Source organism: Saccostrea cucullata, unplaced genomic scaffold, assembly GCF_032062105.1.
Source record: "Saccostrea cucullata isolate Sc308-1 unplaced genomic scaffold, CSIRO_AGI_Scuc_v1 ctg208, whole genome shotgun sequence".
Taxonomy (NCBI): domain Eukaryota; kingdom Metazoa; phylum Mollusca; class Bivalvia; order Ostreida; family Ostreidae; genus Saccostrea; species Saccostrea cuccullata.
Window position 1 is genome coordinate 368,955 of NW_026930701.1, and position 61,580 is coordinate 430,534.

General features: G+C 35.5%; 3 protein-coding genes across 6 annotated transcripts; 1 reads left to right on the forward strand and 2 right to left on the reverse strand.

Annotated features, from left to right (window-relative positions):
- The first annotated feature begins 7,133 nt into the window (after positions 1 to 7,133).
- Positions 7,134 to 13,692, forward strand: LOC134229701 (uncharacterized). The gene is made up of 5 exons (XM_062711469.1): positions 7,134 to 7,293; positions 8,302 to 8,407; positions 8,783 to 8,889; positions 10,323 to 10,495; positions 12,436 to 13,692. The coding sequence occupies exons 1-5, from the start codon at positions 7,176 to 7,178 to the stop codon at positions 12,709 to 12,711; spliced, it is 780 nt and encodes a 259-aa protein (XP_062567453.1). The 5' UTR covers positions 7,134 to 7,175; the 3' UTR covers positions 12,712 to 13,692.
- A 64-nt stretch (positions 13,693 to 13,756) lies between these two features.
- LOC134229702 (calponin homology domain-containing protein DDB_G0272472-like) lies at positions 13,757 to 26,452 on the reverse strand. Of its 3 annotated transcripts, none has more exons than XM_062711471.1 (9): positions 26,244 to 26,452; positions 22,578 to 22,799; positions 22,282 to 22,395; positions 19,825 to 19,842; positions 18,921 to 19,076; positions 17,113 to 17,208; positions 16,066 to 16,198; positions 15,221 to 15,577; positions 13,757 to 14,395 (listed from the first exon to the last, which is right to left on the reverse strand). In XM_062711471.1, exons 1-9 carry the CDS (start codon positions 26,268 to 26,270, stop codon positions 14,382 to 14,384), a joined length of 1,137 nt encoding a protein of 378 aa, XP_062567455.1. In that variant the 5' UTR covers positions 26,271 to 26,452; the 3' UTR covers positions 13,757 to 14,381. The 3 variants fall into 3 exon arrangements, with proteins under 3 accessions (XP_062567455.1, XP_062567454.1, XP_062567456.1); XM_062711470.1 differs by having other exon boundaries at positions 19,825 to 19,887; XM_062711472.1 differs by lacking the exon at positions 19,825 to 19,842.
- Positions 26,453 to 30,476: 4,024 nt separating this feature from the next.
- Positions 30,477 to 51,025, reverse strand: LOC134229703 (dentin sialophosphoprotein-like). Of its 2 annotated transcripts, none has more exons than XM_062711473.1 (6): positions 50,803 to 51,025; positions 32,482 to 34,028; positions 32,014 to 32,123; positions 31,549 to 31,654; positions 31,136 to 31,245; positions 30,477 to 30,798 (listed from the first exon to the last, which is right to left on the reverse strand). In XM_062711473.1, exons 1-6 carry the CDS (start codon positions 50,883 to 50,885, stop codon positions 30,685 to 30,687), a joined length of 2,070 nt encoding a protein of 689 aa, XP_062567457.1. In that variant the 5' UTR covers positions 50,886 to 51,025; the 3' UTR covers positions 30,477 to 30,684. The 2 variants fall into 2 exon arrangements, with proteins under 2 accessions (XP_062567457.1, XP_062567458.1); XM_062711474.1 differs by lacking the exon at positions 50,803 to 51,025 and adding an exon at positions 34,349 to 35,228.
- Positions 51,026 to 61,580: the final 10,555 nt, after the last annotated feature.

Consider the following 61,580-nt stretch of genomic DNA (forward strand, 5'->3'; position numbering starts at 1 on the left):
ATTGAATAAGAGGGGTGTCTGTATTTAATTAATGTGCTAAATGCACTCCTAAGGGGATTAGCTGGATTAACTGGATTATAGAGAAGCCGTTATCTTATACTATTTATCTTATATGATGAAAAAGACAGACAACTAAGGAAATCATCCCGATTGTGTGGATTTTTGTACTGTTTCCTGTAAATATTTTTGTTTATGATTTATTTATACGTTCGAGATGACTTTTAAAAAATATTTAAATGATTTACGCTCGAAATGATTTTTTATAGAAAACATCGTTTTGGGGATATGATTGCACACAAATCCCTTGAAATGTTTGTCCTTAATACCCTTTATTGGTAAATAACACAAACAAACAAATGATTCTTGCGTTAGCAATATGTATCTTGTCCGATTTCTAACGGAAATGATAGAAGTATGATAAATCTCTAAAACACAAAGAACTTTAATCGTTCATAAATTTCATTTGTGTTCATGTACATGAAACTTCGTAAAATCTGTATACATTTTTATTGCTTTTCTTCGGGGGGGGGGGGGGGGGGGGGGGGGAGGGGGCTAGTTTAGCACCACAACAATTTCTAGATTTATTTTAGCAAACAATATTCAATCTATTTCATAATATAACATAAACTTTTAATATTAGGTTTATTGTCGGAAAGGTTAACGTTGATTGTGTTTTTATCTTTAAAAATTTTAACTTTTAAAAGATAGTAATCTCAGATTACGGATCATTAGAGCTGTTTTGCTGTGGAGAAAAAAGGGGGCATATGTGTCATTTTATTTATAAACCGTTTACATTTAAACTTTTAGATCATTACATCGACTTATTTATTTTGAGAGAGAATACTGTACTTTCTCTCAACCCCCTCTCTCTCTCTCTTTCTCTCTCTCTCTCTCTCTCTCTGAATTCATAGTGCAGTTACTAATTCAGATAATTAAAGAAAATTCTGTTCTGATATTTCTTTTCTGAGCATGGATTAAAGCGTCAAGGACTATAAAGCGGAGAATATACCCATGATACCTTCACAGTCGTTAGCTCTGTAGTCTGAGTGACGCATGCTCCCCACGGAAAGCGATATATTTCACAGTATCTACATGTAATTTATTACAGGTAAAACATCTAAAGACGTCAGGCCCGTACACAAAAATCCAGGTAATGACGTCATTACCAATAATCAATTAAATACATTAATCAATTCATGGATACATCGATTTGGGTGATGCATTTTAACATTTATTACTCTATAATAGTTCTCTTATGATGGATATAAATTGATCGCGCGGTTGAAAATGTTTTGAATAAAATGATTTTTCTATCCCATTACATGTAATCTTAACATTAAATATAACTTTTTTTCAAATAATTCAAAGAGACACTCAAGTAATTTATTATGTTCCCCAAACGAAGTTGGGGAACATATTGTTTTTACTCTGTTTCTTATTATTATTATTTTTCTTCTTCCTGGGCACTTTTTTGTCCGCGAATGATCTCGTAAACTACACATCCAACTAAGGTGAAATGTTTTTAGGGTCAGTAGACATATTATGAAAATTTGCGGAACGAAGGTCATTTTGCGCGCACGTGCTTGCAAGAGCGCGCACGTGCAACACGTGAAATGACCAATATAATGTATATTGCCGTAACTTTTCTATTTTTTGATGAAATGTTTTGAAACTCATAATGTAAGGATATATTAGTAGTATAAACAAGATGACGTGGTCAATATGGCAAGAACTCACGCGCATGCACGTGCGCTACGCTCTGATTGGCTGAAAGTAAAGTCTCAATATCTTTCTTGTTTTTTGACGAAATCCTTTGAAATTTTGATCATAGCCATGCATTAGGATATATCCTACAAAATGATATATACCAATTATCATGAAAACACGTGCATGCACGTGCGCTGCAATCTGATTGGCTGAAATTTTAAATAGCTATAACTCCCTTGGTTTGCAACCAAACTGTATGGGATTTGGAACAATGGACTTTTACAAGAAGGTATGGTCACCATGCACATGCATGCACGTGCGTGTACAAATGCTGCAATCTGATTGGCTGAAACTTTAAACAGCCATAACTCCCTTGGTTTTCAACCAAACTGTATGGGATTTGGAACATATATATATAATGGACTTCTACAAGACAAGAAGGTATGGTCACCATGCTTGCTTATATATGCACGTGCGTGCACGTGAAATGGGTAAAATCAAAAATGCACTTGAATGAGCGGTTTTTTTAATATTTTTGGATTAAATACTTTAATATTTAGCATATTAAAATATATAAATTGTTTAGACAATATGATATGGTCATCACGCACATGCATTCACATGCGCAAGTGTGCAGTGATAAAATTTTAATGAACATGGTACACTTCTGGGTAAACGTTGTTAAAGTCTCAAATGCATAAAGTTTGTCTTATTTAATTACGCTTTCGGGGAATATGACTATAAAAGGGATTCGGGGAGCGTTTGGGGAACATCTGTAACGGTCCCCGTTACAATTAGCACTAGTTCACTTGGCAATGCCTTAGATTTTGTCGATAATGCTACTAGTATATACTCAATTACATACATCAGCGTAATAAAACATTTCATCACTTTTTATCATGTTTTCTTACAATTAGACATGCACCTCATCAAGCACATAAAAAGAATTTTTAAATAAAAATTTGATTGATGTATGTATACGCTTATAAATTTACATCTAAAATCAGGTCCATTTACAAGTGTTTGCCTGATACCAGGTTTCTTAACTTAGTCTTCTAAACGTTTACCTCAGTCTCCTAAACGTGTTCAGATAGCTCGCCTGCGACATCTCAAGCTCACGTATGCCCCTCCCTATACCGTCACTTATAGTCCCCCCGGGGAAAGTCACGGGGTCCCTCTGTCTTTATAGTAGGGCTCTATCGACCAGTACCAATCGGTAGTCGGCTCTAAATCTATCAGGCCTGTCGTGTCCAAAGACTCCACAGAAATGTCACAGGCATTATGGCCCGCTAATCAAATTTTTGTATGTACACATAAGAAGTCGATCGGCTCTCCCCTGGATTTTCTGTAGGTATATCTGAGTTTTGTGTATCTAAGGGTCTATAAAATTGATATGACTGTCGTTTGATCCGGAATTATTCGCCTGCTGTTTAAATCAATGTCAATTTATCAGAAGATTCATACAGGTAAAAGTGAATAAAATTGTTTTTAGTTGTGTTTGTACAGCATGGTACAAATCAAGCCAACACAGCAATTAAATCAAAAAGAAAATTTTGTCTTTATCGATACACCGTACGACATACACAAAAAATAGCTGCATTATTTTAAAAAACAACGCTCTCTCTCTCTCTCTCTCTCTCTCTCTCTCCTTCGTATATATATTTAGAGCCCATTCTATATTTAGCTCACCAGAGCTTAATACTCAAGTGAGCTTTTAATTGTCCGTCTGTCTAGCTGTTTGTCCGGCGTCTGTCCCCCCTCCGTCCAGGGGTATGACTTTTTAGTAAATCTTTGAATCTATGCTATTTTTGGATTTTTCGTATCGAATACGTTGTAAATGAGTACTACAAACATAATTCATGAGAAAAAGAAAAATATTTTGAGCAGGAGAGTATAGGGGGGGGGGGTCCTCTCCACAAGTACCTGTAGGGTGGTCCACGGGCCTTTCGTTGAATATGTATAATATAAGGGACTTTTATACATATATGTAATTGATTGTAGACGTTATTAATACACTGTGAAAGCTTAAGACTCTTGGTCTATTAAAAGTCGAGAATTATTTACTCCTGGTATATAACGTGTTTTGTATGTTAATTAGCGGTCAATATTTCTGTTTGCTTTTGTTTAACAGAAGAATGTTAAACATTAGAGAAAATACTTAAATTGCTACACGTCGATGACAGAATAAATATATGAACAACTTCCTCTAGAGTATATACGAGTACCTGTGTGTCTATCTGTAGTCGGGTTCCTGAGCCCCCCTCCTCCCAGTATTAAACAAAAAGGAAGCTCGGGAACATAACCTGTCTATATATAACAAATTCGAACAGAGTGGGTCATTACAGAAAAATATCTTTTTGAATATTGATTTACCAACAGCAGCTGTAAAAGGGGGTGTGAGTAATTGCGTCATAATAAGTACTTGTGGACAAGACCCCCCTCTCCCTAACCTATACTCGATCCCGGGTCTGTTGGACATATCATTTTATGTCGACCTTCTTTTTTTATTATTTCAATGACCTTGATTAGATGCTAATATGGACAATGTTTGAACTACCTGCGTACATGTAACTATATAAAGAAGATATTATACATCTGAGAACTGTTTGTAAATCAATCGATTTAGGAATGAAATTTTTTTGGGTACCTGAACGCTTGCATTTTTCTTCGGGTTTGAGCGTTTAATTGAACGGTAACCCCCAGTTTACTTTGTACATGTAGATAGGGAAATCATTTGGTCCTGTTAAATTCTCATCTGTCATTTAATTGTTGAATGAGCAAATATCTTCTATATGTTTTGTTATTCAAATGATTTTTAATTATATCCAGCTGCATGCTTTTAAAAAAATGCATGCTTGAACATCCATATAAATATCATTTTCATTATTGTTTGATTTCTGCAAATGCACATTTTAAAAATTGTTAAATTAGCCGTCTAAAACATTATGAAAATAATTACCTTTATAGATTTCAACAATTTGTTAGATGCATTGGTTCATTTGAGCAAATAAACGATTGATAAATAGGTGTTAATATTTGATTTTATTTTATTGTGTGCTTATTCCGCATATTTACGCCATTACAGAACAATTAAATAATAATAAAACATGTTCCCTAGAAATAGCTCAATACCCTTTTTTCTATTAGCACAGTTAAATTTCCTGTCTCTTTCTATTCATACAGATTGGAGAAAACTGACATAAAAACCTCTCGTTCATACGCTATCATGCAATATATGACCAAAAATATATAGGGTGAATTCACCATGCATCGGACACATACCTTGCTTCGGACAACTTTAGACAATAAATTCTCTTTCAACTTAAAAGTTCCGTGTCTTTATTTGTTTCTGTCTAGAAGGTGAAGATTTAAATTTTTTTATGATACTGATTGTTATTATCATGTTGTGATAAAAATACCCCGAGAATGGCCTTGAAGTTCCATATTTTACATCAAAAAAATAACCAGAAAATTATGATTTTCGATTTTTAAAATATCAATTTTAAAATTCGACTTCACAAACCCTTGACAATCTTTGAAAAAAAAGTCAAAGACTGGTAATTTTACATAAATTTTAAAGAAATTTCACTTCAATGTTCGTATAATTCTTTTCAGAGCTGGTTTTCACTAGTATGTTCATTTCTCCGTACATCGGACACAAATTAACCATGAATCGGACACTTTCCGATGCAATGGTAAGCACTGCCATTTTCATACAGAACCCAGCTGATAGCTGTTTTTGCGGAAAAAGAAAATAAAAACTCTATATTTTCAGTCAGAATACAAGTTATCGATATATGACGTCTGGAATTTGACTCAATATATTTCTACAAACCAGAGTATGATAAACCATAAAAAAAGGGCGCGAATTACTGCATTATAAGCATTTAAAGCATTTTCTAAGGCAGACTGAGGTCTCTTGAATCGTTCTACATTTGTGCACGATATCGTCAATTAAATTTAAGTTGAGGATTATTTCTTAGATAAAAGATAAAAGTATATCCATATCAAGCATTTATAAGCACTTTGATTTTGATATTTTTTTTTAAATTAAATTGTTCCGATGCAGGTAAAAATGTGATCCATGGTGAATTTTGAGTTATCACATTTTAAAAACACATTTTTGAGGATATTTTCTCAATAAAGGGCATATAATTGTGTCCCAAATTTTGATATTTTAATCACAAATTAAATGTTAAACTCAATTTTGAAATTTTGTCGGTAGAATATCCAACTTGTTGAAGTACAAGGGGGCATGGTGAATTCACCCTAGCACTTGCCAGAAATAAGGGTAATGAATATTGTGATTTTCCCTCTTTGATTATAGTCGATCATAACAACCCCCTCCCCCCTCCCCCCGAAGCACTTTCCAATATTTAAAAAAAAATATGCTAATTATCGTTTTCGATGCTTCAAAATACACAATTTGGATGAAATATTTTCTACAAACCCTTGACAATCCATGAAAAAAAATCTCAAAAACTGTTCAAGTCTCCATCTTTGGACAATTCAATGGTTTGTGAGCCTCTGGGATCGTAATTCAGTGAACATGGCACTTTCCTGTCAGTGCAGCTAAAATTATTCCGTGTGGCTTTTACTGGGTTCCCTTTTCACTGACAGAGAATGGAATGAAAACTCCATTATCGATATTTTTCTGTCATATTGAATTTTTTTCCTTTAATTTTATCGGTGATTATCTACAGCGTCGGGAATCAAATTGTTAGCAGCGGCCCCGGAGACCGACACCGCAGTAAAAAAATCAATAGGATTATATTTACGTAGTCGATACACAGTATTAAATAATACCATTATTAATTGCATATAATATATACGAATCTTAAAAAGGCCACCGTTTTCATTGATTTTCAGTTTTTAAATTAAATTGTTAACAGCCAGACCAAAATGTGACGGAAGAGGGGGTGGGGAGGGGGGTGTCTATCTTTATCTCCACATTTTTAACACAGTGACGGAGCATCTTTTTTTGAGTGGGGGGGGGTGGTTCAACCCGAGGAATTTTTTTAACTTATAATACCTGGAAAAGGTTGACAAGTAAAAAAGGAAAATAAAGGAAAATTGTCAAAAGTAGAAAATCCAATTTCGGGGGGGGGGGGGTTAACTTCTTCTAGTATCTTTTTTTTATTAAAACACTGCATTACCCTTATATTACCCTTATTTTACAAAACTGCACCCAAAATAGGGGAGGGGGTCAACCGGACTTTCAATGAATAGATAAACTTATGTCTGGAAAAAAGCGGGGGTGCCCCCCCCGGCACCCCCTAATGCTACGTGCCTTTAAGAACCAAATAAGCAGACAGACGGACGGACAGGGCAATAACTTCATACATAGAAGTGTATCCGGAAATTATGGTCATTATTTTTTTACATTTACTTTTAAGTTCCGAAAGTTTGTTTACAATAATTCGGAATCCTCGAGACTGGTCGATACTTTGTTATAAAGACCTTTGCACATGCTGGAAATCATGGGAAACTCTTTGGTGAAGGCGGCGGCAGTAGATTTCGGCATTCAGTGGGTAGGCTGGGCGGTGGCAGCTAGTCTCAAGACTGAAAAATTTTACGATCTGGCAGGTAAAATCTTTCAAACTGCGTAAAACTTCGTTAGCAGGAACATTTTCAAGTTACGTAACCTAAACTAAACTTTCGCTGTCCTTGTATGATCTGTATATAGATTTTAATGGTCTTTTTAATTGGAACATTCAATAAATGTCGTAAACTTAAATTATAATATGCATGAAAATTTACATATCGCCTTTTCATATTTTGACAATATCGACAGGGACCTGTATTCTAACTTTTTATAACGTACAAAAAAGTTTTCAAAGTGAAAACGAAAGTACGTAAAAGTGTCAAAGTTATCAATAGGCTAATTAATTTTCTGTGAAATTAAGCACATGTTTGTTAATATATATCCCAGATTTTATTCTTCCCGAGTCACTAGGAGAAAGAAACGCCCCAGTAACAGAGTAAGGGACCAGATGAAAACATCTCACTGCAATGTCTGGTGTTAAGATCATATTTTATAGCATTTACACTTGTAATAAGGAGGGGAGAAGATGTATGGCTGGACCTGGAATCGAACCCGGAACCCCTGCATCTCCAGTCTGATGCTCTACCTACTGAGCTCTCCAGGCCGATATCCACAACCCAAACCATTACATTCCTCCCTCCTTAGATGGTCTTCAACCTCAAAGACACAACCCAAGTTCTTATTACACCCTGGCATGACTTTCACCCGCAATTCCATGGGTGGTCAGTGACACAAAAATCTGTAACAGGAAAGGAGAAAATGTATGGCTGGACCGGGAATCAAACCCGGACCCTTGCATCTCTTGTCAGGTACTCTACCAACTGAGCTTATCCAGGCCGATATCCACGATCCAAACCACCATACACTATAATAATTATTATAATACTCAACGACATGCAGTTAGTATGACAGTGACTTAATTTTACATGTTATATGGAATCATCTCATTGTAGGATCAGGGACTGCCTGATGTTAAGATTCCTATTTAGGGATGTTTACGCTAGTACTCAGTTGAATTATATGACTTATGTTAAATCTTCTCATTGTAGGATCAGGGACGTTTATATGCCTAGCCTTACAAAGTCTGAAATGGGGAGGGAGATACCACTTCAGGCAGAAAGTCAATACGGGAATGGTGGTCTCATGGGCGTTCAGGTATCATGATGGTAGATTAATTTCTGTAGCTTCGTTAATATTTCTTATCACTGCTTAAGAAGTTGAGATACCTCAGAGTTTGAGAAAATTGAGAAATTCCGAGAATATTGAGATACTCAGAGAAAATTGGCTCTTGTTACCATCTTGAACTTTAACCTAACATTACTATTCCTTAATAGCTGTAATATGTCCAAGTGAGTTAAAAGTCCCAACAACTTGTTCTTTATGTCAGTCATTTCCATGGAATTTGAATGTTATAGTCATGAAAAACTTGAACATCTCTCACATTTTTTTTATCTTAATAATATAGAGATTACAAGCTTTTATTAGGTAGCATGACATGTAATACTTATAAACACTTCTTCTTTTGTATAGACTTGGGCTGTTTCTTTTCACAAGAATTCTGAAAGAAGGTCAAGATCGGCGCTTTAACAAGGTCAGGGACAGACCTGGGACCTTCTTCGTGTACTGGACAATTCAAGGTGAAAATTTTAAAAGTAGCAATTCATGTATTTGTAATCTTTCAAATGGAGACTCATGGACTAATTCTCCTGTTTGGTAGCAGAAACTGTTGCTAAAAAAGATCCCTCACTGCTCTATGGTTATAAGTGACGAGTACAGGTGAAATTAATCTGAAAAAAAAAAATTTCTTTCTCACTAATATAAAGGCATAAAAATTAAATGAGGAATCCGGTGATAAATGGATTTTTGCAAAGAGCACTGACTTTTACAATCGAAGGCTTATTTTTACAGTTGGACAATATATCATGTATTTATTTAGAAGCTTTTTTGCAATAATGGATTTTAATCCACACCGGGTCCTATAAATGGATCTTAATCCACCTTGGGTCCTATAAATGGATTTTAATCCACCTTGAGTCCTATAAATGGATTTTAATCCACTCTTGGTCCTATATAAATGGATTTTAGTCTTCCTGTCGTCAAATACTGTAAATGTATCATATTTGGCATGTACAATATTTGGCGGAAATTCAATTTTCAACAAGCGTAGATTAGATTCAGCGCTGTCTTAATTTGCATTTGAATTTGTCATAAAAGTTAATATACAAGACATTTAGTGAAGTACATGAATTAGAGGCCTCTGCTTTCTGCCAAAATCACTAAATAGAATACACACCGCTAAATGTAATATGTTAACAGTATGTTGGAATCTCAGGAATCAGATAGTCAGATACAAATTACTGTGGTTTCATCAATTTTTGTTGGAACTAATTTTAGTGGATTTTGTAAAACACATTTTCAAGGATATTAAGTAATTTCGTGGAAAAAAGCATTGCCTATACAAATTAATAGCAAATTTCTTAATTCAATGAGGATTTTAATTCGTGGATCTGCTCAACAATGAAATCCTTGAAAATCAGTGCTTGACAAATATTAATGAAACCACAGTACATGTATCAGTTATATTTGTAGGAATAAGGGTGCATGAATACCCTTGGTTTGCAACAATAGAGAGGTTGAGATTTCAAATGTGTACATATTTAGTAGGTAAATTCCCTAAACTCCTTGCTTATTATGTCATCAATTTTAGTGATGACAAGTTTTCTACACATATTTATAACTTGTAGAATGGCATCTACATGTAAGTGAAAGCTTTGATTTCACTGTTGTAGAAGTATGTTGGATACTGTAAATGTATTATATTTAGCCTGAATGTACAATATTTGGCGGAAATTGATTTTTGAACATGTTAGAGTAGATTTGATTTAGCGCATTTCTAAATGTTTTAATATATGTATGTATGTGCATGAGATTTAGTTTGGTATTTGAATTAGTGGAAATGTCTCTCCACCAAAAGCACTCAATAAAAGAGTACACTGCCAAACGTAAGACATTTACAGTAATACTTAAAGTAAAAATGCCTCTTACATTAAGTCTCCTGCTTTCTGTGTAGGTATGTGGGTGTTCCTGACTCTGCTTCCAACACTAATTGTGAATGACAAGAGAGAGGACCGACCTTTGACCTCGCGGGATTATATTGGATGGTCCCTGTGGACGGCCGGATTTCTGATCGAGAGCATCGCGGATTACCAGAAATCCGCCTTCAGGGGAAATCCAGAGAACCAGGTACTAGGGATTCTGTTTTCTGTATCCTTCTGTATGTCATCCAATTTTATTTCTGATTTCAAATCCCACTTTGGGATGTGGAGACCGGTCCTTCGGATGAGACCGTGCAGGCACGAAAAAAATCCTCACTGCTCAATGGCCCTGAGTGCCGAGTATAGGACAAACTTTGCAGCTCTCCACTGGCAAGTGGTGGCGTCTCCATATGAGTAAAAAATTCTCAAGAGGGATAACATGTATTAACCAAAATACAAACAGAAAAATCCACTAATTGTAAACAAGTGACAGTTTGATTCAGCTTTCCCTAACACCACATGGTGGATCTTCTGAAATCAATCAATATCTCCAATTAAGAAGTGAATTTAATATTTGAAGATTCATGAGGTACATGAAGTACATGTATGACGCTTCACCCCGGCATGAAATGGCGTGAAGCTTTGTAGTTCATATACCTCATGAATCTCCAAAAATTACATTGATTTTTTATATTTACATCATTTTGTCTTAATAGGTGACACAATTCAACTGTCCTTTTTAAAGCAAAACAGTTTGCACTATAGTTTCCAAGTACAATATTGAGATATTTATGCTCATCCATTGTAGTTCATGAGAAAATATTTTTGTTTGTATTCTCACCTCTCATTGGTTGATTTCCAAAAAGGAACGCAAATTATTTTGTATAATCTGGTTTGGTATGGGGACACACCCCCTTGACAACCAGCTTAATCATCATATACATGCAATCCCCTCATTTCCAGTCCTTGGAATCTATGGAAAATTCCAGATTTAATAAATGTACCTTTAACTTCAAACAGTTACTCGATCTTACCTCATGTAAACAAACAACATGGCTGTTAGATCTATGTGTCAGTTTTTACCTCCCCTCGCTTCACATCACTTCCATTACTACGGTTGTATTATTGCACAGTAAATTTGAACTCGTAAAAAGCAACACAGTTTTTTATCCAAATTTGTTTTTAATTATTTTAAAATAAAAGTATGAGGAATGACTCTAATTCTTGGCTGAATTATCAAGTATAATCTGGTTTAGGTCAGTTTACGCTTTTTTATAATCTATTATAATTTTTGTTTAACGTCCCTCTCGAGAATTTTTCACTCATATGGAGACACCACCACTTGTCGGTGGAGAGCTGCAAATTTTGTCCTATACTCAGCACTCAGGGCCATTGAACAGGGAGGGATCTTTTTCATGCCAGCACCTACTGCGACTTGGGACCACAGTTTATATGGTCTCATTTGAAGGACTGGTCTCCATGTCCAACAGTGGGAGATGACTCATCAACTCCTTACTTTGTGACTCTAGAGCAGACGCTCTAACGTATGCCATGCGGATGACTTCTTTGGATGAAGTGTCAGTTGTAATAATATACATGTACTTTGCAGCTGCATTTGCTCTACAATTTACTCTTCTCAAAGTTTCTAGAACAGTTTTGTCATTATTAAAAAAGCATTGTATTATACTTTCACTTATCCTTGTAGTTCTGCTTCAACTTGATGCAAATTATCTAAAACGAAATAAACAAATTTATCCAGCAGGACCTGTGGAGCATTGTTTAGACTATGTACAGGGTAAATTTATCCAGCTTGGCCTTTGCATTGTCCTGTTTATCTTTATTTTACAAGGAAATTTATCCAGCACTACCCTATCTGTCTTTATTTTACAGGATAACATTTTTCCCAGTGTTGTCATGTCTATCTGTACATCTATTTAACAGGATAAATTTATCCAGCAGGGCCTGTGGAGCATTGTTTTGTCTTTATTTATTTTACAGAGTAAATTTATCCAGAATGACCTGTGGAGCATTGTTTAGTACCCTAACATTATACTTTCTGTGTTTATGTTACAGGGTAAATTTACACAGCATGGCCTGTGGAGCATCGTTCAGTACCCTAACATTATCCTGTCTATCTTTATTTTACAGGGTAAATTTATTCAGCATGGCCTATGGAGCATTGTTCAGTACCCTAACTACCTGGGGGAGATCATGATGTGGTCTGGGATCTACCTCTCCTCTACCTCGGTTCTCCGGGGCTGGGAGCATGTCAGCATCATCTCCCCCCTCTTCTTGACCTTCCTCCTCACCAAGGTCAGTGGAATACCCATACAGGAAAAGGGAGCCTTTAAACGATACGGCGGGGACCCAGCATTCCACGAACACATCAAGAAAACTCCCAAACTAATCCCATTCATCTGGTAGTCGAGAAAACTCCCAAACTAATCCCATTTATCTGGTAGTCAAGAAAACTCCCAAACTAATCCCATTTATCTGGTAGTCAAGAAAACTCCCAAACTCATCCCATTTATCTGGTAGTCAAGAAAACTCCCAAACTCATCCCATTTATCTGGTAGTCAAGAAAACTCCCAAACTCATCCCATTTATCTGGTAGTCAATAAAACCACAAAATGATCAAATTTATCTTGTAGCAGAGAAAAACCATTAAACTGATCCCAATTATCTGATAGTCAATAAAACTCCCAAACTGATCCCATTCATCTGGTAGTCAAGAAAACTCCCAAACAGTTCCCATTTATCTTGTAGAAGAGAAAACTCTCAAACTGTTCCCATGTATCTAGTAGTAGTGAAAACTCTAAACTGATCCCATTTGTCTGGTAGTCAATAAAAATGTATGTTTTTTTTAGCATAGATTATTTTTTAACATTTATTAGTACATACAGTTATACCAAGTACATTTCAGTTGTCGTGATGCTTCATGAATCCAAACATTTTGCTCAAGAATAAAAGCATTCTGATTATTAGTTCTTGGCTGTACATGGATTCCATTTGTTCACATTATTTTCAGCTTGAACAAAATTTATATAGAGAATTTATTTAAGACTTGTTGAAAGTTTTTGTTAATGGTGACTGAGAACAATTGATTCACGGTGATTTCAACAAAAGTGCCATACAAATGAAAACACAGAAGCAGAATGTGCAAAAAGATTAACGTATCATTGGTAGTTGTATTTTCATAAGTCAGTTTAATTTATTACAAAGATCAGATACATTTTCAGAGACAGCGTATTTTTTGTATGACCCTTCCATTTATTATTCATATGTATTATTTTTAGAGTGTGATTTAGTAATTTTGACATAAAGGTACACTTTGTGATGATGTTTATATCACATTGAATAAAAAATTGTATGAATTGTTGACTATCAAATGAATTGTTTGATGGATATTCTGATTGTTCACTTATTTAACTCTTGATTAACAATGAGGAAACAATTTCTGTGTGTTAATGGGGGAGGGGGGAGGGGGGTACCAAAAAAGATGCCCATGGGCCACAACACTCACCAGAGCAACTTTTCAAGCACTTTCCTTTAGATTTTAAAGAAAATTTTAGATTTGTTAGAAAAATAATCCCATATTATGACCCCTCGCTAACTCTGTGGGGCCTCTTCTCTATGATTGGGGTTGCCTCAAAATAGATTGGACTAAAATGGTGCGTATCATCATGATCATCATGGTTAACCGTTATCAACTTATATATGGCTAGCCTTAGTACAGTATTAAAGATTACTCATGAAAAATTATATTATATATACTTTTTTATAATGAGTAGATTGATCAGTAATTTATTTTCAGTATACTAACACAATGATCATTTGTTTCATTCAATGAACAGAACACATTTAAAATGGAATTAGTTTGGAGAATTTCATTTTCTATTATCGAAAGTTGAAAAAAAAGTTGATCACAATCTCTGCTCTGGATCTCCAAAATCCAAACCATCTTTAATGTAAAGACAGCCTTGCGGAGTAATTGTCACTTTGTTCTATAGGTTGTCGGTCCATCTTTAAACAGTTAAATGTACGTCCGAATTCCTTATATTGCTTGTCGAGGTTAGATTCACTTCATTTGCGGGCTAGACTTCGTTGGCTGTAAAATAATCATATCACATGTTGAAACATTTGAAGAGATGATTTTTATTTAGAATACAAGAAAGTATATAGAAATGAATGCACAAATGATTATAATTATAATACATAATATACATTATAAAACCTCATTTACGTAATATTAAGACTCTATCCATGCACTTGAGGCCTATGGATAAACATGACATTCAAAGTACATGTTTGAAAGTATGTTGCTTTTTCTGTGCTTTCATATATACAAATACAAACTAAACAAGGACATCTGCCACCACAAAGCTCAGCATCCCCTTGCAAAAGAGTATGTCATTCTATACATGTACATATATTTCAATTTCTATTTGACGTTCTTTCTGTGATAACTTTTGAAAGATAGTTAAGTTGATTTCTTGATAATTCTACCGGAATGTAAATTTCACCGAGCGAAAGGTCAGGAGCTAAGAAGCCTAATATGTATATCTCGATGTAAATTACTGTTGCTGTAAAATCACATTCGTGGGGTTAAACTTTGGAGGTTTGAGGAAAAAATGTTGTGTCATGGGGATTTGATTTCGTGGATGAAGAACATTTTAGTAGATGAGTATATGAAATTTTACATTTCGTGGTGGACATGAATTCTTTATTCCTCGAAAACAACGAAAATTAAACCCCACGAAAATTAGGGATTTCACGGTATTCATACAGGAAGAAATAAATTCATTCCACCCAAACATTATAAGCGCATTTCTGTATACGTGTACCTCTCTAGCTCCTTTGCAAGGAGATAATAAAATATTGAAATTAAGATATTAATAATAGAAAATGTAATGAAATATTGATTAAAACAGACCTAAAATATCTTTCTTGTCGGCGTCGAGATCCACGTTCGGGTCACGGTCGGGCCAGGATTTTGCCTTTTTCCGGTTTTTCTCTGATTTGTCTCTCTTTTTATCAATAGGGGGCAGGTTTTTCTTGTGTCGAGATTTACTTCTCCTGTCAGGATTTTTCACTTCCGGTGTGAGTCCTTCTGGGTCGTGTTTGTCACGTGCCGTTAAGATTTCCTCCGCGAGATGTTTGGTGTGACCTCGCGGCGGTATGCTAGCTTCGCTGTATTTGTCAGGACTCTCTGGTGCTAAATGTCTGCCGAGTTTTATCTTGGGTTTTGATTTTCGTCGAATGCCTGTCCAGTCTTCAGGAGATTGGTCAGCTAGAAAAAAATATGTTGTAAATTGTTGTTATATTTTCAGGAGAGCGAGAACAGTTATACAGTCATGTTTATACTACTAGTGGTTAAAACCCTCCTTTTTCTGTCGACGTCCGAGATACCCCACACCCTTCTTCTATCGTCTCTAGACTAACACCCCCCCCCCTTTGTCCTGATGACAAAAGTAGGGTACCTGTTCCAATCAGATTGTATATTTCTTACACTGAAAGTGGAATTTTTCCAGCAGAATATTATTAACATTAGAATATTATTAACATTTCTCATGAAGCTATAACAAGGTTTAGTTGTTACTTCAATTTTCAGTTATCTCCCTTACATGAGGGTCATTCGTCCTTAAAATAATAAGTGTGAAGCTTTTCTAATTTTTTGTGAACACATTTATAACTAATTTACCCATAAACTATTTAGGAATCAAAAAAGGTAAATTAGTAATTAACAGTGTTATTGCCCAGTTTTTGTCCAGAACTGACCTTCTTTACTGGGGTCCTTTCTGATAATATCTTGTCCTACACCGGAATGTCCGAAGTCCTGCCAGAATTTGTCTACGTCACCTTGGGTTTTAAGAACTCCCTTTTTCTGTAGATCGTCCGAGAGTCGAACAACCTTAAAATAAGATATGTAGTTAAAAATAGGACATTTTGTTCAATTGTTTCTGCACAACGCGTCGTGTGCACCACTACTTCTTCGTTGAACATTAATAAGTATATATGCTCTTAAATTTTGGCCCAGTAATTTTATGCTGAAAAAAAGCTGTTTAGGTAATCATCGCACATGAAAGAGAACTGCTTCTCTATTTTTATTTCACAATATATTTCAAAACATTACTAACTGTGTGTTTCTAACAGTTTTATTCAGTACTGCATGTACAAGTCATACATGTAGCCCACCGGAGCAAATTATCCTGCCATCTAATATCGCGGTATCAATAGGCGAAACCTTCGAGATTCTCTCATTTCAGGCCAAGGAGGGCTATATAAACAATCAAGGTTTTTAGACATGATTTGTTGTGGAAGGAGCTAGTACAAGAATATAATAATACCGGTAGGAATAAATGGGTAGAAAAATTTTGATGTGACAGCATAAGTAAACGGATATTAGTAAGTAAATCAAGACATATCACATTCTTGTGCGCAATAATTATAATTTTTTCCATGGTTAAGACTGTGCATAGCTCTATATGGTTGTCCATCCAATTTTTTTTTCAGACCAGCGGGCTACAGAACTACAGCAAGACAAAAAGACATGCAAATTAATTCTATAAATCACCATTATAGAATTAACAATAAATAACAGATTATCCGTTATAGAATTAACAAGAAATAACAGATTATACCCCCAACAAAAATTGTGCACATTTTCTAAGTATAATGAAAGGCTCTGTGTACCTTTGCATTTTGGACTTTGGGGGCGTTTTATATCAATTCGTTATTTCTATACTGGTCCTACTTTCATCATTTTGGACTTTGGGAGACGTTTGACATACGGCAGTATAATTGTTATCTCTATATTGGGCCTACCTTTCTCATTTTGGACTTTGGGAGGCGTTTGACATACGGCAGTTCGTTGACTAGTTCCTGTTTCGGTCTCTTCTTGATGCTCATTCGTAACCGCTCCTACAGCAAAACAAACCTGTACAGCTGGAAGTTTACAAATAAAGTAACAATCTATTATCATAAACTTTACATGTCTGTCGTGTTTGTGACTATAATAAAATATATAGATAACTGCGTAGGATAAGAGAGGGTTCAATAGGAGTGGTTAGTTCTTACTAGTATTCAAGGTCCTCCTTTTATATAAAAAAAAAGATGTGTTTGTGAAACACTATGCGCCCGGCGGCAACAAATTCAAAAAACATATTTTTAGCGTAAAGGTCACAGTGAAGGTCACAAGGTCATTGATCTTGGTGTCATTTGAAATATCTTGATTAGTGAAGTATACATACCAAATATGAAGTCTCTATCTTTCATGGTTCAAAAGTTATGGTGAAAGTTTAAAAAAAAGCTATTTTTAGCATATAAGACACAGTCAAGGTCACAAGGTCATTGACCTTGGTGTCATGTGAAAGGGCTTCGTTAGTGGAGTATGCATGCCAAATATTAAATCTCTATCTTTCTTCGTTCAAAAGTTATGGCGAAGGTTAAAGTTTGCAAAAAGTCCTCTATTTTTAGCATAGAGGTCACAGTCAAGGTCACAAGATCATTGATCTTGGTGTCATTTGAAAGAGCTTTATTAGTGGAGTAGGCATACCAAATATAAAGTCTCTAACATTCATGGTTCAAAAGTTATGGCGAAGGTTAAAGTTTGCAGACAAACAGACAGACAGACAGACAGGACAAAAACAATATACGCCTCGGATCTTTCGATCCGGGCGCATAAAAAACATCCCCTTTCTCTGAGATCTTACAGTCGAGCGTTAGGGATCAAGATTGGGGGGTGGGTGGTTTCGGCTTAGTTCCAATTAGAGGTCCTCCTATTTTGACGTACCTCTTCCTCTCGGGCCTTGATTCTCCTGGGCACTTCCTCCTTCTCTCTCTCACTTTCTCCTTTCTGTCTCTTTCTCTCTCTCTCTCTCTCCTCTATCTCTCCCTTTACGTACCTCCTCGCGGGCTTTGATTCTCCTATCCCCTCTCTCTCTGTCTCTCTTTCTCTCTTTCTGTCTGTCTGTCTGTCTGTCTGTCTCTCTCTCTCTCTCTATCTCTCTTTACGTACCTCCTCTCTCTTTCTGTCTCTCTCCATCTATCTCTTTAGGTACCTCCTCTTTCTCCCCCCCTCTCTCTCTCTATCGCGGATCAGTACCTCCTCTTGCGGGCCTTGATTCTTTTGGACATTTCCTCCTCTCTGTCCGTCTGTCTCTCCATCTGTCTCTTAAACGTACCTCCTCTTGCGGGCCTTGATTCTTCTGGACATTCCTCCTCTCTGTCTCTCTCCTCTCTCTCTCTCTCTTTACGTACCTCCCCTCTTTCTTCTCTCTCCCTTTACGTACCTCCCCCTCGCGGGCCTTGATTCTCCTGGACATTTCCTCCTCTCTCTCTCTCTCTCTGCCCCTCTCTCTATCTCTCCCCCTATCAGTACCTCCTCCTCCCGGGCTTTGATTCTCCTAGACATTTCCTCTCTCTCTCTCCCCCCCCCTCTCTCTCTCTCTCTATCAGTACCTCCTCCTCGCGGGCCTTGATTCTCCTGGACATTTCCTCTCTCTCTCTCTGCCCCCTCCCCCCCTCTCTCTCTCTCTCTCTATCAGTACCTCCTCCTCCCGGGCTTTGATTCTCCTAGACATTTCCTCCTCTCTCTCTCTGCCCCCTCCCCCTCTCTCTCTCTCTATCAGTACCTCCTCCTCGCGGGCCTTGATTCTCCTGGACATTTCCTCCTCGCTAACTCTTCTGTCTTCCCTCTGTTTCTCCACTTTGTCTTGGAGTTTCTTGATGTATTTTTCATACCTTTCCATCTGCTCGCGCGCCACAGCCTCGATTCGGATTGCACGATTCTACAACATAAAATATCAAATCCGTCCCACCTATGTATACTTTAACGTACTTGTGCATGGTTTTCTTTTTCTACGTTTCTCGTCAGAATGCTTTAGAATACTATTACTGAACTACTGTGTCAATTTTAAAATCCTAAGCTACTTGTACGCTGAACATATATAAAGCAAAAATTTGAAGTCCCATACCCAAAGTACAAATACTGTAAAGGAAAAAAGAGTCCATCAAAACCCTGCAACCACTGCCTTGACAAGGGCGGATCCAGCAGAAGAAAGGGTCTCCAGGTATTTCGTACCCATCTACAGCAGTGTTATCAAATTCAGAAAAATAACCCTCTAGCTCCTCTTTCCTCAATAGGAAAAATACTACTGGATTCGCATTTGCGTGAAATATTACTTGTGCTGTTTATTGCTAGTAATTTTCAATCTTACTTCTTATCTACGTTTTATATAATTAAGTTTTCCCTCGCAATTAAGATTGAAAATAAATTAACTATACTTTAATGAAAAATTCCTGCTTGGAAAAAAAATCTTTTGTTTTTAAAGTTTGTTCCGTAAAAACACCAAAATTCCCCATACCCCGGTAATGCGCCACACGTCTTACCACATATATCCCAATAAACGTACGCAAACTATTAATATTATATTTACCACATATCTTAATGACCTTACCACAAACATTCCAATGACTTTACCACAAACATTCCCATGACCTTACCACAAACATTCCCATGACCTTACCACAACTTACCACGTATTCCCTTCTATCCTGAGTCGAGGTAACATCCTCAGATAAGCGCGCGATATTCCTCCGCTGTGGAACCATGTACATATACATTGTCAAGTCATTCACTTATTTCACTCATGAGTTAATTTGTTTAAATTTACGCTCCTATAAAATGCCTTTGTTTAAAGCCATTGTGTAAGTCATTTGAATTTTATAAACAGAAACAATGGCGGAGATGAGACGATATCCGAAATAAAACGAATAATATATAAGCTTCCTTGATGAATCTAGAGGTCTAGAGAATGGTCTGTTTACAATAGCAATTTCTAAACCAAAAGACAAAATCAATGAAATATTTTTCCGTTTACATGGTTTGTGAATAAACCTGTGTTTATGTAATTTTCCTTTCATTAGCGCAAATAATTTACGACCCCATACATAATTCAAAAAAGACCAACTCAATTTTAAGATAAGACAGATTCGAGGAACTAGTTTAAAGCACCTTCTTTGTGTCCGGGGACTTTCGATTGAGCCTGACACGCGATAATGAAATATAAAATTGTCGCTGCTCTAGAAAGATATTTACACGTGTTATCACTGAATTCCTCTTTAAACACCGGAAATTGAAGAACTTTCACTAGTATTCGGGCTTTAATTATCCTGGGTGGTGACGAAATATACCGGGGGGGGGGATCACAATTTGTTATGGAAGCTCTACTCACTAACAGAAAACTGCTTTTTGGTCGTAGAGAAAAAAAAGCATATAAAGGTGTGGATATTAAGACATTTTCATTCATTTAAAATATAGGACTCCTGCCTTATTTCCGCAGGAAAAATATTCAAAGACAATTAATGACTACTTGTGAGCAGAAGTCACTGCTGTTACCTTACATCGGGGAAATTAGTGAAAATAGTGAATTCAATTACTTGTTCTTGGTCTTATGTAATGCTAAAAATATTTTAATCTTTTCCAAAACGTGTAATTAACTTTAAATAATAATTAATCATACTTCTAAGGGCGATCACCGTATAAAACTACCCTATAAGTATAGAGCTCTTTTGTGTGCAGTGTTTAGAGCTTCCTTAAGGACATACATATACTAGTACTCTTAAGGACATATGGTACGACAAAACGGATGCCTGGATTGTTATACTCAGTATATCATTTGACTTATTTGGTTTGTAAATGATTGAAATAATAAAATTTCTAAAATATTCAAGAATTTGTTAACTTTTTCACGATGTTCAAAATCACACCTTTCTGCAACCACCTCATTAATCTATATAACTTTTTGTCACTTTAAAGATTTAAATCCATTAATTGTAAAATTTTGAATGAAAAATTAAAAAAAATGTTTAAGTTATATATTTTACTCATATAATCATAATTTAAGTTGTTATTTTCAAGAATGTTGATAAAATTCTGTTTGTATTATCTGTCCTTTTCTGAGTTAATCAATACAACCATTTTTAATCTTGTTGGTCATGGTTTAGAATACAGTTGAATAAACAGCTGATTGAACGTATCACAAAATTATTCGATAATTGTTTTTGGAGCATTTCTGTGAATCCCACCTATTAAATTAATCCCTTTTAAAGGAAAAATTTAAAAAACATTAACTCTGCTTTCTTTAAAATAATCCGCCATGATGACTTTCGGAGAAATGCAACGATTTTATGCATATTCCTCCGCCAATCACATTCGAGATTTGTAGGGAGTGAAGCGGTCAGCCGAGGAGTGCCGATTGATCATTCAACTACAATTAGATTCAATTATCTACCCTTTTTCTTTTTAAAACACAACTGAAAGAATTCTATCAATAATAGTACGTAGAACAAAATCAATTAAAGATTATATATCTTACATTTTACCTTACACACTACGGTGCAAATTTTAGTAAAATTCTCTGTCATCCTCGGACTTTCAATGAGGAGTGCCATTTAATTCTCGAAGCTATATACTTAGTGTCTGTCAAATTCTCATTGGTTAAGAAATTGATAGCATCATATCAGCAACTTTAAATTGTTGCTGACAACGATGAGACGACTTAAGCCCCATCTCTCTGTCGTACGAGACGTTACCATTGGATCATTGGTACACTCGTTGTTATTCGCCCGAATTTCTATATCATGTATATTCAGTATTTCATCAATGAATGAAAGGCTGTGTAAATTTTTAGACGCTTGTTATGTAACGTCAAGAATGTCACACCTTACTAGAAGTCTAAGGTTAACTGAGAATTGTACTATCACGCCTTACTGAAAGTCCAAGGATAATCGAGAATTGTACTTGCCTGCCTTACTAAAAGTCCAAAAATAACTGAGAATTGTACTATCACGCATTACTTAAAGTCCAAGATTAACTGAGATTTTACTATCACGCCTTACTGAAAGTACAAGGTTAACTGAGAAATGTACTATCACGCCTAACTGAAAGTCCAAGGTTAACTGCGAATAGTACTAAGAACAATTAATCCTCACCTCTGTTGTCCGCCGGGATTCTGACGCTAAGTTTTCCAGGTTAGCACCTTTAGATCGAACACTCTCCGAATAGCGGATTTTTGTTCTCTTCTTTTTCTTTTCTTTCTTTCTTGGCTAAGAAAAAAAGAGTTCCACTTTGTTTTAATTCTATTAATGGTAGTCAGTGGCATTCTTAATATGAAATCCACAATTATTTATATATATTGTAATCAACACAGAATTTTGTTACTGTAAGTACGGAAGTTGAGAACAAATTCGGTATGTGGTAATTAAGTCCATTTCCTATTTCTACTTACCATCTCCTCGCTGATTGGTTCGCTGTAAAGATTAAGGATGCTGGGAAAACTTGACGAGGAGCGGATCTTGAATCCATACCGACTGAGGCGCGACATGGGCGTCTCCGTGTTGACCGTGTAATTGGAGTAGGTGTCCAGCTGGGTGGAGGTCGTGCTGAAGTTGTCGTCTGCATACTGGTCCTCCGCATCCATGTAGGGGTTAGTGGTCGGTCCGGGGATGGTCTGAATTTATACATAAATTTAGTAATATACATGTTAACTTTGACGTAGTGACCAGGGGCGCTGGAGCATTTCTTCATACTACCCCCACCCTACCCTCAACTTCCCGCCACCACCCTCTAAAATGTCGATATAGAGGTTAGTGGTCGGTCCGGGGATGGTCTGAATTTACACATGAAATTAGTTGTTAACTTTCACGTAGTAAACGGTGTTAGGAAGTAGGGCTTTTCGTCACACTCCTACCCTCCCCCTTCCCACCACAACCCCCTTAAATGTCCATACTCAAATCTAAAATATTTATTTTATAAATGCATGTATGCAAGTATATTATTTTTTATTATCAAAGAAGCACATAAGATTGTTTTGAACATGATTTTATTGAAAGAATCAAATGGATTAGAAACAAGTTCTTACAACTTACTAGTTCCTCTCCGTAAGATTCGCAATCGAATATTACGATTTTTTTTTTAGTAAGTTAATTTAAAAAAAAAAATTTTTGGAAAATCAATCAACATTGTTCTGGCTTATCATGTACATATCATTGAAAAAGGTAGAAAAAAACAAGGGATAATCGGCTTATTTGTGTGCGTGTGTGTTGGTTGGGGTATCTCCAAATTAAGACGCATACAGAAAATTCCTCATTACCCTTGAATTTATTTCACATTTTTGTAGAAAATTTCCAGATAAACACAGATAATAACATAGAACGTTTAAGAAAAGAAGAACTGAAAATAATTATTTGTGACTGTTCATTTTATTTTATTTTTTATCGATTTTTTTTTAAATAATTCAAACAGGTTATGTTCTATAATTCAAACTTCTGAGGTCAGGGGTTACATATAGTACCGTTCTTAATGACAGGTGTTCTTTGTAGATCACATAGCGTTGGTTGTCTCAGATATCACCTTTGTCTTTCAAATTGAGTTGAATTTGACAGTTTATGAATGAACAAACATGCGAAGTGCACGGAATTTTTAAAAACCGCATGGCGGATTAAGAGTTAAACCCATGTAATTCTAAGTGATTGTATATTTATGTAAAGGACTTTACTAGGCATAGAAACAAAAGATATATATAATTATTCATTGATATTGCGCAAAATATAATTGATGGTAATAATAATAATAATAATGGTGTTAATAAACACACAGAAAATATTGAAAAATTATAATTTATAATCGTCATTCATAACTATATCTATTTCAGTATCAATCATTTATACATTGATATACATGCATGTCGATATATAGATCTTAAAGAAATTAACATTCCGTTCATTAAAACTTAATTATTAGCAATAATTAAACAGGTAAATAAAAAAACAAAGAAATTGAAAATTATACGAGTATTCATATTGTGATTTCCTCTTTTAACTATTGTTCACAATAAATAACCCTCCATCACCGTAAAGTAGTTCTTAGTCGGTTGGTGCATGCATACATATGTCTTTTTACATGCGGGGGGGGGGGGGGGGGGTCCGCTCCCCCCCCCCCCCCCCCCCCCCCCCCCCCCCCTGTGAAATTTGCAGAGGTACCCTTAAATGTATATGCTAAACCAGATAAAAGTGACCTTTCCCATCCCCTCTAGAAAACACCGACCCATCCTAGAAAACACATAAATTATCTTTGTGCATTTGGCATGAAAAGCCCCTGGTTTGAAGTTTTAACCCCCACCCCCTCTCCCCCGAAATAGTTTTCATGTTTGGGAGTTTTTTTTTCTTTTGCTTGTCAGAAATTTCTGAGTTTGATTTTTTTTTTTGGACCAGGGTGCCCCCCTGGAGAAAATTTCTTGATCCGCGCCCTGTGAGGAAACCAGGTGATTAAATGAGTCTTCTAACGTTCGTATAATGCAAATGATAAATTGCAGTACACGTAATTGGAAAATTTGCTTTAATAGGCCAAAAACTAACACTTTCCAATCTATTCAAAACATTTAGTAAATGTACCTGTATTTTGACGGCCCCTAAACAAATACCCAAAAGAGAGGTTTTCCCTAAACTTGGCATGTATACTGAAATAAGTTACTTAATTATGATCAAAAAGTAAAGAGTCGGTTTTGAAAAATATGATTTCAAGTGATATTTTAAAGGAACGTTTTATGATTTGAAAGAGGAATAATAATTTGATATACAATAAGGGGGACAGGGGGGGATACATCTGTGAAAGGTTGACGATCTGAGTAGCATGTCATTGTTTTTTGTGATTTATAATCCAAAACCTTGGAGGCTTTTAAATCATTTAATACACACACAGAGAACATTTATATAACAACTCAGAATTAATCCCCAAACGTTAATCGGGGACTTACCCGGTAATCAGTCGTTTAATATACATTTTATGACATACTTTGGTCATTTTTAGGGTAGTTTAAGATTTTTTACAGGAAAATATTTACACATATTGATACATATTGAAAAAATCTTTAAACGTCCAAAAATAACATAAATATGAAAATGAAAAAAGTTAAAGAAAGAATGTGACTTTAAGAGGCATGGATCCAGAGAGAGAGAGAGAGAGAGAGAGGGGGGGGGTTGGGGAGAGAAGGAGGGAGGGAGAGTGTTATATCTATATACATGTATAACATGCATGTATATCTAATAATCTGAGGTTTTCCAGGATTTTTTCACGATTTTAATATTTTACGTGCCAGGAAAAATCCTCCAAATCGTGAAAGGAACCCGGAAACGTCAGATATGATATTTTGGACGTATCTAATAATAGTACAATCCTCAGTTAACCTTGGACTTTCACCAGGCCGTGACTTTCTGGACACTACGTAATTAGCACCTCTCAAATGACGACATAGATTCTCACTGATTGAGAAATTAATAACATCAGCAACTTTAAATTGTTGTTGACAACGATGAGATGACTTTAACCCAATCTCTCTGTCGTACGAAACGTTACCATTGGATCATTGGTACACTCGTTGTTATTCGCCGGAATGTATATTTCAACAGTGAATGAAAAGCTGTGTAAATTTCAGACGCTAATTATGTAACGTCGACGTCAATACCACGCCTTACTGAAAGTCCAAGGCTAACTGAGAATTGTACTACTAGAAACTACTTAGCAACCCAAAAGTTTAGGGTCTGGAGGGGGTTATCCAGTATATGTGATATATCTACAGTACTGTTTTAACAAACCTTTAAAAATGGGGGGGGGGGGGGCGATGGAGAATGAGATGGAGAGGGGTATTTCATGGGATGTTATTTCTTCTCCCTTTGACCACGTATAGCTGTTGGTTTTCTACGTTTCATTCAATTCAATTAAGCTTTTACATCTTCTCATCCCCCATCAATTTTGTATGCGCATGCGTGATTAACATTATATACATTAGATGAGCCGAATGCATTTTTATTATTCTATGGATTTAAAACAAAAAATATAGCTAGAAAAAATAAAATTACTTCTATAGATTTTTTAAAAATAGTATTGAATTACTTACAGTTCTTGCTACTGCGGTGGCAGACATCTTTTATTTATACTAACAAATATTGCACTTAGTATACTATAATAAAACTATGTCCACTCTCAATTCCATATTACGTCAGAGTAGGAAATGGCAGCATTGGTCCACGGGGCTACTCCCACTAACGACACGGTCCGCGATTAAACTCACAGTGCACCTAAATAATCAGCTGTTACTGTATATTACCCCCAACACGGGAGAGAAACCGTGTTAAAGCCCCGGAACAACGGCTTTGTTTCCAACGTTGTTTTGTTCTAATCATGTTCAAGAGGTCGTATTATTTAAAATTTTAAAAAGCTTGGTTAAAGTAGATTGGTATTTTAAGACTTTATATACCTATTAATTACCATCATTGCCTAAAAAGACAACAAAAAGGGTGCATTGCGTGAAATCTTTCAAACGTAATTTAAGCGGTTCTTTATAAAGCATTGACAGCGCACGGGGTGACGGCTCCAGGCGCGGATCCAATTCCTTTTGTCAACAGTTTTTACTTTGTTTTTAAAGGACGCCTATAGGTAGTTTATTGGCTATTTGAAGTGTTTAAAAAACTAGAAATAATCAAATTATATATTTCCATTTCTAATTTCTAATTCCCCTCTGTAATAACTCATTGAAAGAAAGCGGATTCGATTTCTGGATAATTCTACCGAAATGTAAATTAGGCATGTCGAAAGGTCAAGAGCTAAGGAGTCCTAATATGCATGCAAATCTCGTGCAAATCTGTCTCTGTGTCTGACGCAAAGGAGGCCAAATACTACTGCCTTTGTGTTCGACGTTGACCAATGGGTGAGGACTTTTGAAATCGGCATGGGAGTCCTCGTGTAATGTAAATCTATGTCTACATTTCGCCCGTTATGCAAACTATTTCATGTTTCCCACTATTGTTGATGCCCCGGTTTACTATACTAACTAGACAGTGATTCCTTAAGTAAACAAAATAAAGAAATGTACTTCTGGGTTTCCCTCGAATTGCCAAAAGTCTTGGAAGAAACTGCAGCTGAATTTGGAATCCAGCATTACCAACACATCACCGCAACTATTTAAAAAGAGTCTCTGAGAAGATTGTAGCTCTACTTATTTGTAAAAGCAGTGGCAGGAAAAAACGAGCATGTGGACCAGAAACAAGTTTTCTTTCTGCTACCATATTTTTATTATGTTGATGTTGTTTAAAGTCCCTGTATAGAATGTTTCACTCATATGGAGACGCCATCACTTATATACTGGTGGAGAGCTACAAATTTTGTCCTATACCTAGGGCCATTGAGGAGGGAGGGATCTTTTTCGTGCCAGCACCTATATATTAGGGCACGGGACCTCTGTTTATACAGTCTCTTCCTATTGCAGGACCCACTCAGGCACTCTCTATCCTCGATCGGCTCACACATGTATCTGAGAGAGAAACGAACGAAAAAGATTTTTCAAAATTATGAACATCATGTCCTCTGCAAATAGGAACAAAATTCTATTGTTGGAACTGATTAGTCGAAAGCATTTTTTTGGTGGGGGGGGGGGAACTCTGCCTATGGGTATTAAGTAACCAATATAAGCATGCTAAGTGTACATCTAGTTATTATGAGCAGTGGGGCCTCGACATGTTTCCGCTTTTCTAGTCCAGTAGTTCTTGAAAAGACAATTTTTAAAAAAAATGATATTCCTATGTATTTCAATGTAAAATTTGGATAGCTGCAGATCTGTATTGATAGACCAATCCTACTCTAAATAATATATTGATAGACCGGAGAGTTTGCCACCCATTGAAAAAACTGTATATTTCTTTCGCACGAAAAAGTGCGCTCGGTTCTCGATTTATTTCTCCATGTTTTTAAAATGTAATCTCAAAATATTACTAACCGTATGTTCCAAAGATATTCTTTCACTGTTTCCACAACCAAACATTCCTCATAATTGTTGTTAATAGTCCTCCATGACTCTGATATTGTAATCATCGAACATTTTGCTTATTCATACAGCAATTTTGGTTTCAAAGATAATTCGGTCCGATTCGATCAGATGTAACTACGAGAATACTTGATAGAGGAGATAGGGATTTTTTAAAATCTTCCCTTTTTTGCAATTGAGGTAAGAATTTGGAAGAATTAATCAAGAAATGAGCGCACTTTTTTGTGCGGCAATAAATATGCAGTTTTTTAAATGGGTGGCACTGTAGCTCTCCGGTCAATCAATATAATTATTTTTTCGGAGAGGTACAAATCTGCAGCTAAAATTTGGATTGCATATTGTGGCCCCGTCCTTCCCCCCAGGGTCATTATTTGATGAATTTCGAATCTACACTATCCCCGGATGCTTCCACATAAGTTTCAGCTTTTCTTATCCAGAGGTTCTTAAGATTTCTATTTTTGTCTTTTCTTATCTCCCCTTGGGAAGGAGACTTGGCCTTTTACTAGTATTTTAACATTTTAAACTCCCCTTCACCCAAGGATGTGTTGTGCCAAGTTTGGTTAAAATTAGCAAAGTTGTTCTTGAGAAGTAGAAAATGTGAAAAGTTTACAGACAGATGACGGACAAAATGTGATCAGAAAAGCTCACTTGAGCTTAATTTTAGCTGAGCTTTCATGTTAGCTTAAAACATACGGCCTCTGTGAATGAATTTTTCAGCAAAAATTGGCATTCCTATATCTTTCTTTAATCCACTTATAATTAAATAGCATTGTTTGGTTTAAAGTGTGATTTGTATTTACTTTAACCTAAAGAGAAGTAAAAAGTACTGTAAAATCCAAGCGTAATTACTCAATTTCATTACTCTGTGTGTTAATCTACAGATCTATTCATACACACTATTTCTTGTAGGGCACCTGTTTCTATAGTCATTAATATCAGTAAGAGTTGTCTCTCTTATCTAACAATTGATTTACCTTAATTTTCAATATGCCTTTATGGTGTTCCTTCTTTTTACATTTCCTTTAGTATGATACACAGTTTTCCTGCACTAAATATTGTACTATACACTTTTGTTATATATGTATAAATTAAAAGAAAACAAAAACTCTCAAAATCTGTTTCACTGATTTATTTACAAAATGTTGATATCAATTTGTTATGTACAAATAGGACTAGTTTTGTGTGTTTGTATTCATTGAATAAATAAGGGACAATATTACAATGAGGGAGGTGTTAGTAATCAATGGTCAGATGGGGAGGTGTTATTAACCAGACATGGAGACCATTCATCGTATTGAAGGTTAAAAAATAAATATATTGCACAAATTCGCTGTAAAATTCGTCCAAAAATACAAGATTAATCTCAAATGGATATGACCTGACTGGAGAAAGTGAATGATAAAAAACACATGAAAGGCAAGCTCCTGACAAAAAAAATATATCAATACTGAGACTGTTTGATTTTGAGCAAACAACAAAAAATACTGCTGAGAAAAACTTATAAAAAAACAGAAACATACAATACTACATCTACAGGAAGTCAAACTACAAATACAGGGGGCTACACTTCCTTAATATCAACAAACAAAGAAATAATATCAGACTTAATTATCTCCCTCCCTAGATATTTTTTGACCAATCAGAAAGCTCACAAGTTCTACGATATCTTATCAAACAGTTTATAGGGACTTCAAACATAACATGTACATACAATACTTTTTATCAAAAAAACAATCATCACTGATTCATAAAATTTGCCTTGCAACCATATGACATGAAAGTAAAAAAAAATAAATACCCTTCAATGACAAATCTTACTGGACGAAAGTAAAAAAGTAAGACTTGTCTTGAAGAGTTAAGTACACCAGCTAAAATCATCGTTTTTTCTCTAAAAACATTTCAGTAACAAATGCATAAAACCTCTAAGCATGACAATATGATAAACCATAAAACATCAAAAGGCTAAAAACAAAACAACTAAAAACAATAAAAAAACCCAAAACTCCTCTGACATGGAACAATGCCTTTATTTCACAAAGTCCTTCTTTCGCGATTTCTCTCTTTATATTTCCTTGGATGCACTGGTCTCGGAATTCGGAAAACAAACATTTCTCCTTATGAAGGTCACTTAAGTTCTCAAGAGAAGACTGCACATCTTTGTGCGGGAATTAACGACTTGTGATCTACACACAGCACGAGAACGCCGATACTGACAAGGACATGGGGTAGTGGGAAGTTCACTTCTTGGCTCCCGTAAGGAAATTGTTTATGCCGGCTTACACACAGCAAAGTTGTCTTCCCTAAGGTATCAGCTACCACAGCCACTCTTTGAAAGCCTCGGACTTTGGTCTCGGAAAAGTTTTTACCATGGCGATGTTTCAGAGGCCTCGGACATAGGACTCAAGTACAGTTTCTTCCATGGTCACTCTTTGAAGGCTCGGACTTAGAACTCCGTCAAGTTTCTAGTTCTTCCATGGCCACTCTTTGAAGGCCTCAGATTTTGGGCTCGGTAAAGTTTCTACCACGGCCACTCTTTGGACGCCCGGGACATGGACTTGCTCCTGCGGACCCTGGTGATGACGATAGGGGAGGGCTTGTCTTCAAGGAACGGGAAAGTGTATCCACTGGGTCTCTGTAACAGATAAAAAACAGAAATTACTACACAGCCTGTAATCAACAACTTCTATAAAGTATCACTTTATCCTCTTTTTGATAAAAACACTTTCATATAAAAAATATTTAACTTATTTAATATGTGACTCTTTAATATTTACACAGATTTCAAAGGATGAATCATCTTTAAGCGTGTTAGGCCTTAAGATATAGTTCTGATGATGACTTCATGCAAAGAATCATTCCTTGGATATTGTCCTGCGGACTTTGAGTTTATACCTACTGAGATATTATAACTACTGAGATACAATTTCTACTGAGATATTATAACTACTGAGATATTACTGAGGCTGTACCTGTCGGAGGGCTGACCGCGGCTTGGTGGGGGTGTTGCGTGGGGAGTGGTGACTCAGAGACACTTCCTCCAGATCCGGGTTCCAGATGATCCGGCTGGCTCGCTTTGGAGCTGAAACAGAATGAAAACTTACTTAAAACTTTCTTCCTTAAAATAATTTAAACACAGGCAGAAATATTTCATATGCCAAAAAAAATTCTGGCTCTATCTTTGAAGGACAGTTTTAATAAGAAATGGTTCACTTCTTTCCTTTTCAAGTTACTAATACTGTTCATATATACATCTCTGCAGCCATTAATTTTACAATAAAAATATCACTCCTAGATCTAATTCTACCACAAAATAATAACGATTAGGAAGTTTCCAAAGCCCATTTGATTCAGGTTGAAAAGCGGAATACAGATGAAGACTTACGAGGGAAGTGCACCATGGGAAGCTCGGACATGTTGAGGTAGCGTACGATTCGCTGGCCATTACAGATCGTGTGGAGTTTGGTGATCGTATCCACTTCCTGCTCACTCTGTAAATTAAAAAAAAAAACTTGGTGAAGAGACTAAAAAACAATGACAACAAGGACTGATTTTTGTAGTTATTAACTTGGTATGTACATGTAAATTAAAAAGCCATGACCACAATGATTGATGTTTAAGCAGCAATGGCCAAACCTTAAGGGTACACATTTCTCATAAGGTTTAAAGTCCAATGATAAAAACATCCAACTTGCAACACATGTATTCAAAAAGGAAAACATTAAGATAAACTCTTAGAGGAACTTTTTCTTATCAATCCTTATAATGGCTTGTTCAATTTCTTTTTCAATTAATTCATAAATTATAGGAGTTGTTCATTTGTTTACAAAATAACTGATTATAAACTTACCAGTTTGGGTACGGGCTTCTCTTCACAGCAGAGTCTGGTCCCTCCCTGGCTCCTGTGGTTCTGGGGCTCAGGTTTGGATTTCACTGCCGCCTTCGTCTTCATCACCTTGGCTAAAAATAACAACAGCTTATTAGTCATTGAAGGTACCAATGGAGTATTCCATTTTTGTATTCATTGACAAACAGCTCACAACTCGATGATTCTTTGAAATGCAAACTAATCATAAATTGAATGCTTTAATAAAAATCTCGTTTTTTTGAAAAGGTACATGGTAAAAATATGTGTTATTATAAATTCTAATTCTCTATTATTTTTCTTCTACAATCATAAAAAAAAAAAATTTCATCTTAAACACCTTTTAAAATAATGACTGCCTAAGGTCAAACTAATGACATTCTTTCCCATATTAAATTACATTTTTTTCTCAATTGATAACTCAGGCACACTTAAGAAATCTTGAAAACTTACCACTGTTGATTTTGCGGGTGTGGGCCTCAGAAGCTTTCGCTGGGATGTAGACGGCTGTGGAGAAATCGTCCAGGTTCGTCTCCAGGGTGCGTGGGAGGTAAGCGGAATCTGACGAGGATGACGACGATGACGTGGAATCCTGGCCGTCCAGCGAGTTGTCCAGACAGGAAGAAGACAGGGAACTGTCGCTGTCGTCCTCGCCGAAGTAGATCCCGATGATTTCCTGACACAGTTCCCGCTCGCTGACCTCGGGATTGTCCTTCAGGAGCTGGGTGCTGTCGTCCGGATCGCTGCTGTATCGACTGTTGCTGACCCAGTACGCTGTGTTCTGCATGGACTGCTGGATATCAGCCGGAGACTTGGAGGAGTCCGGTGGAAGATCGGGAACCACTGCCGCACTCTTCAGGACTTCTCGGTTCAGGCTCCGGTTGTGGACTTGTAGAATGGGACTGCGGAGTTTGGACCTGCTTCGTCTCTCGCTCTCACTTCTGCTGAGTTTTGGCACAGGCTTGGGGATGACATCTGGCTCACAGTAGGAGATCCGATTCCTCTGTACCACATCACAGGTCATAGTCCTACTGGAGTTAACAGAGTCGGTAGAGTCACTGCAGGAGGTGAAGGACTTGAAAGCACTGTCACTGTCGGAGTTGAAGCTGGAGGATCTGCTGGCTTTGGCTGCAGAAGCTGGCAGGGCATGGCTCCGTGCGTACGTAGGTAGGGGCGTCACTAGCTGTTGGTGGGACTTCCTCTTGATGACGCTGCCATTCGTCTTTATACGGTTTCCTCTATTTACAGAATTTGTATGTACAATTGGGTTCCTGGGCTTCGCTGAAGCGTTAGGAAGAAAGCACTTGTCCTGTGTAAAGAAGCTGGAGCACTCGTCAAGGTCCGAGTCACTGTCAGAGTCTGTGGAGGTACTTCGCTGGGATGTGGGAGTAACAGTACGGGTCACTGACGCCAGGTCTGAATCGGAATCCGAGGAATCGTCCACCCTCACACGATCCTCCCCCTCAGAATCACTAGAAGAGTCACCACAGGAATCACAGCTGCAGGAGTCACTCAGTGTGTGGAAGGACGAGGCAGAGCAGTCCTCTCGGGAATCCCCACCCTCCCGTACTGTGGAGACAGGATCCGCCCCAGTACCATCACTGGGATCCTCCAGCAGGGAATCGTCCTCCGGTGAAGCAATGGGGGCGCGGCCTCTGGACTCCTCTCGTATGACGTCAGGAATGTCGGACACCACGCGCGACATCAGACTGGAGGAGGAGTTGGTGGTGGATCCAAACCCGCTGTCAAGGGAACTCAGGCTGCTGCGGATGGAGAGGTTATCTCCCTTGGAATCGCCACTGTTCACGGAATCGCTGTCTCGACCGGAGTCGCTGTCCTTGGGGGGTGCGCCGTCTTCTCGGAACAACTTGATGTTCTTTTTGCGGAAGCTGGGGATGAAGAGTAGGGTGCGTCGCTTGGAGAGCTTCTTCATCTTCCGGACCTCGGTCTCGGAGAAAGCTTCGGGGTCATCGGTCTTCATCGGTCGGTACTCTTCTGTGCTGTAAGAAAAAATCTCACCCTGTTACTGCGTCGACAATAATGAAACGAGGATTAACATTCCTATTAATGCACCTCAGCTATGTAAATCCTAATGATTAAATTTTTTGTTTTGGATTATATCAGGAATGCCATAGTCGGATTTGTATGCACAACAAACATTCAAATTAGGCAACTTAAAAAAATCAACTGCATATCATTTAAAAAATTTCAAACCTAATGAATCAATTTGCACTCAAGAACTGCAAAATATTTCCAACACATTCCTATGACATGGAAAAATTGTTTTTTTCTCATATTAAACCACAATTTTTTTGTTTACATTTTTGATGAGGCCCTTTCTAAGTAAATTCCTGTATTATATCATTAACATTTTAATCCATTTTAACCCCCCTGGTCAGGTGTTACAAGTTGTTTTATAGAAATCTCCATACCCTGGGGGGTCGACACAACAATGACCCGTGACACACTAATTATAGGTCTACACAAACTACCACTGATAAACAAGCTTAGCTATCACAACCCAGACCACATAAGCTAACTGTTCAGGACTCTTGAAGTCTTTTCCTGTCCATTGTGTTTAGATCTCCTGTTTCCTGGCTGTCTCTAACAACCCTGATTTAATCATATAATGACAAGCTTCTCATACTTCTCAGACAGTAACAGGGGCAATTTAATTTCAAATTAATGTGTGCTTTAGAGATAAATTAAACATATTGAAGGAAACAGATGGAATGTAATTATATAATAATAATATATACTAAACAATAAATTTAATTAATAAATAGACATGTATGTATGTAGGGATCATTTTGTGTTAAACTTATTTTCACACTTTTTCTGACAACTGATAAATTTGGACCCCCCCCCAACTTACACAACATGAACTCTTAACTAAGCCTATCAAATAATCAGATAATTAGTTCAGTACACATGGTACACAGTGTTATTTTTCCCAACATTTCAGACATTTTAACAAATCCCTATTAGTCTGATATATCTTGAGGCTGCTTCTTTACATGGGAATTATTCCAGAAAATCAAAAACAATCTTTTTTAACAAAAATCACATCTCCTTAGGCACCTCTTAACAACACGAGTATACAGGGTATAACTAAAACTCTGGCTTTCTCGTGTTCAAGAATAGTTTCTTCCACAAAATTCTAATTCTATTTTAATAAACCTGAAATTTTCTATTTATTACCTAATTTTAAATATAACAATGTTTCTTGCACAAAATTCTGTTTTAATAAAACCTTAAAAATTTTATATTCATCGCCTAAATAAAAAATGTTTCTTGCACAATTAAACTCTATTTTATTAAAACCTGATTTTTTTTAATTTATCACCTTATTTTAAATTAATATATGAACAGTCATTGTTATTTAAAGATGATCGACAATCAAAAATTGAACAATGATTGATTACCCATATTTTATATCCTGACTAGATTAAATATGTGTTTGTAGACTAAAATGCCACCCTATTTCAACAGAATATTAACTCCCCCCCCCCTCATACTTTTATTATAGAAAAAAATTTTCCTATAACTAAAAAGTGAAGGGTGATTTTTTTTTTTAATTTATTTTTTTTACGATAAAAACTTCAGAATCCTGTGTATAAAAATAAAATCCAACCTGATTAAGTATAGGCTATTGAAATATATAATTTGTTTTGAAAAATATATACAAAAAGCTACCCTGCAATTCGGGACAGATCTTTAACGTGGATTAAGTCGACCTTTATAAGTTCACTGTTATTTAATTAGTACATTTTTACTTTACATTACACACCCCACCCCCTATCCATTCATTCCTCAAAAACAAATTTAAATTTTTCTTGATTTGTCAGACACTCTTCTATCAAATTTTTTTTAATGAGTAAAAACTTCTATTAGCTCTGCTGATGATTTTTCTTGGAAAGACCCCCCTCCCTTGGCTTTGAAATTTTTCATTAATTTCAGTACAACCAACATCAAGAATATCACCCCTCCCTTTTTGTGGAAAAAGATATGCTACCAGTGGAAGTGTTGAATATAACCTTAAAAAAAAATAATAATAGAGGACACAATGCACAATGAACTTACCTGATCAGAAAATTCATAAAACCATTAATAAATCCTAATCATTAAGTAACATGTAAACACTAATTTATAACAGACACTGTCCATATAGCACTAAACACTGGCCATCTGTTCACATTGGTCAGTGGAGGGCCTTTTATCTACATTATATCTACATCTGACATACAGTGCTCAGGTCAACTTGTGACTGGGTCATTATCGGTCTCCCCGGGGGGTCATCAGGCCTGTAATCCCCCCTGACCCCCCACTGACAGAGTCTGTATATTGCTGTGGGAAAGGAGTCAGGCAGAGATAGTAAATCTACTCTTGTCTCAGAATTTAGTATGTGACAATAATTATTCATCTATAGGGATAAAGTTGCTGGGTTTTTTGCTCAATCAAATTTCAATGTACTAGGAATACAAACTTATGCAGGAGAATTAATCATGTTAATCATGTTAATGCATCAATTAAAACGATCAATTCCAATCCAAAAGTTATAAATGTATCAAAACCAGACATTTTTTTATATCATGTATATTGATGCCAAATTTTCCCCTTCATCTTTGAATATTAATAGTTTTTAAGGTTGTTGACCCTGTGATAAGAGGGATAACTCCTCAAAGGATACAGTGTAAACATAAAATTGTCAAGTCAGAGTTCCCTTGCTGTCTATTTTTATCCTTTCTTTAAAAGTTTCAACAACAAATATTATTGTATAATAAATCAATAACTGTAACTAAGATTATTCAAAATATAAAATAACCATATATTTGATCTTAAACATGCCTGCTAATTGATAAGCTGCATAACCAGCAGTTATATACATGATATATAATAATCAAAAGAGATCAATTTCCATGCAGATATAATCATATGAATTTAATACGAATAATTCCAATACATAAATGGCGATGACAGACTGCCAGTACAAGGCAAAAGTAGAAGCCATTGGCCATTTTATGACGGGGACATTAAAAAACTTTTTGTTTTCATGTATAAAAATGTTCAACTTTACTCAATCTAAATAGTGCCATTTCAATGATTCTATAAAGTTTAATTCACCTCCTTTCTCAAAATTATTATAAACTGTAGAAGTACTTTTTCCGTGTGGTATTAACTAACACAATGTTCGCGGTCAGAAATTTGTCCATTTAATATAAATGTAAGGAATATAGCAACAGTCTAAGAAATCCATGTAATTTTCTACCTGCGGATTAAACAGAAATTGAGATTCCATGGAACTATGACTCCGTGGAAATAAGTACGGTACATCTACAGTATTATACCTTATAATCTGAGTGACTCAATGTAATGACAAGAGTTGTACCCCTTTCTCTATGCTTTCAGATGTACATGTACTCCCCAAATCATGCTCTCCACTATTCAATTTTGCTAGATCTCTTACCATCATTTTTTCTTCTTTAATTAAACCATGAAAATTTGACCCCAGTCCATCCCCAATTTGGATTTAAGAGTGCCTATATAGTCTTTAACATTCAAATTCAAACTTTTCCCCTGCCCAGTGAACGCCTAGACAAGATATTAACATACTTTCATCAAGATACAATGGTTAGACTTGTAGTGTCTGCTTATGTCCAGGCCAGGTTTGAATCCCAGTATAAATTGAGGCCCCGTGTAGCCGTAGGTGCTGGCACGAAAAAGATCCATACCTATTCAATTTGCCCTGTGTGCCGAGTATAGGACAAAATTTTTGATACCTTCACCAACAAGTGGTGGCCGTTTCCATATGAGTTGAATTTTAGCCTACTAATGTTTTGGTCTGTAAAATCATTTCAGCCGGGTAATTGTTATAGCTATTTGAAAGGGTAAATTGTATCAGAACAGAAATCCATCATTCTCAAGAAATGTTGTCAATATACCTTTGCCATATACTTTTGAACAATAGGAGATAGAGACTTCATATTTGGTATGCATACTCCACTAATAGAGCCCTTTCAAATGACTTCAAGGTCAATGACCTTGTGACCTTGACTGTGACCTATATGCTAAAAATAGCTTTTTCCACTGTTTGTCATAACTTTTGAACCATAGGAGATAGGGACTTCATATTTGGTATGCATACTCCACCGATAAAGTCCTTTCAAATGACGGCAAGGTCAATGATCTTGTGACCTTGACTGTGACCTATATGCTAAAAATAGCTTTTTACACTTTTTGCCATAACTTTTGAAGCATAGGAGATAGGGACTTCATATTTGGAATGCATATTTAACCGATTAAGTTCTTTCAAATGACACAATGGTCAATGACCTTGTGACCTTGACTGTGACCTATATGCTAAAAAAAGCTTTTTCCACTGTTTGTCATAACTTTTGAACCATAGGAGATAGGGACTTCATATTTGGTATGCATACTCCACTGATAAAGTCCTTTCAAACGACAGCAAGGTCAAAATTGTGATGACTGTGACCTATATGCTAAAAATAGCTTTTTACTGTTATGTGATAACTTTTGAACCATAGGAGATAGGGACTTCATATTTGGTATGCATACTCCACCGATAAAGTCCTTTCAAAGGACAACAAGGTCAATGATCTTGTGACCTTGACTGTGACCTATATGCTAAAAATAGCTCTTTACACTTTTTGCTATAACTTTTGAACTATAGGAGATAGGGACTTCATATTTAGCATGCATACTCCACCGATTAAGTTCTTTCAAATGACACCATGGTCAATGACCTTGTGACCTTGACTATGATCAATATGCTAAAAATAGATGTTTTTAACTTTGTTGCCGCCGGGCGCATAGTGTTTCACAAACACATCTTGTATTCTTCATTTTTGTACAAATAACATTAACATATTATAGTCATGTTTCCATTTTTAATTTTATTCTTCTTTTCTGGTTACATATAAGTGATTTTTTTTTTTAATTTAAAATTTAGGAGAGGATTATTTACGTGATTTCATTTCATCCAGATCAAGAACTACTGCAGACCTAGAATATGATTGGATGGTTAATTTGTTATTTTATCATGTTTATTCTGTTGGTAAAATATTGATTTTATTTTATTATAAGTCCAACAGCACATCTCCTACTTTTAATGGTGTTTACAATGTGGTATACGACAATATTAAATAAATGAAAAAAGAACATCATAAAGTTCATTGTGTTATAATTAATAGATTAAGTCACTTTAGCTCATGAACAAGGATTCCATGTAATTATTTCATGCATGCAGTCATGATTTGAACATATTTTTATTGTAATATAATTACAAAGGGATTCAAGTTTGAAAACAAACGCCCTCTCCCTATGACCTACTTCATATAAATTACACATTGATATTGTCACAGTTAAGCATGCTATAAAAAGTATTCAGAATTTGCAAAAGTAAACAGATTGATGCATTTTGCATATATGTATAAATATATAAAGTTGAACAGATTCATATATCAATATTGGTACAGTAATTAGCAAGGAAATCTACCAGAATGCTTAATAAATGTTTGAACAAAAGAAAAGAGATGTTCATTCTCTGCAGCACTCAGTGATTCAACCCCCCATAATAAAACATGTGTATCTAGTATGTGGATTTTGTCAAATTGTAAAAATTTATTTAAAAATTCATTTTGGCGTTCACATACTTTGGACATAGTAAAAAATAATGATATGTGTCCTCAACTTTACCGCACGTGCACAAGGGACTTGATATTAAATTGCATCTAAAAAGGTCGTTATTTAATACACAATTATGTTGTAGTCTGGTTTGAAGAACATTAAGTCTTCTGTTACCGCACACAGTAAGAAGGTGGCCATAGATTTTTTATTACTAATTTTAGACTTGAATTTCGACATTGACTGTAAATTTCGAGTTTCAAGTGGAATGGAGTTCCATTCATTAACTACAGTAGGAATAAAGCAAGAGATTTATAAGTTTGTAATCGACACTTTGGAATATCATAAGACAGAATTTCTTGTCAGTTTGAATAGACAGTATATTTTAATGTGGTGACCAACTAGCATCGTGTGAAATGGAGAGACTCCGAGGTGTTTGTGTTGTGTAATGAAGTCTAATTCACATTGTTGAAAAAGAAGCTTGGATATTCTATATTTTTCTTTGTGCTAAACATTTTATATTTTGTTTTCAAATATATAAATTTCAATAGCCATTTTTTAGACCATATTTCCAGAGCATTTAAATCTTTGTTTAAGTCTCTTTCAATTCTTTTTTTCATATTATGAGACCAATGCTGCAAAGAATTATCATCAGCAAATAATCTACAAAAAGTAACCATATTATCAGCAACTTCATTAACATAAATTAAGAACAAAAGTGGTCCTAAAACTGAGCCCTGGGGAACACCAGCATATAAGGGTTTAGGTGTTGAAATAACACCTCAAATGACCGACATTAACATTCTTAAGCCATTTATACAAACTACCAGTAATCCCATATGTAATTATTAAAAGACCTGCAGTCATCATGTTGGCATCAATAATCAAACTTTAAAATAAAGAGGTATGTTTTTAAAACATCTTTTAACTTTAAGTTAAGCACCCACACCCACTTTTTTTGATATATATATTGTTTCATATAAATAAATATTATTGAAATAATTCAAAGATGAACAAAAACTACTACTAAATAAACTACATCATGCAATTTCTCTCTAAACTCCATCCTGCTGAAACATAAATACAACATATGTATAAAAATAAGAATGCTTTACCTGTTGGCAGACCCCTGACTCTTTTCATAATTATAATGACTAACTCCCCCTCTCTCACTCTCTTTCTTAACCATCCCCAAACTGATTGAAGCCCCTTTCTTTTTCTTTCTACACTTGTCTAAATCCCTCTTAGATTCTTCATTCATTATGAGCTTGTCCCAGTTTGTTTTGTTTTGTTTTTTGTGTGTGTGGAAGTAACAGTTGACACATTTTTCAGTGTATATAAAACACCAGCTCTAAGTAATATTCAAATCATAAAAAGTACTTCTACCTTAACTACTGTTATGACTTAATTAGTAAAGGCATTACTTACAATAACAGAGACAGCCTGTCTTGTATAAACTGCATAATTAACAGGTAATTAAAATCACAAATCCACACTTCTTGACACTTTCAATTAAATTAATCAATTAACAGTTAACACTAATAAGCCAAGTGACAAGGAGGGAGTTTGACACTTGAGAGAACAATAGCTGATTATAAATGGACCAATCAGAGACTGCCATTCCTATGGCTGACCTATGTAAGGTCAATTTAGACCAATCAGGGATTGTGTACCCAGAATTAACTTCACAGTAGTGTGTTGTTTTAACAATTAGTAATGTTGACCTCCCTAATTAATCCAGAATCTCCTTTACTTTTCTACTGTGGGAAAAAAGGTCAAACAATATAAAAGTAAAGAAAAAATGTCAATACGGACGAAGATTAAAAAATCTCAAATAAATAACAATATTAAGTATACATTAAATGTATAAAAAAAAGGGCAGCTAATATCATTTGAAATTAATTGAGTTGATGATAACATTTTATATATTTATTTATTTGTATTAATAAATTCATTCCCGAAAGTTAAAATATCTGTTTTTTTACTTTGAATTTCAGATAACCATGCATGGGATCTAAATTATCAAAATTCTTGAATAAAATCAGAATTTATTTTTGAAACAAAAGTCATTGACAAGAATTTATTAAATCTGGTATTTTAGATATTGCAGATTGTTTATAAAACTTGATAAATGTTCAAAATAACAAGGAAATAGATCAAATAATCTTAGAAATATTTGGAGAAACTCTCAGAAACTACTGAGGGGAACACCTTGACGTGCATGTACATACAATGATTTTAATTTTTGCAAAATAGTTTTAAGCAATATTTAAAACATCTTCACGATCTTATTCCTAAAACATTTCCAGACCTCCTTTATGTTCAATACTTCATGTATCAAGTATTTCTAACTCCTGATCTTATTCCTAAAACATTTCCAGACCTCCTTTATGTTCAATACTTCATGTATCAAGTATTTCTAACTTCTGATCTTATTCCTAAAACATTTCCAGACCTCCTTTATGTTCAATACTTCATGTATCAAGTATTTCTAACTCCTGATCTTATTCCTAAAACATTTCCAGACCTCCTTTATGTTCAATACTTCATGTATCAAGTATTTTTAACTTCTGATCTTATTCCTAAAACATTTCCAGACCTCCTTTATGTTCAATACTTCATGTATCAAGGATTTCTAACTCCTGATCTTATTCCTAAAACATTTCCAGACCTCCTTTATGTTCAATACTTCATGTATCAAGTATTTCTAACTTCTGATCTTATTCCTAAAACATTTCCAGACCTCCTTTATGTTCAATACTTCATGTATCAAGTATTTCTAACTTCTGATCTTATTCCTAAAACATTTCCAGGCCTCCTTTATGTTCAATACTTCATGTATCAAGTATTTCTAACTTCTGATCTTTTACTAACAACAAATTTTCAATTCTGAGATCACTGGAAAAAAATGGTTTTGTAAGTTTAAAAATTGAGTTCAATCATTTTATTTTCACAATTGAGGTTGTGAGATTTGTACATCACTTCCTATCCCCCTTTTCCCAGTAGCACCCTCTGTTTGTATACTGTAGGTAGTCAGGTACTCTGTTTATCACCTGTACACACAACTGTGACAGGTGACAGGTCATTACCTGAAAGCTTCTGTTGAATACACACACACAGAAGCTGGTATTAAATGGAATAAAGTCATGCAGGAGGGGGGGGGGGACAGTCTATGTTTTTCTTGAGCCTAATTTTTTTTCATAAATGAAGAAAAAAAAAAAAAACAAAAAAAAAAAACAACAGGGAATAAAAAAACCCTTTTTTCTGTCACATACATGTAGTTGTTTCTTAAAAATTTTACATGTGAATATTTTCTCCATGTTCTTGTTTTTAGTTTTATGTTTTTTTTTCTGTGCTGTTGAGAAGTTTTTGACAATGATATCCAGAAATTGTACACTGTGATGCAAATAAAGCCAAAAAATTACTCTTCTTTCCTGTCACTTGACCTACCCTACATTTTACCCTCCAACCCGAAAAGTTTTCTTTTTTTTACATGTATTTTCATTTTGTGGGGGTGTGGTGTTTGGGAGGGGTATTTTCCTGAAATACTAAATTTTGACCAACAATATAATGTACAAAAAATAAATTCTACACCATAAGTGTACAGCCCAGGATACCTTCACTTTATTTCAACACATGCTAATGCATATTACTCAATTTGTTTGCAGTTATGAGACTATATTTTTAAAAAAAAAATGACACATTGCTTAACATGCTCAATCATGTTAATTGAAAATAAAAATTTCTCTCAAAATAATTTCTTTTCCTACCTAGCTACCCCATTTATTTATGGTCAGGAAACAAGAGTGTATTTACTATTGGCCTAATTAATATATTAAGAGATCAAGACAAGCCTACTGGTTCAGTATGATATATATACATGTACATATTTTTTACATTATTTTGTCCTTTGCATATATATAGTGATTGAATGGAAATCTATTGCATACAAAACATTATAACACGGACAGAGTGCCAAGAGGTTTAAGCATGCGTTTTAGTTTGAAGTCAAAATTGTTGAATGCCAAGGAAAATGCAACATGATCATAAGCTAAAATAAAAAAAAAAATTTATCATAAGCTGTTACATATAGTCTCATAACTACAACAAAGTGTGCAAACAAATTTCCATAACACGCTAATTTTTCAATATTGAAACAGTCAATTTATTTGGTAAGTAGCCAGTTCTTAGGGAAAACACTGAGTCAACTCAATGTATTACCCCCTCCTCCCCCCCAATCATAATGCAGCAATCAATGGCAATGGGAAGACTACTTTTCAATTTTCTAGAAAAACACATTGCTGTTGCATGTGCATGAATCAGTGATTTATTGTTCAATCAGAGCTCCAGATAAGGTGCGTATTTGCAGAAATACGCATTAGATTTTAAAAAATATGCATTGAATATTAAAATTGAGCGTACAATTACGCATTAGCAATCATAGATATGCAATACACCACGAAAGTACTGCGTACAATTTGAAGAATACAGGTACGACTTACTATATGAAACGAATTGAGGTTAACTCAGTGTTTGCTTTTTCTCAAAACGAAGTACAAATTTAAAAGCCTTTTAGTGACCAGGCATATTCTAGTAATGACGATCTCCATTTGGATTTCGGAAGGAAGAATCGGAGATTAAGATTAAAAACAATTTCTATGTAGAAAGACTATGCACTTGGCATAACTTTTTTTTATTATGGGTTCATAGCCAATTTTTCATCTTTCTCAACTTGCCATATTAACGAAGATTCTTTTCTCTTAGTTTACCCTTGATACGATATCTTAAATGGAGAATATTTCTCTGACTCTATGGTACCTTGACCTAATGTATAATCTTCCTTGTCAAAAAAGAATGCTTCCCAATCTTAGCAAAAAGTCTTGTTGGTATTTGCAAAATTTATTTGAATAAATGCAGGAACCGACCTTTAAGTTTAAAGTTTTTTCCCCCTCTTCAAACATAGGCAATCAGAGATTACAGAGCTCACCTCAACGAATGTTGTCTTTAAGTAAGGCAAAGTCACACAATTAACCAACAAAAAGTATACATTCCAAAAATGAAAATATTTTTAAAAGCAATTTTGATCTGATACTTTGAAATAGACCTACATAAAAAATTTAAACTACTTCTTCATGAAAATGTAATGAAAATCCAGCATCTGAAGCAAATTTGAGAGTTTTCATCTCTTGATGCAGCATTTGTGCAAGTTTGGTTTACTAAGTAAACAATGTTATATAAGCCTTATAGTTTATAGTAATAGACCTGCAACCATAACTTTTACCTTGTCTACTATCTGAAAAATGTATGTCGAATTCAGCATCCGAAGCAAGTCCATTAGTGTGCATCCTTAGATGTATCATCCATGCAAGTTTGCTCATTATAGGGCTCATAGTTTATTGGAAATGAAACATGCATCAAAACTAACATTTTCACTCATCCACAAAAAGTAGGTCAGATTCAGCATCCGAAGCAAGCCTGGAAGTATGCATCCTTAGATGTATCATCTATGCAAGATTGGTCATTAACGAACTCATAGTTCCTTGGAAATGAAACCTGCACCAAAAACTTTAACCTGTTCACTCAACCAGAAAATGTAGGTCAGATTCAGCATCCAAAGCAAGCCTGGTAGTGTGCATCCTTAGATGTATCATCCATGCAAGTTTGGTCAACATAGGGCTTAAAGTTACTTGCAAATGAAACCTTCACCAACAACATTAATTTGTTCGCTCAACTGGAAAAATGTAGGTCAAATTCAGCATCCGAAGCAAGCCCGGTAGTATGCATCCTTAGATGTATCATCCATGCAAGTTTGGTCAACATAGGGCTTATAGTTACTTGGAAATGAAACCTGCACCAAAAACTTTAACCTGTTCACTCAACTGGAAAATGTAGGTCAGATTCAGCATCCGAAGCAAGCCCGGTAGTATGCATCCTTAGATGTATCATCCATGCAAGTTTGGTCAACATAGGGCTTATAGTAACTTGGAAATGAAACCTGCACCAAAATTTTAACCTGTTCACTCAACCGGAAAATGTAGGTCAGATTCAGCATCCGAAGCAAGCCCGGTAGTATGCATCCTTAGATGTATCATCCATGCAAGTTTGGTCAACATAGGGCTTATAGTAACTTGGAAATGAAACCTGCACCAAAATTTTAACCTGTTCACTCAACCGGAAAATGTAGGTCAGATTCAGCATCCGAAGCAAGCCCGGTAGTATGCATCCTTAGATGTATCATCCATGCAAGTTTGGTCAACATAGGGCTTATAGTAACTTGGAAATGAAACCTGCACCAAAATTTTAACCTGTTCACTCAACCCGAAAATGTAGGTCAGATTCAGCATCCGAAGCAAGCCCGGTAGTATGCATCCTTAGATGTATCATCCATGCAAGTTTGGTCAACATAGGGCTTATAGTAACTTGGAAATGAAACCTGCACCAAAATTTTAACCTGTTCACTCAACCGGAAAATGTAGGTCAGATTCAGCATCCGAAGCAAGCCCGGTAGTATGCATCCTTAGATGTATCATCCATGCAAGTTTGGTCAACATAGGGCTTATAGTTACTTGGAAATGAAACCCTAACCAAAAACTTTAACCTGTTCACTCAACCGGAAAATGTAGGTCAGATTCAGCATCCGAAGCAAGCATGGTAGTATGCATCCTTAGTTGTATCATCCATGCAAGTTTGGTCAACATAGGCTTATAGTTACTTGGAAATGAAACCCTCACCAAAAACTGCACCAAAAATGTTAACCTGCTCCAAAAACATTAACCTGGTAATTCTTTGCTGAAATTGCAGCATCTGAAACTTTGTCTGGTACAATTAAACACACCAAAACCATCTTCCATGCAAGTCTAATCAGTATAGGACACAGAAGTAATTAAAAAGAAAACTGCTCCAAAAAACTTAACCTTAACCTGGGACGCCGACGCCGAGGGTATCACATAAGCTCCCCCCAACTTAGTTGAGGTGAGCTAAAAACACATACTTCAATTACAAGCTCAAAATCAAAACTAGTGCTAATGGAGACGGAGACCGTTACAGATGTTCCCCAAACGCTCCCCATGTCCCTTATCGTGCCTTATTCCTCTAAGACCTTTTATAAATATGCTAAGTATCCCAAGATTTCATTTAAGAATATAAAAGTTACAATGATATCAACGATATATTGTTTAATGTTTTGCATGCGCACACACGTACATGTACATGCATATGCAAGATGATTATGGCATGTTGATTAAGCGATTAACATATCTTTCTATCCCGCGAATCAAAGAAAAAAATACATATATAAATTTACCATTTCTAAAGCATATGTCATATTTTTAATATATCGATTCACATTTTATTTCTCTACTTATTTAAACCTCGGGCTCAAAGTTGGTTTTATTCCGACGACAAGGCAGGGTTAAAGTCGAGGTTGGTTATATTCAATAGTAGTTCCATACATGGAAAAGGGATTTTCCTTTCTGTTCAGAATTTTTTTAATATTTCCTCTCAGGCCATTTTGACAACTCTGATACCTGTGCCTGGTAAATTTTATATACTTTGTAAATAAATATATAAAGGTTTTTTGACCGGAACTATTCATTTTTTCCAATGCATAGGGGGCTACTCTCTGGGTTTTACAAGAGATGTTTAAAAAGACATTCGTGTCAGCTAATGTGACCTATATTGTTTAACACCTTCTTATTAATATTTTTTTCATGAATGCAAATATCTGATTATTTTACGAAGGAGCGTACATGTATATTGATTTTTTTAATATACCGAAAATCGCTATTTCTGGGGATTGCGTCATTCTAAAAAAAATTCAAATAAATTTCAAAGGTAAATTTAACAAAGGATGCTTGGTATTAAAATATTATTTCAAATCAGTAGAATCGAATGCTATTAACGACATCTGAATAAATAGGCTATCAAAGGCTTATATGCCAACTTTGGTCATCTGCACTTTAATTTTAAACACGACAGGATTTGTAATTTTTTGTGTATAAATTAATAATTTCTTAATACTTTGGAAACTCAAATGAAATATTTTAATACACTTTCCTCGAGCTCTTTTCTGTAGTTTTCCTGGAATTTTATGTGGGTCCAAGGTGTTATTTGAGTTTAACAGTGATTCTCTACGTTGCCATTAATTTGATTTGTTTGTGGGTGGGTGGGTGGGTGGGGGGGGGGTATTTTTATTCTTAACCTATTTAACGTTGGAGTTGAATCTTGTATCTTATTCCAAGAACTTAAGATTGATTGTGACATTTGGATGAAAGGTCAAGGTCATTAAAAACCACCACCTCTTTAACTTCTAACCCATCAACCGAAATAAACTCTGAAAGGTGTTTCTAGATATATGTACATGTACTTCATGTTTCTTTTTACCCTTGGGTCAAGGACAAAGGTTAAGGTCGATTTCAAGTTCATAGGTCAAGGTGATTTTGGTAAATAGTTAATATCAACATTTTATTCAGGTTACCAGTGACCTTGACCTAAGTTTCAAGGTCAAGGGTAAAAAGATCTGCATGCTTCAGTATGTTACATGTCTTGACATTTAGAAGTTCTTAATTCTGCATGAACATCATACACTCAAAGTATACTGTCTTTTAATACATTGTGTGCGGTCGCATGTGCATGCACGTCCATGTATTTACTTTTGATAGTAGTATAAGGTAGGCAATCATTATATCTATTCATATTTGAAATTTCACCCTGTATTATTGAGAACCAAGAAAGTTGTAGGCATTTAAAGTTTTAGCCAATCAGATTGCAGCACACGTGCATGTGCGTGCGTTCATGATTATTCTTATATATCATGCTGTAGATCTTCATAATGTAAGACTATATTCAAAATTTCAAAGGATTTTGTCAGAAAACAAAATAGATATTTAGACTTTAAGTTTCAGCCAATCGCAGCGAAGGGCACCTGCATGCACGTGAGATCTTGCTATTTTGACCATGTCATCATGTCTATACTACTATTATATCCTTATATTATGAGTTTCAAAGCATTTCATCCAATATTTAAAAAGTTACGGCTAAATCTATTATATTGATCATTTCACGTGTTACACGTGCGCGCACCTGCACGCACGTGCGCGCAAAATGACCTTCGTTCCGCACATCTACATAACATACCTAGTGACCCTAAAAAGGTTTCACCTAGATCGGATGAGTAGTTTACGAGAACACTCGCGGACAAAAAAGTACCGAAGAACAAAGAAAAAAATTCAGAAAAAGTAAAAACAATATGTTCCCAAACTTCGTTTGGGGAACATAATAAAGGTCAAAACATTTATATATAAACAAAATACTCTTCAATCATTTTGCTGAAAATCAAAATCTGCATTGATTTGAAAATCAGGGAGTAAATATACTTTGGGGTAAAAAATTATCTGGAGCTCTGGAACTTCAAAGTGTGGCATATCACTAAACAATGAATGTAGACAAACATGTAACGTTACATCAAACTTGTGTAAAACCTCATCATAATAATCATAGACTGATACATGTATGGCACGGAAAACTGTGTAATAGTTACATGATGACACGAGATGATGCATACAAAATATCGTTGAGTTATTGCACGCGAGGAGGCGTTAGCCTCCGAGTTTGCAATAACGAAACGATATTTTGTATGCATCATCGAGCTGTCAATCATGTAACTGATTTATCCCATGACCCTTCATTTGACCTATTCCCATATTAGGTATTTTCTTTGCATCAACTAATAAAGACTCTGAATCAGAACCACGTGATAGTTTTAACGCGAAGGGTTTTTGGTATCCAAGTAACGGATTTACAAATTTGGTAAATTTTCTTAGTACTGTACCACGTGATCATTTTCTTGAGATAATCAATTCATTTGTATTCTATGGATTTGGAGAAAGTAGTAGAAGGGGTCTATAGCGTAAAGAATCGCCGTTTTTGCAGCACGCCTACGACGAGGATCATTTTCAATCGAGTCAAGCAGTTCAGATTGTATGAACTCAGGCGATCGGATTTAAAAATGGCCCATGTGGCCAGGACTTTTATGAATTTCGATTTACCGTGTTGGTGTTTGGGATCATTTCCGAAATTGAAAGGGGAAAATTTTACAGAATGGACTGAAAATACTAGCTATACAGATTCGGAAAACATGTGTCGGCCAGTGAAATAAGTGCGCTTAAAAAATCAAGAAAGTAAAACCACACGCCGTAACAATTCATCAGTTCATGGGCAGTCAACATGGTTCAAGTGTTCAACGACTGAAAATCTCAGCGAAACAACAACTTGGTGAGTTTAAAATCATTCCCGAAATACTCACTTTTATATACCAAGAACTTTCAAACACTATATAATGTTTTGTACACTGTAATTGAAGCCAGGGGCGCATACGGATTTCCCTACCCTCGATCGAGGACTTTATATCAAATCTGTTCCGATATTCTACTGTGCATGAGAGCAAAGTGTTCATGAAATGAACTTTTCAGAGGATGCCCGGAAGGAAACTACCATTGAATGTGCGAATTCCTATGGGAGATGAAGCTATCCGCTTCGAGAATTGCTCCACCAGATCGTGTCAGTGTCTTTTTTTGTAAAGATTTGTGCATTTTGATTTAAACTGTGTTAACTATCTGTATTGTGTGTTTTTTTCTTGTTTCTGTTAGTTCATTAAAATCTAGAAACGAATTTTTGTCTCATTTGCATAGCTCCTCCTACATCTAGGGTATAACGGTTGGATATCACTAGCTTTATATCACATATGTGATATTTAATATATCACAACACTTTTGTTGATATGAGAAATACACCCTTGTGAAGATCAAAGAAAAATTTGTCGGTCATGGGATAAGTGGACGATACACCTCCCCTTTTTCACATAACTGTCATTAATGATTATAGCAAGAGTATTCATAGCAAGAGTATTCACTCTGGTACAGTTCCAAACAGCGATGATATTGAACTTAAAACGAGTTGTACGTGCCAATGCTCTAGCTTGTACAACCATGTGCACTGATGGCAGTGATACTTTCACGGTATCCTTTGTTTACCTTGAATCGGTATTTACTATTCCTTTTTAGCGTTTAACACTGACTATAAATATAAGTACAGCAAAAAGTACAAACAATAACATACATCATACTCTCTTACCGAATAAATTCATTCTGAGGGGCAGCAGTTCTCTGTCGGGAAATGTTTGTTTTCTTTCGGAGCCATTCAAATTTCGCGTCCATACCCACAATGCAACAGCTGATTCACGGGCAGTAACCCTGCCTTGTCTTGCTCGGATTATCTGTCGTTGATCGATTACTCAATCATTGATCAAAAGAATCCTTTGATGTTGAATTTTACCGACTCGAGAGTGCATGTGTAAGCATTGAAAAAACGCAAAAGAAATAATAAATAGATAAATTGATAGATTCATTTTTATAGATAGAAAGATAGATAAAGTATAGATTCTGATAGATAGATAAATAGATATAAATAAAATAAAATAAAATAAAATAAAATAAAATAAAATAAAATAAAATAAAATAAAATAAATAAATAAATAAATAAATAAATAAATAAATGAATGAATGAATGAATGAATGAATGAATGAATGAATGAATAAATAAATAAATAAATAAATAAATAAATAAATAAATAAATAAATAAATAAACATGCTGATAAGCAGGAACACATTCATGTCTATTACAACTAACCAAACATAAATGTAAAATGCAGTTAATAAAATTCTTTCCGACGATGAATGCACGATTATGACGATGAACAGCATTTTGTCCTGTATCATTAAAGTGTATTCGATTTAATTTTAGATCTTCAATAAGCAATTTGCATATCATTTGAACAAGTTTTGAGCTGTAGAATTATCATGTGCGGATCTAGAGGGGCGTCGGTGGGTTCAAAACACTCTGGGATTTGCAGAGTTATTAAATTTATATAATTATAATCAAAATCAGGTAAAAAGTAACATTCGACCCTCTTCTGGAAAATCGAAAACACAGCATGTTTTACGTTCGTGGTATTTCGGAATCAGCCGAGAATTGTCGAATAAAGGTCAATACACGCATTCGACAATCTTCGGCTGGCTCCGCTACACTCGGGGCTCCTCAAGGGCGCTGACAGATAAGTCGGACTATCACAGAGTCGGACTATAACAAACTCGGACTATACTAAAGTCGGACTATAACAAACTCGGACTACTGTATATTTCTTTATTGATCAAGATAAATCCTCAAGGGCCACGTACATGTACTTTGCACGCTAGCCGAGGATTGCCGATTGACTCAGCGCCGAGTGCGAGTGCTGCGCAGCATTATGGGAAGGCCAGGGAAACAGGCTACGACTCGTAGGAGTGCGAGAGGCAAAAGACAATGAAACCAGCATCCAGGCCTTTTGACTTTGAAAGAAGACACTATTGTGGGAACTAAACCGTACATGTTAACAGCTGATTCAGTAGTTGATAATGAAAGTAAGGTCATATCACGTACTGTTTGTTCACACGATATTCGGTAAACTGAGTCACACGAACAAGGAAGTGCGTACTGTGGTTTTGTTTATTCAGCCATTTTTCAAAGATTTGGGGGCAGATCCGACACAAATTCAATCTCTTGATTTAGCTATGTATTTTTATATCTTGATATATATTATAATACCCATTTTTAGCATATGGATTTCCTTCATATTACTTTATTTTAGTAAACATTGTTTGTGTGTGTGTGTGGGGGGGGGGGGGGGGGGGCAAGCCTTTTTATTAACATATTCAAATAGTAAACATGGTAAAATTAAAGTTGGGATAAAAAGTCCCCCCTCCTTCTTCTCCCCCCCACTCCGTTGCTACATGCCTGCTTTGACCTCGTCTTACCTTACAATGCATGTCAAAATAAACTCACAAGATGTTATCTCCTTGAGAGACTTTGAACTTATGAGATCATAGATCATGATGTAGTTAGAATAATCTAGCTATAGATCATGATGTAGAAAGAATAAGGTAAATGTGTCTCGGGACAAGCCCTCAATACAGTTACACTGAAACTTAGAGATCATAGATCATGATGTAGTAAGAATAATGTAAATGTGTCTCGGGACAAGCCCTCACTGCAGTTGCAAATCGGAGATCCGCCCCAAAATGATTTTGAAAAATACAAAAAAGGTTGCGCTGAAAATAACTACCAAATTATGCAAAACAAACATTTTTGAGATGTTTAAGTATTTTATCTAAAAAAAAATAATTCATATAAAGGTGAAAATCCAATTAATTTTCTCAATGTTTTATCTGGCTTCAAATTTACCTGACATGCGAAAAACCACTTACAACTGAATAGCGTTACCAAGCTATTTTGAAAAGCTTAATAAAGCTTTATAGGTATTCAACATGTTCAGGGTTATATACATGGATAGCTTAATCAAGAGATTGTGCTGGACCTGTAGGGTGTCGATTAATTTGTTGATTTAAGGAGGAACAGGACCTTTCGCTGAAAAAATTCCTCTCAATGAATTTTTTTCGTATTTTTTATATTACTAGTTTAATATGTACAGAACATTTTAAAACAGTCCTTTCATGGGATTTCTTGACTTATTTAAAAGATATCTACCCACAGATACTGCCCTGTATTGAACCTCCGGTGAATACGGCTTAAAATTCGGTGAATATGTAGTGTTATGAACTGTTTGCGTTTGTATAGATTAAATATAGGGACTATAGATAAACTATATAATAAACTCAAATATTTCAGAATATTGATTGTGTTTGAAATATCTGAAAGCAATTGTTTTAACTTTATATAGTATTTGGTGGGATGATTTCTGCATTTTTCAAGGCAGCTTCAACGACAAAAACCTCATTTTGAAAAAAATCTGTCAATAAATATTTCTAAATTTATGATTGAATGTTAGTCCTAAGTAATTATTTACTGCATAAATATCACAGGGTGAAGCTTACCTCAATATCGCACGGGACATTGTTGAATTAGGCATAAGTATGCTAAATAAGATTCACGTTTGTATTTTCCGAAAGCGGGAAATCAATTGTGACGTCACACAAAAACATAAACATTCAAAATTATCTAAATAAAGACAATCTCGGCTGCTAAACACAAAAAAGTATTCATTTAAAAAAATCTGCTTCAGAAATTTATCATGATTCATTGACTGTAACCTGTTTATTATGAAATAAAAATGATCAAGACGGGTGTGTGTACTTGATCTCGCTGCACTGAAAATTAAAACACTACATCTATGACGTCACTGACGTCAGACTGAAGGGTAAAGAGAAACAAATGTGTAGATTGGGCAACTTCACAATTATATCTAAATGATGGCAAGATCTATAAAAATTTTATTAATTATAATTTCTAAAATTAAATGTTTAAAAAACTATTTTATAATTTAGAATAAAACTACACAAAAACTGTTGATTTTAACAACGTTTAATATGTATATCATCTCCGATTATGACGTAATATGTCTTTATACAGTACCCGCATCGTTATTCTTTACAGGATACACAACACGATAGGATACACGCATGATACGATAGGATACACGCACGATACGATAGGATACACGCACGATACGATAGGATACACGCACGTTAGGACAGGATACACGCACGATAGGATAAACGCAAAACACGATAAACGCAAAACACGATACACGCAAAACACGATAAACGCAAAACACGATAGACTTGATAAACGATCTACACGATAGGATAAATGCAAAACCTGATAGGATTGTTTCAAAATGCGGAACGTTTTTTGACAAGACGAAAAGATTATTTTGAATTAAATCTAAAGATTAAAGATTATTTAAATTAAATCATATTTTAATTTAAATACTCGCAGAGCTTCAAATCTAAACTATAAAGTACATTTAATTATTATAAAAAGGACCTGAGATCTCTGTATTAATTTTACAAAAGTTGTTTATTTATATATATAAAAAATGACAGTGATTAAATGGATTTTTTTGAAATGGAGACTGTGTTTTTTTTAATATCTTCTCAAGTGTGTGAATTTTGAAACTCTATAAACAGATTTATTATTTATGAAAAATAATTATACATTTTAATTTTCTATCTAATAAATTTATCTACAAGTACCAAGTTATTTCACGGAAGAAATTTACGCAATAAATTAAAAATTTGTATTGACAGTGTAATGTCTAGAGCTTACAATCTGCAATGTATCCAAAAATCGCAAATAAATATTAATATCTTAGAAAATAATACAAGTAGAAGACTGGCCGAAAGAAAGGTTTAAAGAAAACGGCTTTAACAAAATTAATAAATTTAACATGATAGATCTATCAAGAACGAAACAGTTCAAGAAAATTAAATTTTCTGAATAGAAATCTAAATAATTATTAAAATTATGGCGATCTGCATTAATACATGTAAACTGTGTCATGAAAATATGAATCTGCTACAACTGCACATGTACGTTTACGGTAAGCTCTGACTTATGTACATGTAAACATTTTACATTACAGATACTTAAAATCTCGTATTTATTAACGAACATTGAATGGTTAAATACTTTTTTCTTAACAATACAAAACAGAAAAATTAATTAACAAATATTAAAAGAGTGAAATGCGACTTTTTCGACTAAATAATTATAAATCATTGCTATTAAACTCTGTGTGTACTGTTTCTAATAATAATTAAAAAAAATAGATTTAATTCGGCAAATGAATTTTTAAACCTTAATAATCATTTTACACTGACCCGGTAATCTCATATTAGGCATATTCGAAGGGCGGTATTTTGAAAGTCCGCAACCAATTTTAAATTAGATAAACAATATTTAACCAAATAGCCAAATATAATATTGAATTCTTAAATAAAGTTATATACGTATGGAATGAAATCGATTAATACTATAAATTGATTCTGTGTATTAATTAGTCTTGCATGGTCACGGCGGATCAGACGACTCCCTTTGTTTTATTTTTATAGTAAGATACCGTTAAAAAAATATTGCAAGCTAATTTTCATAGTTTGGAATGTTAGAACTATTTCATCCGTTTCTGCGATCAATGAAATTGTTTTCTAGAATTAATTTAGTCCGTTTTACGTAGAAAACCCGATCACCCGAAAGTGCACGTACCATAAGTGCAGTATGTTTTTTATGTTTTTTAAAAGACTTATTTACATAAACATAATGGAAACATTGTACGAAATGAAAAAGAATCAACGTAGTGAGTTTAGGGACTTCATTTCATTTATTTGAATTTTTATTTAACATTCAAAATGATTTTTTAATCCATAAATCGTACAATTATTAAATGTATTTTGAATTAAATCTTTGATAAAATTGTTCAAACTAGTTGGGAACAAAATTCCGAGTTGACTGGACACTCAGTACAGGTATGTTGACGGTGATCACACACACACACGGGCCTAGGTGTCAGTTAGGGGAGAAGGGGGAGGGGGCGGTTGACCTGACAGGAAGACAGTGTGCTAATACGTTATATCGCGACTACCAATGAGTACCTCGCTACACATACGTGTCAGTTTTCTTGTAATGAAAGGTCTTCGATTTATTTTGATTTTTGGCATCCCGATGGATTATATTTTGATTTTATTTCCATGCCGAAAAGGTAAGCTAGCGCTGTTAAAAAACTTCATGTTTTCCCCTGTACATGTATATATTATTTTTATGTTATCTAATGCCAGATAAAATTAATGAAAATCTCTTTATTTTATAGTAACAGCCATGGTGTGATAAATTGGGTAGAATATTTTCATGGATTATATTTTATAATTTTGATTTTTTTTAATAATTTAGACATATGTCAAAGAATTTATAATTAGCTTTAAAAATAAATTTAAAGTTTGAACGTATACGGCCAAAATCGTTGTTAAAATCATCTGGATCATTGTCTTATGTTATTAGCTCACCTGAGCCAAAGGCTCAAGTGAGCTTTTCTGATCAAAATTTGTCCGTTGTCTGTCGTTGTTGTCGTCGTTGTCGTCGTCGTCGTTGTCGTCGTCGTCGTTGTAAACTTTTCACATTTTCGACTTCTTCTCAAGAACCGCTGGGCCAATTTCAACCAAACTTGCCACAAAGCATCCTTGGGTAAAGGGGATTCAAGTTTGTTCAAATGAAGGGCCACACCCTTTTCCAAGGGGAGATAATTATGAATTAGAGAAAAATTAATGGCATTTTAAAAAAATCTTCTTCTCAAGAACCACTGGGCCAGGAAAGATGAAACTCATGTGGAATCATCCTTAAGTAGTGTAGATTCAAGTTTGTTCAAATCATGACCCCTGGGGCTAGGGCGGGGCCAAAATGGCCGACCCAAGTTTTACATAGAAATACATAGGAAAAATCTTTAAAAATCTTCTTCTCCAGAACCACTGGGCCAGGAAAGATGAAACTCATGTGGAATCATCCTCAGGTAGTGTAGATTCAAGTTTGTTCAAATCATGACCCCCGGGGCTAGGGTGGGGCCAAAATGGCCGACCCAAGTTTTACATAGGAATATATAGGAAAAATCTTTAAAAATCTTCTTCTCCAGAACCACTGGGCCAGGAAAGATGAAACTCATGTGGAATCATCCTCAGGTAGTGTAGATTCAAGTTTGTTCAAATCATGACCCCCGGGGCTAGGTGGGGCCAAAATGGCCGACCTAAGTTTTACATAGAAATACATAGGAAAAATCTTTAAAAATCTTCTTCTCCAGAACCACTGGGCCAGGAAAGATGAAACTCATGTGGAATCATCCTCAGGCAGTGTTGATTCAAGTTTGTTCAAATCATGACCCCCGGGGCTAGGGTGGGGCCAAAATGGCCGACCTAAGTTTTACATAGAAATACATAGGAAAAATCTTTAAAAATCTTCTTCTCAAGAACCACTGGGCCAGGAAAGATGAAACTCATGTGGAATCATCTTCAGGTAGTGTAGATTTAAGTTTGTTCAAATCATGACCCCCGGGGCTAGGGTGGGGCCAAAATGGCCGACCCAAGTTTTACATAGGAATATATAGGAAAAATCTTTAAAAATCTTCTTCTAAAGAACCACTGGGCCAGGAAAGATGAAACTCATGTGGAATCATCCTCAGGCAGTGTTGATTCAAATTTGTTCAAATCATGACCCCCGGGGCTAGGGTGGGGCCAAAATGGCCGACCTAAGTTTTACATAGAAATACATAGGAAAAATCTTTAAAAATCTTCTTCTCAAGAACCAATGGGCCAGGAAAGATGAAACTCATGTGGAATCATCTTCAGGTAGTGTAGATTCAAGTTTGTTCAAATCATGACCCCCGGGGCTAGGGTGGGGCCAAAATGGCCGACCCAAGTTTTACATAGGAATATATAGGAAAAATCTTTAAAAATCTTCTTCTAAAGAACCACTGTGCCAGGAAAGATGAAACTCATGTGGAATCATCCTCAGGCAGTGTTGATTCAAGTTTGTTCAAATCATGACCCCCGGAGCTAGGGTGGGGCCAAAATGGCCGACTAAAGTTTTATATAGGGATTTATAGGGAAACCTTTTAAAATCATCTTTTCAAGTACTTCAAAGCTATGATTAGTGATATTAATATGGAATCATCTTCAGGTAGTGTAGATTCAAGTTTGTTCTAATCATGAACCTCTGGGGGGTCAAATTCAAGACACACACCCCCTCCCCCCCCCCCCCCCCCCCCGCGGTAAACTTTCATTTCTGATCTGATATGTGTTTTTTCCAAGCCAATGTGCTCAGGTGAGCGCTGTGGCCCCTGGGCCTCTTGTATTATATTTGTAACATCAATACTTTAAATAATAATGCATACATGCGGTTCAGATGCGTAAACATATTTCTAACGTTATCAGACGATAAACATATTGCATGAAAAACAGACACATTTCAATATCCTGCTTATTATTTATTTATTTGCTTTTTGTCTACGCGAACATCGTAGCTTGCCAAAAATCTTTCTCCGGTAACTCCGATTCATTTGAGAAAATCATATTAACACTATTTAATTTTGACAAAATAAATCATACAATTCGATAAATTATTTTTAGCTCACCTCAACGAAGTTGGGGGGAGCTTATGTGATACCCTCGGCGTCGGCGTCGGCGTCCCAGGTTAAGGTTAAGTTTTTTGGAGCAGTTTTCTTTTTAAGTACATCTATGTCCTATATTGATTAGACATGCATGGAAGATGTTGCTAGTGTGTTTCATTGTACCAGTCAAAGTTTCAGATGCTGCAATTTCAGCAAAGGAATGACCAGGTTAATGTTTTTGGTCCAGGTTAACATTTTTGGTGCAGTTTTTGGTGTAGGTTTCATTTCCGAGTAACTACAAGCCCTATGTTGACCAAACTTACATAGATGATACGTCTTAGGATGCATACTACCAGCCTTGCTTCGGATGCTGAATCTGACCTACATTTTCCGGTTGAGTGAACAGGTTAAAGTTTTTGGTGAAGGTTTCATATCGAAGATATTTTGAGCCCTATAATGACCAAACTTGCATGGATGGTACATCTTAGGATGTATTTTACTAGATTTGCTTCGGATGCTGAATCTGACCTACATTTTCCGGTTGAGTGAACAGGTTAAAGTTTTTGGTGCAGGTTTCATTTCCGGGTAGCTATAAGCCCTATGTTAACCAAACTTACATAGATGATACATCTTAGGATGCATACTACCAGCCTTGCTTCGGATGCTGAATCTGACCTACATTTTCCGGTTGAGTGAACAGGTTAAAGTTTTTGGTGAAGGTTTCATATCAAAAATTTGAGCCCTATTATGACCAAACTTGCATGGATGGTACATCTTAGGATGTATTTTACTAGATTTGCTTCGGATGCTGAATCTGACCTACATTTTCCGGTTGAGTGAACAGGTTAAAGTTTTTGTTGCAGGTTTCATTTCCAAGTTACTATGAGACATATAATGACCAAACTTACATTGATGATACATCTTAGGATGCATACTACCAGCATTGCTTCGGATGCTGAATCTGACCTACATTTTCCGGTTGAGTGAACAGGTTAAAGTTTTTCGTGAAGGTTTCATATCGAAGATACTTTGAGCCCTATTATGACCAAACTTGCATGGATGGTACATCTTAGGATGCATACTACCAGCATTGCTTCGGATGCTGAATCTGACCTACATTTTCCAGTTGAGTGAACAGGTTAAAGTTTTTGTTGCAGGTTTCATTTCCAAGTTACTATGAGACATATAATGACCAAACTTACATTGATGATACATCTTAGGATGTATACTACCAGCCTTGCTTCGGATGCTGAATCTGACCTACATTTTCCGGTTGAGTGAACAGGTTAAAGTTTTTCGTGAAGGTTTCATATCGAAGATACTTTGAGCCCTATTATGACCAAACTTGCATGGATGGTACATCTTAGGATGCATACTACCAGTCTTGCTTCGGATGCTGAATCTGACCTACATTTTCTGGTTGAGTAAACATGTTAAAGTTTATGGTGCAGGATTCATTTCCAAGTAACTTTGAGCCCTATTATGACCAAACTTGCATGGATGGTACATCTTAGGATGTATTCTACTAGACTTGCTTCGGATGATGAATCTGACCTACATTTTCTTGATTAGTGGAAAGGTTAATTTATTTATACAGGTTTCATTTGCAAGTAACTTAAAGCCCTATGTTGACCAAACTTGCATGGATGATACATCTTAGGATGCACAGTAATGGACTTGCTTCAGATGCTGAATTTGACATACATTTTCCAGATAATAGACCTTGTAAAAGTTATGGGTGGAAATCTATCACCAAGAAACTATAAGGCTTATATAAACCAGTTGCACAAATGATGCATCAAGGGATGAAAACTCTCAATCTTGCTTCAGATGCTGGATTTTAATTACATTTTCATAATGAAGAACTAGTTTTAGGTTTTTATATAGGTCTATTCCAAGGTATCAAAATTGCATAAATTTTGCATTTTTGGATGTACACTTTTTGTTGGTTAATTGTGTGACTTAAATTGCCTTACTTAAAGACAACACACGTTGAGGTGAGCTCTGTAATCTCTGATTACCTATGTTTTAAAGAAAAAGACCAGTTGATCGATCTACTTATAATTTCATTTCCCAAAAATAGAGTTACTGTTTAAATTTTGACAATTACTCTATGATTATTTTATATATTTAATCAATTATTTATTAATAAATCAATTGATTCATTCATGAAATACGCGATTAATTATTTTTTCCTTCTACGCTTTAATATTTCTTATATTGATGAAAAAGAAAGAGGTAAATCTTTATTTTCTCTTTTCCGGTTGAATTAATCTTATTTCTATTAACAAAACGAAAAATGAAATTCGGAATAGCTCAGTAGTTTCTTTACATAGTAAAGATAAAAAGTGAGGGTTTCCGAATATACACGATAAACGCAAAACACGATACACGATAGAACCTGATAAACGATCTACACGATAAACGCAAAACACGATAAACGGAAAACACGATAGAAAACGCAAAACCTGATAAACGGAAAACACGATACGATAGGATACACGCACGATACGATAGGATACACGCACGATACTATAGGATACACGCACGATAGAACACGATAGAATTGTAAAGAATAACGATGCGGGTACTGTAGTCATGTGACATGTTCCCTGTCTCCCTTAAGATTCTATATTTACTTTATTTGCTTATAAGATATTAAACTTTACTCTCCTTAAAGTGGTGGCTCCAACAGTATAATGTCTCTGAAATTTATAGATTGTTAGATTGGGACCAATACCAAAATAGGATATGTGGTACAAGTGCTTAATCAAGAGGCCCATGGGCCACAACACTCACCTGAGTAAGTTTGGCTCCGCTGTCCTTCACCTGAATCCCTCTTGTTATACTAACTGTGGCCCCGCCCTGACCCATTGGCTACAAGGCTCACCTGAGTATCTTTGACGCTGCTGTTCCCCTTGTTATACT

Bases quoted from the DNA above. Each gene is read 5' to 3' on its own strand.
- LOC134229701 (XM_062711469.1), top strand. From the start codon at position 7,176: ATGCTGGAAATCATGGGAAACTCTTTGGTGAAGGCGGCGGCAGTAGAT. The intron at 7,294-8,301 runs GTAAAATCTTTC...TTCTCATTGTAG, and splicing joins AAAATTTTACGATCTGGCAG to GATCAGGGACGTTTATATGC. The intron at 10,496-12,435 runs GTACTAGGGATT...TTTATTTTACAG, and splicing joins GGGGAAATCCAGAGAACCAG to GGTAAATTTATTCAGCATGG.
- LOC134229702 (XM_062711470.1), bottom strand. From the start codon at position 26,270: ATGTCTGCCACCGCAGTAGCAAGAACT. The intron at 22,800-26,243 runs GTAAGTAATTCA...GTATAAATTCAG, and splicing joins CCACCGCAGTAGCAAGAACT to ACCATCCCCGGACCGACCAC. The intron at 16,199-17,112 runs GTAGGCCCAATA...TCTTATTTTAAG, and splicing joins CAAAGTCCAAAATGAGAAAG to GTTGTTCGACTCTCGGACGA.
- LOC134229703 (XM_062711473.1), bottom strand. From the start codon at position 50,885: ATGGACGCGAAATTTGAATGGCTCCGAAAGAAAACAAACATTTCCCGA. The intron at 34,029-50,802 runs GTAAGAGAGTAT...TTTTTCTTACAG, and splicing joins CCTCAGAATGAATTTATTCG to CACAGAAGAGTACCGACCGA. The intron at 31,655-32,013 runs GTAAGTTTATAA...TTTAATTTACAG, and splicing joins AGAAGCCCGTACCCAAACTG to AGTGAGCAGGAAGTGGATAC.